This window comes from Tamandua tetradactyla, chromosome 4 (genome assembly GCF_023851605.1).
Source record: "Tamandua tetradactyla isolate mTamTet1 chromosome 4, mTamTet1.pri, whole genome shotgun sequence".
Classification (NCBI taxonomy): domain Eukaryota; kingdom Metazoa; phylum Chordata; class Mammalia; order Pilosa; family Myrmecophagidae; genus Tamandua; species Tamandua tetradactyla.
In genome coordinates this window covers 120503240-120564187 of record NC_135330.1, presented here as the reverse complement: position 1 = coordinate 120564187, position 60948 = coordinate 120503240, and the positions used below count along the sequence as shown (strand labels likewise).

General features: G+C 35.7%; 1 long non-coding RNA gene across 1 annotated transcript; it reads right to left on the bottom strand.

Moving 5' to 3' along the window:
* Positions 1-309: 309 nt before the first annotated feature.
* LOC143679314 (uncharacterized) lies at positions 310-59815 on the bottom strand. The gene is made up of 3 exons (XR_013173645.1): positions 59772-59815; positions 58320-58434; positions 310-416 (listed from the first exon to the last, which is right to left on the bottom strand). It is a non-coding gene; the product is annotated as an uncharacterized LOC143679314 (long non-coding RNA).
* Between the last annotated feature and the right edge of the window lie 1133 nt (positions 59816-60948).

The window sequence follows — 60948 nt, the reverse complement described above, 5'->3', positions numbered from 1 at the left end:
AATGTATTTATATTGGCATTTGAGATTGTAGTAGTATTTTTTTGCCATCCCAGTAGTAAATAAGCTAGCAATGATTGCAATTTATGGTAGAAAAATAGTTAAAATGGGTAATATTGTGGAAACTCAAATCTTTTGCATATTTCTGCAGCCAGGACATGCTGGTCTACGTTTGCTATTTACTGGGCAGCTCAGAAGTTATAAGCAGATTTCTGTTTTGAAATTTCCCACTTTTTTGTTCAAATACCAGTGTGAGGAAACAAGTTATAACGATTTGCTTATACTAGAAAACAGATTTATGTTTGTTTAAAGAATAAAAGAAAAAGACTGCCAAAAACAATTACAGAATTTCCTCAGGAATTTTCATGGCTTTGTCTTCTTTTTCTTCTCCCAATAAGAAGAGTATTAATATGTGGCACCTGGAAAGCAAGATGAAATTGGAGTGTCAGAAGTAATAAAATGCCTTAAAGTGAAAGCAAACTAAAGATTCTCCGTACAATTCCCCAGTTTCTAGTCAGACTTGTAGTTCCCCCATATACGATGCTGATACCCATACATGCTCTCTCATGATATTCTCTCTACTTAGTATCCCTTCCCACATTTTTCCACTTGAAAATACCTATTAAACTTTCAATATTTAGCAGTGCCTGGTCTTTCTCAAACTCTTGGATTGAACTCATTCTATCTTCTTTGTTCCTCCTTCCTATCCTGAGTATATTTTTACCATGCCACCTAGTACATGATTGTGATCCTTACATATTTTATACCTGAAAGTCTATAAATTTGTTGAAAACAGAACAATTTCCTTATTCTTATTTTTATTCCTAGAAAAGGTACGGTGTCTAGAATATTCTCAGGTGGAATAAATGTCTGTTAAATTAGTAAATGAGGAAGGAATTCAACTTTTAAAAGGCCCTCAAAAAATGACTGAGCATTTGCAGAAGCAAACTGGACAGTTTCTGATAACTTTGGGCAAGATCAAATTTTGCAAAGATTTTCCCTAGAACAAAGTCAATTGGCTACAGGCACTGGATATGGATGTTCAATTTCGTTTTTCTTAGAGTAAAGGGCACATTTCTATCTTTCAAACAAATTGGTGCAATTACTGGAACCAGATAGAATTACGCAGCTTGCCATTGTAAGTGCTCAGTTTCCCAGAATACAGAATGTACCTTCAGGGATTTATTAGCAACTTTCTGTAGTCAGACTATTTTAATGTTATGAATGCCCTGGACCCTGAATCCTCAAGGTATAAAAAGAGTTTTATTTCCAGAAGTTTTTGCACAGTCCTCTGTTAATTGTGATAGGAACAATGCAAAATTTAACTCGTAAATGTTCAGAAAAATTTAACTCGTAAATGTTCAGAAAATGCTAGTCCTTATCCTGGCAGATTGAGATAGGAAATAAGGAGCAGGGGGCGGGGGGATGGTTGAATTGGAGAAGGTGGTATGTTGAAGGGTTTCATACTTTTATGGGAAGAATGAAACAGGCAGGAGAGAGGAAAATGGAAGAGAAAGTAAAAGGGTGGGAAGAGAAAGGTGAAACTGCAGCTATAACACTGATGAAGTTGCAGAGTTAGGGAGAGGAAATATTGAGGCATTTTAGGTCATCCGTACAATGTGGAATGACCTAGAGAGAGTATACTGATGGGAAAGATGATTTAAAAAATATATTACTGAACACAATGAATGTGTTCCTCTTTCAGCAGCATTCTAAGGTATACTTTTCAGCAACGCCAGCTATGTGATCATTACAAATATTAAAGAATGCAGAGTCATACCCCAAACTTAAGAGTCATCTGAGAGAATCTTAGGAAATGCCTTTATTGATCCTTCCTTCCTTCCTTCCTTCCTTCCTTCCTTCCTTCCTACCTACCTTCCTTCCTTTTCTCTTTCCTTCCTTCTATCCATCTTCCATTCTTAAATGAATGAATGCACACAAGAGTTTTAGAAGAGGGCCCATAATATAGTAAGTATTCAATAAATATTATGCTTTATTATATACCAAAAAGCGATGTAGGGATTCTTTCAAGATCACAATTAAATCAGAATAAAGGACACATTACAATGGATTTATCTTTTTAAAAAATCTTCAGTGATGATCTACAGCAAGGCAGATATCATGGGAAATCTAAAGTAAGCCCCAGCTACTCACCTCCTGTGCCAGTTTAAAAGGATGTATGTCCCCTAGAAAAGAGATGTTTTCATCCTAATCCCATTTTGTAATAGCAGCTGTTTCTTTTCATCCCTATTCAGTATTGTATGTTTGCAACTTTAATTAGATCACCCCCCTGAAAATGTGACTCAATCAAGAGTGGTTGTTAAACAGGATTGGGTGGAGATGTGGTAGGTCTTGATTACTTTACTGGAATCCTATAAAAGAGCAAACGTTTTGGAGAAAGGATGAGATTCTGAGCAGCACCACGAAGCAGAGAGTCCACCAGTCAGCGAACTTTGGAGATGAAGAAGGAAGATGCCTCCCAGGGAGCTGGAGAGGAAGCTAGCAGATGACGCTGTGTTCACCATGTGCTCTTCCAGCCGAGAGAAACCCTGACCATGTTGGCCATGTGCCTTTCCACTTGAGAGAGACCCTGAACTTCATTGACCTTTTTGAACCAAGGTATCTTTCCATAGATGAATGCCTTTGATTGGACATTTCTAGAGACTGGCTTTAATTTGGACATTTTTATAGGTCTAAAAAGTGTAACTTGCAACTTACTGAATTCCCCTTTTTAAAAGCCATTCCATTTCTCGTATATTGCATTCTGGCAGCTAGCAAACTAGAACCCTTCCTTAGAAGAATTTACTTCTTTTAACCTATGAAGTTGATAAAATATAAATATCTGAAAACTTAGTGCAGAAGTAGAGATACACATACACATAAATACACAACGCATTTTTTACAATGTTTTCTTTGTCTATTTCAAATTATATAGAATGAATTAGTTCATGGATCAAAATACGGATATTTTTAGTGCCAAATTAAATAGAAGTTTTCAGAGTGTAGCTTCCTGATGAGCTAAAATTAACTGCTAATCATTTCACTGAACTATGTTTTTTATATGTTCTCTCTTTATTAACATAATTTGGTTCACCCTTTGAGGTTCAGTTCAAGCTGAACATACGCTATGAAGTCTCCTCCTACAACAAGTCTTTCTCCTGAGAGTTCAGAGCATTTATAGACTTTTCTTTACTCTTGCAATTAAAAAAGATGCTGCTTGTATTTTGTCAAACACACATACACATACACCCATATATATATAGTCTTAGCTTCTAAATAAAATTATTACTTTCTTCAAGTGAGGCATTTTGCTTTAGTCACAGCAAGGATCATGTAGTATATATTGGCATAGAGTATGCATTTACCAAAAAGAATTAGGACTCATCTAAAACAAACTCTATTTCTGAACTTTTGGATTTAATTAGTTAAAAATGTCTGGTCACTTTTGCTTCTCCAATGTCTGTCAAAGCAGTCTCTTCATCTTCATTGCTATTGTGTTGTATTTTTAAACCATCATTTCTCACAAGGGCTATTTCTAGCCTCTAATTGTAATTTCTATCTCCTTCCAGTCTGCCATGCAGTCCACAGTCAGGGATTCCATCCTAAATTGTAAATCTGCTCCTATTTATCCTCTCCAGTATTCATAAAATGTGTGGCTGTTAATTATAACATAGGAAAATGCAGTGGCTCAAATAAGATATAAATTAGTTTTTCTCTCAAGGAATAGGAAGGGTACACTTTTCTGATCATGGGCTAATTTAGGGATTCAGGTTGTTTTGAGCTTGATGCTTCAGCCTTCCCCAGGGAGCCTTTTCATACACTGACAGTCATGTCACTTTCTTTGCCATTGAGAAAGGAGGAACAAAAAATGGAGAGCAAGCGTTCCTTGTAAGACATGACCTATAATTTACACTTACAACTTCATTTTACCTCCCATTGGCCAGAACTGTACTCACATGGCCACCGCTGAATGCAGGAAACGAAAGTAGTCTCTAGCTGATGGACATTCCATTTCTAAAAAGACAATTCTTCCATAGTTTTCCCCTTTGAACTGCTTAGTATCTTTCTGCCCATACAGAAAACCTCCTTCTTTCCACCCCTGGGAGAAATCCCAGTGTCCCCACCGGGTTCTGCATCCAGCTCAAGGTAAGTCCAGGATCCTTGGAAAAGGATTAGTTCTTTTCCTCAGGTCTGTATGAGACTCCTCATGTTATGGCAACCTACACAACAGGGCAAGGATTTATTTGTTCCCCCATATGCTCAGTGTACAATGGTAGAGTAGAAGTAAGTTAGTTGTATTAAATACTACACTCATAAAACCAGAAGAATGAAGAATATATATAGCAGCCGCTATTCAGTAGTACTGGATGAAAATTGTAAAGAATCATTCACTAGAAGATATTTAGTCCATCTGCTACCTCAGTTACTGTTCTCTGGGATTAACTTCCTCTGCTTTGGATTAATGCTCTTGGGCTTTTCTGTCTGGAAGTATCTCCTCATTTAATATTCTCTGTGGCCACCTATGCAGTTGACGGGGGAACGCATGTTAATTATGCCTTCGCAGCTTCATGCTGGTGCACGTTGGTTGGCTCTAATGTGCACGAATGTGTGGTTCTTTGGGGGGTAAAGAGGCACATTTTTTTGAAACAACTTTTGATTGTAATAATATATACACAATTCAAAATTTCTTATTTTAATAGGACAATTCATTCTTTCAAGTGGACAATTCAGTAGTATTAATTACATTAATACTATTTGAATAGTATTCAGCTGTGAAAAGGAATGACATTCTGATACATGTTACAACGTAGTGGACCTTGAAGACATGGTATTGAAAGAAATAAGCCAGATACAAAAAAATGCAGATATTATATGATCTTGCTTATATGAAGTACAGCTAAGAAGCAAATTTTACATAGGACATAGATTTTGAATTGCCAGTAGCTGGAAGGCAGCAGGGGTGGGCTGGGAAGAGGGCTTTTTTGCTTAGTTAGTACAAAATTTCTGTTTGAAAATGATGAAAAAATATAGATTTTTGCAGTCCAGGATTGTGGTGTCTTTAGCAACACATATCTGTACAAAACTTAGCAGACTTCATAGTATACACTTCCAGTTAGTTTCATGTGCATGTCATATATTCAAATGCCTCACACAGACGTGGCTCTTAAACCTTACATCTCTGTGATCAGAATATCCTTTCTTCAGGCTATTTGCCGTTACTTGGATGCCATCTGAAACCATGTGTTTCATGAGACTGGAACAACCTGAATCTGACCTTTGCTTCTGGGCTAATTCCCACTGGGTAACAAAGGAAGCTCTGAGAAAAGCATGAAGTGACAGGCATAAACCTGTTCCTTGAGGTTAGTATGTATTTGGTCTTGCCTACTGTGTAGACCATGGACAGAAAGAACTTCCCATGTTGTAACCATAGTCCTTGAATTATATTTTTGAATTCTTTTTCAAGTTCATTTTTCTCATAATACCTTGCTAAGAGTGACAAGGAAAAACCAACAAATAACACTATTCTTACATTTTCTAACCATCTCTGGTACTATGGATTCTGTAGAAATGTGATCTGCCTTCCAAATTATTGCAGGAAATGGTTTTAACAAAATTTTTCCAGAGCATAATAATGATCAAAAGCTTTCAACCTATTCAGCCTCTTAAGACCAGGTCTCTTACTACAAAGTCAATAGCAGATATTTTATGATTCTGTTACAAAAGGACCTTATTTCTAGGTACCATTTCTTTTTATAGCACTGGATATAAACTAGGCTGCTATAACTAATATAGTCCCAATACAATGGTAAAAATAAAATGGACGTTGATATCTTTATTGTGTAACTGTTCAGAGATTGGCAAATGCTTCAGAAAGAGGTAGGCTGCTCCATCTTAAAATTGCACAAGAATACAGATTCCTTCCTTCTTCTTACTAAGCTCAGCTGTCAAGTGTAGCTCTCATCTACATGATGACATTATGGTCCTCAGGAAGTGGAGGTAAGCAACTTCTTATTAAAGTTGGATTTCACATACATAACTTCTTGTGCATATCTCACTGCTCAGAACCTAACTTTGTAGGTATGTATATTTATGTGAAGAGAGGCAAAGAAATACATTTTTCTAACTTTTCCACCGTCATCACAGGCAGAAGTAGGGTGAATCTGATTACTTAAGAAAAAAAGACGAAGATGGGTACTGGGTGACAATGAACAATATAGATTAATTCAGTAAGTCCATTCCATTAACTCCTGGCATGGATCACATGGCAAATGTCAAGCTACTTCGCATATGCTATACAAAAGTCTTCATGACCAATCCTTTTAAATAATAAAGCAAGATGTGTGAAATATTTTGTCATATATGTCTTATATCAAATAATATTACCATTAATTTGTCTTTTTTTAAAAAAATTAAAATTAAAAAAAGGCATTTGAGGTTCTCTAAAGTCTACAAACAATCCCCAAGTAGTAGGTGTCTTGAGCACTAATGTTAATTAAATGGACATTTCTCCTGCTGAGTTTGCAGAAGAACTAATGGTAGAGAAAAATGACCATTGTCCTAGTTAGGGTGACTTCTATGAAATCTATTTCTGAGAGTCCTATATTAAAGCAATTTACCACCCTCTTTTCTGTCAGGCAGGTGAGGACATCAGCCACTATTTTTTCTGTACTGCTGAGATACGAGGAAGTATTCATTGTAATTGGGGTACTTTACTCTGTGGGCAAAAAGTCATGAGTCAGAAGATTGAAGCAGGAGAGAGCTGGTTCAGCTTACTTTTTGATAGTATAGGATGATGCAATGAGGAAAGTCTAAAGTTTCTCTGGTTTGAATAAATCTGCCTCAAGATATTGGGACTTTGCTATGCTCCAACTTTAGGTAACAAGCCCCAAATGCATGTGGTGCAGGTCTGTTGCAGAACAGCTCTTTGTTGTGGGAGAAAAAAAATCATCTTGCCTTGTTTCTAAGACAGCTATACATGGTTCTTAAGTAGCTGAAAAGTATAGACTCCAAATTCACCTTACTTCAGAATGTATTTTGGGTGTTCCTGCTTTACATTGTTCTTTGCATTTCCAAATTCTCTCTTGTTGTACTGAATCTGATGTAAATTACCAAATTGTATTAAGGAGAAAATGAGACTTTTGAGTATAAACCTGTCTCAAACCACCGGAATAAATGCGGAAGCATTAGATTATTATGCACAATTAAGAATGAAAACTCAGGATTTCATTTTGCTATGTTTGCAAACCATTCAATCTGTAGTTTCAAATTTTATTAAAATAAGTTCCACCCTAAGTTAGGTAGAATTCATATTAAGGTAAAACATCTTACTCAAAGGAAATTTTATTAATGAATTCAATAAAAGAAGATTTTTAGGTTTTATCAAGCAGCAAATACACTACAAAAAATAGCATTATGGTAAATATAAATGTTGTTAATAATCTAATGTTTTCTTGTGACCTTATTTTTCTTGTATGCTAATTTTTTTCTTAGAAATTCCAGAATTCACAATTTATTCCCCTGGTGATCTGAAATTTCAAAATTATGCTAAGAGATTCATCTAGTTTTTTAAATTCTACTTTGATGTGGTAGGCTATTTCCATCTGGACTTTTATGTCCTTTAGTTCCAGAAAATAATCTTGCAATATTTCATCAGCAATTTCCTCCTTACTGTGTTCTTTGGAACTCTTACTAGTCAGAGTTTGCTCTCGCTCCTTGATTGTTCTTTGGAGTTTCTTAAATTTTTCTCCTTATTTCCAGACTCCTATTCTTTTATTTTATTCTTTTAGAGATCATCTTTAACTTCACTCTGTCTACTGGATTTTTATAAAATTTCAGCACTCATAATTTTAATTGCCAATTGATATTTATTCTTTTCTTTTTTGTTCCTATTTTTAGGAGCCCATTCTTATTTCACACCACTATATCTTAAATTATCTCTTTGATAATTAATTAACTTTCTCTCTCTCTCTGTCTCTCTCTTTCTTCACCCACTCTGCCATCTTTTCATCCATGCCTCTCTCTCTCTCCCTCCCTCTCATTCTCTGCTTTCTCCCAAAAGCTTGATGGTTTCCTTTTATTTTATTGGTCAGTTTTTATTGAGTCCTCCAAACTGTAGTTACTGTAAGCCAATCTTCTAAAGAAGTTTTTGTTCTCTCCTGAGTGGGTTCTCTGCTCTGTTATGAAAAAGTGTGTGTGCATGTGAGTGTGTGGAAGAGGAGTGGGGAGGGGAGCAGAATGAATGAATGAAAGAGAGCGGGAATGAGGGAGGCAGGAAAGAATCTCAGCTCCTTTCTGAGTCCCAGGTCAGAGAAGGTGGCCAGGGCCACACAATTCATTGTGCTCATTCATTTATTCTCTCTGCTTCTTGCCCCATTTTTTACCTCTGCTCTTCGCTGAAGCCTCTACAGTTCACATACTCAAACACAGTTATGTTCAATGAAAACTTGCACTGGACGATGTTACAACATTAAACAGGCAAGTGTTATTAGTTAGGGTTCTCTGGAGAAACAGAATCAACAGGAAGTATTTCTAAATATAAAACTTATAAAAATGTCTCATGTAACCGTGGGAATGTAGAGTCCAAAATCTACAGGGCAGGCTGTGAAGCCGATGATTCCCATGGAGGGTCTGGACGAACTCCACAGGAGAGGCTCACCAGCCAAAGCAGGAATAGAGCCTGTCTCTTCTGAATTCTCCTTAAAAGGCTTCCAGTGATTAGATTGAGCATCCCCCATTGCAGAAAACTCTCCCCTTGGCTGATTACAAATGGAATCAGTTGTGAATGCAGTCGACATGATCATGATTTAATTCTATGAAATGTCCTTATCACAACAGACAGGACAGCACTTGCCCAACCAAACACACAGGTACCACCACCTGGCCAAGTTGACACCTGAACCTGACCATAAAGTCAAAGCAAGAGTGACTTTATTCATAACTACCAGGGGAAGGAGAGTGAAACTCAACTCTGAGGAAGGCAGGTGAGTGCTTGAGTTTATAAAAGTGTGAAAGAGGAGAGAGGAATGTTGGGGGTTGAGATGGATACTTCAGAATAGCTAGTATCTGAAGTTGTCTCTCTCTTCCCATGCCTTATTTTTTCCTGCAGTCTGAGAGCTGTTTTTCCCTGCAGTCTCACAGCCATAAGATTCATTTGATAGTTGTGGTATGGGAGGGCGTGGGGAACTTCATACAAGGAGCAAGACCTGCAGCCTAGTTAAGACAAAAATATAATCTGAATCAATTGCTTAAGTGACGGTAAAGAGGGGCATAGCCAGTCCAAGTTGGGTGTTGATTTAGACCTGGCCTTCAATCTGCGCAATTAAAAGAGGTTCAAACAATCCTTTTCTTTTCAGCACTTCTTTCCATTTCACCTTGTCTTCTGCTCGACATTCATTCCTGCAGTTTCTGAAGTTTTCTCTATTTCTGTATTATGAAACAACTTCCTTCTTATCTCTATTATCCTCTCCAGGCCTCATTCATCCAATTTTGCTCTTCAAATAGGTTATGTCAGTGTTACAAATATCCTCTCGGTTGGTTGAGTTTGAGTGCTATGCTTTAATTCCATTTCCTGTTTACTCTATTATTTGTGAAGAATGTTTGAGCCTAGACATGATATTCATTCTAAAGCATGACAGCTGAGTCATTTATAACAAAGTATAATCAATAAAGTGATATTTATCTGCTCTTAGCTGTTCTTTTAGAACTAAAAGGGTAGAACTCACATTCCTACTCAAGTATTTTCCTCTCCTTAACAAAATAAAGAAAATCCAAAAACAGCCCAGATAAGTGTACCCATTCAATCAATGACTGTTTTTTTATTAATGTACCAGGTATTGTGCTGTGGGCTTAGGATGAGAAGCTACACGTGATGATTTACTCTCTGGCAAAGGGTACAGGCAGATAAACAGGAGAACTGTGTTTTATATGGAGCTCCTGAAAACAACATCTGCTGCTGAGCAGGGATTCACTGTCCGAGCGCACAAAAGACCAATTCAATGACGCCTGATTTTCCAAGAAAGAGCTTATTATAAGGCACCAAGTAAGGAGACAGGGGCAGCTAGCTCAGATCTGTCTTCCCAAGTCAGAGGGCAAGGGAATCTCTAAGGCTCATTCAGGGTAGGGCATGCCATAGGCTGTGCTCAGCTGGGGTGGATCTGCTGCTGATAGTTTTTCTGAGGTATGGGCTGGGATGCTGAAGCCGAAGTTTGTCAGACCTCTTGCGCTTTCTAAGTACCCATTGCATTTTTCTTCCTGTTGTTTTGCTTGCTGTGGTTCCACTTACAAGGGTGTTGTTTGGTCTGAGTTACTTTTGGCCAGTATTACTTTCATCTACACATGTGTCAGCGATCAGGGTTAGTTCCAACCAGTTTTGACTAGTTCTATAAGGGGAAAGAAAACAGGAAACACATCTTTTTGTGAGATAAGTGCCTTATTAATAAACCTGAGGTGAGTGCTAAGAAGAGAAAAGGATGTGAGGCAGCATGAAAAGGTTTTTAAGGAAAGCAAGGGCACTTCTGTGGATTCATATCTGTCTGTGAATCACAGGGTCAAGCAATGGTTAGCACCTGGTGCAAAAATTGATGTCTACTAAAATGACATTGAATAATGGGGTGAGCAAGATTAATTTCGGAGGGAAAGATGTAATATCAGAGATTGTGGGAAGATTGGGAGAACAGAGATAGCAGAGTACAAATGAAGAAATGAAGTTAAGCTATCACTTGAGGGAATTGGGACTCAGAGATGATGTGGGGAGAGAAGCCTGAAGTAAGCCAAGGTCAGTGCCTTACAATTAACATGACTGGTGTTTGAATAGTTGCTGAGTGCAGTGGGGCATTACTCTGGGGTGAAATGGATGGAGCTAGGTGGAAGAAGGAAGGAAAGAGATAAGTTATAAGGCTATTGAAGTCATACAGGCTAGATATGGTGAAGACATTTAATAGAAATGCCACAAAACAGAAAGAATTAGATCAGCAGCATCACTTTAAATATGCATAATTAGAAAACTAAGTAAAATAATATCATTTTTATTTCCCATTTGTTTTCATCATGATGCTTAAAAATTCAATCTATCTTTTATCTATTTCATTTTGCCAATAGCAGTTGGGGAATATGTTTGTCTGGTTATGGAATTTTCAGGGATTCATAGCTTATTTGATTGATCTGGCTATTGGAAGAACAATCCTGAAAAGAAAGTAGGGATGGAACCTCTGGAACGAGTTTCTGGGAGACCCAATTTTTAAAATGTGCTTCTAGGAAATTGTGCTTCAATGATCATAGATCAGCAGTACCACCAGCAGCTAATGTCCTGTAGTGTCAATAAGCTGTGCCGCTTCAAATTGAAAATCATTCATGATTTTAGCTAATCAAAATTACCCAATCCCCAAAAATATCACATAGTAGCTTCAAAATTTCATTAAAAATGATTTCTAAATGTTGTGTTAATTTCTTTTTTTTTCTTTCTTTCCGTTAATAAAAAAAAAATGTATTTTCTTGAAACAACATTTGATAAGGAATGTTGAAGGTAAAAATGTTTGATAAACTATATACAATTCAAAACTATTGCACCACTTGAAATATCAAACATAATCTTGACAAGGAAAGCGTGAATGTAATAGAATATAATAACTTGATTCAGTTAATATTCCATTACAATGGAATGGGACAAATTAATCCAAAGACCCTCAATTCTATGTAGTCCCAAATCTCTCTTTAAGATAGACTCATCCCATGATGAGAAGTTATAGTGTAATAGATAAATGTGCAGGAAAAGGACTTGCCTTTTTAGCATCTATTATATACTCGTACAACCCCCACAGCTTTGGAGAGAAGAATTGAATGCATATTCATGTTATGAAATTCCCATTGGGAATTTATGCTAATCATCCTTGAGCCAGGATTAGGATTCCTAGGGAAATAGTGACCTAATATAATGCAAACAGAAGGTGGCTGAGAGGTTTGGAGTCAGGTCTGACTGCCTTCATTTCTCACTCTTTCCTCTGTACCCCAGGTGTTCACATCTTTAAAATAATAGTTCTATAAGGCAAAAGTTAGGGAACAACATAAACGTGGTTGCCCTCCACCTTGGCTTTTCAATTAACTTCCTTAATTTTCTGTGCCTTACTTTAGTATTATTTGCAAACTCACTATTAATTTGTTCATTCTCTCAACATGTATTTGTTGAATATGTAATAGGTGTTTGACAAACTACTATAAAACTTGATTGCCAAACTAATATAAGGCATCACCCTTGCCTTAAAAAAAACCTTAAGTCTAACTTGGAAAGGTAAATAACAATGTGAAACAAGGTTAAAGTGCTATTGCAAGAGAGTGAATGAAATGAAAACATGTGTACAGGAATGCTTTTGTAGTATTTTTTAGAAAAGGGCAAGAGAACTATGCCTAGTCAGGCATTAGAAAATAATGCTTACAAAGCAGAAACTTTACAAAAATAAATATTCACTAAGCTCTTTCAGAAATATTCTTGTAGTATTAGATTGCTTAATGATTCTAAATATTCTTACCTTTCATCATTTCTTTCTCTTTGAAGTTTGGCTCTTACTGAGTGCATTATGCAGTAATTCTTGACATCACAATCTGCCATAAGTGAAAGGTCTCCATGAACTGAAGTTTCAAAGTATTGATTTCTCAACTACTCTCAAGTTTATCAACAAATTTACCACAACTTTTAGTAGAAATATGCAGAATCATGTGCTCCTACAAAACCTAACTCTTCCCACACAGTTGGAAGTTTTGAACAGAGGAAAATGTTCCAGAACAGGCACGTGATAAAACAAATTGACAGCAATTGCATCTATTTCATTCCAATTTCATAATATCATTTATATTCCTACCTTCTCACTTCCTTTTGCTAAACTGTCACTTTCAAAGTTAATTCTACATAAAGAATTGAATGTAGCAAATCAAAATTTTCACAAAAATTGCAATGAAATATTACTACAATTCAGGCAGAATATTGCATTGTTGCCTTCACAATCTAATTTAATTCGATCATGAAACATCTCTTAATTAACCATAATTATCAACATGTTGTATACAGAGAACAATGTCTCAGAGGAATGAAGTAACTTTCCAAAATTCACCTCGCAAAAAAAGATAGAACCAGCAGTAAGTAGAATGCAGCTTCTCTTACTCCAAGTGACTTAGATTTGCTATTATGCTATGATGCTTAAATGTCAATGAAATGTTGGCCCAGATATTCTTTCCTAATCAGTAAGTCATCATATAATATTAAGACATATGAACGTATTTGATCAAAATATAACACTGATTTTCTCTTTGATCCAATTAGTGATTTTTAACAGATTTATTTTTGGACTTTCCTGCTTGGAAATATATGGAAGTATTTAACTTTATAATATTAAGCATAACATGGTGGAGATAGGAAAACTCTGAGAAATTTCCATTAGACTCTTCAGCTTATGTTTTTAATCATTTTATATTTCAAGACAAATGTTTTTCAGGAGACACTGATTTCACTGAGTCAGGATCTCTTGTTTCAATAACTAAATGTGGGTCAGGGGCTTATAGTTCTCTACTGAAAAGAACACAAACAATCTCTCTCATTTCTCCAAAAACTAGTGAATTTCTATTGTCAACGTTTTGTCAACTATTTACGTACATTTTTAAATTGATTTTGCTAAGCATATGCTGACACTTTTGTATGAGCTTGACTATCTCAGGAATGGATGGTATTCGTTTTCCTGGATTTGAATTCATTCCAGGACCTTGGTTGAAGCTGCCCAGATACTATGTCAACACCTCCTCTTCTTGGCTACTCAGAATGCCTTCATTCAGCACAAAGATTCTTTATAATTCAGTATAGATTGGCAATTACCCTCATTTAATTTACCCTGCCATATAGCCAGACCATATACTCTTGACAAATGCCAACTATGAGAGGGCTTCTTGATGTTAATGTGAGGGTTACTAAGTGGAATGACTGAGCAAGTTTGGTGAAACTTATTCCCCAAAGTTCCATGGTAAATAAGGTAAATTTTTTATTTCACTGGGTCCAAGAAGTTAGTCTTTTTTTTACTTCCCTTCACTGGCCTACTTTCTAGTACTTCATATAAATAGCTGTGAGTTTATATTCTCCTCTCTTTCAGGAATTACTTTTTAAAGATTTAATTAATTTATGATTCCTTCCAGCTACTTGCCCTTGTCTCACTTGGCATCTTCGTTCACTTTGTTTTTCTTTTCCCTTCACTTTGTTGTCACCGCGGTAGAAAATCTCTTTCCGCACATTTGCTAAGAAAAATCCATATTTTCCCTGTTGCAATATTCCTCCAAACTCATAAGGTTTCCTGGTAAAATGAATTGCCTTCTTGTTTTTATGAAGAAGTATGGATGGTTTCAGTGCATCTGCTCATGCCATTACTTTTCTGGTAAGGACAGATTCTGTTACTTCAGCTCCTGCTGACAGATTTCCCTGCCTAATCCTCACAATCATCCTCTCCCCCTTCTCTTTCTTTTAAACTTTTTCCATTTATATTTGGAGGATGCCAACAAAGTAGTTGGAACTGAAGGTTAAATAGTTTCTGCTTCCCCCCAAAAGTCATCAGGAGTGCTCAACTCCTTATTGATCCATTTAACTTAATTCTTTCAAATCTCTCAGAAATCTTGTGATTTCAAGTCACAGAGGCTTTTAACAGCCCAAATCTAATTTAATCGCAGGAATTTATTGAAGCCTTTTCTATATATACTCTAAAAAGGTATTTTCTAAAGCTTTTCTACTTAATAAAGGCTTTTTAATTTTGAGATAAATATGCTTGATTTCACCACTCAATACGATTTAGGGCTTTTCCACAGATCAATTTAGACAATTATACTGTAAAACTCACAGCGGTTAACAGGGAACATGATATTGCATGCTTTCTTTATAGGCTTTTCACAATGGTGATCTATTAAGAGGAGAACTTATAATTTGACAGTGTCCCCTACTGTGTCAGCATCCTGAGAGCTGTGACCAACTTTTCTCATCTTTACAGCAAATCTAGATTTCACAATTGCATTTCTAAAAAGACTGTTATAGCAGATATTAGGAAGATAATTTCTTATTATCTTTAAATAACATATAGGATTATAAATTTGGATAGGGAAAGGGCATGAAATATTGCCTTGTCCAAATCCTTCATTTCATTAATGATGAAACTAAGACACAGAGAATAAGTGACAAAAGAAAGTAAATAGTTATTCATTGGATGAACTATGCAAACCTAGCTCACTGCATTCACCCAAAACTCATTGTAGTGATGTTTCTAATTATCTTCACTTTGTTTAGTCTATTTAAAGCTGAAATCAATTATTTTTATAATGAAGTATCATGTGATTTGCTAGATATCACTATCAGAACATTGCATCAATTTCTAAAAAAAAGAATAGTAAATAATATATATGTTTTAGATTAGTGATTCTTGGCTATAGCTTCCCTAATTGATTATGCCAGCTATTTTAAATGATCAAAACAAAATTAAAATCCCTAGAAGATCATTCCTGATTTCTAAACAGTCCCTTTGATGAAATTACCATGCTTTAAATATTCCCTTTCTCTCTTTCCTCTTTTCTATTATTTAATGGATAATATTTGATTATTGGCATCTAAGTACATCTAATGAATACCTGTCATTACCCTCTGAGAGTCTTTGGAGATGCAATGCTATCACAATTGAATTAATAAGTATGTTTTAAGAGCTAGCATTTGTGATGGATCATAAAGAAGGCATGCACAGGAAAAATAATATAAAATCTACTATAGATTGAGAAATATTTATAATTACATTAATGTTTGTCCCTATATTTACATTTGTATATATATTACACTGGCTTTAGTGGGATAAAATGTGGAAAGTTCAAAATGCCTCTTTCTTGGTTCTGGAAGACACAGGCATGGGCTCTTTAAATCCTCTCTTAATTTTAATGCATTAAGGAAAAATGAGAAATTCTGATATTTACTGATTTTTCTTTTACCTAAATTTGCAAATGTTTCTGTAGATATTTGATATCTACTATCTTTATCAAAAAACCTAAATATTACTATGCATTACACTAGAATTTTTTTCTATTTCTCATGAATAAAATATGAAGATGGTAACATGCTAATCAAACTATCACAAAATCCAGTTAGTTTTTGAAAAAAATTGCTTTTAATAGTGATGATGATAATTTTTAAATTTATTTTGGTATGCTAGGAAGTATGCTATTCACAATAAATGTATAAGCATACTTCAATTTCAAAACAGCCTTATTTATGCACTGTTAATAACTCCATTTACAGTTGAGGAAACTGAGGTTGGAATGACAATTTCATAAAATTTAGATATTTTGTAAGGACTGGCAGTCTGCTCAAGGCCCATGATCTGGTCTCTGTGAAATGCAAATAAAACCTCATTTTATTCCTTATATTTTTATTAAATTCATAATTTTCTCAATGAGCATGTATTATTTTGAAATTGCAGGGAAAAGATCAAGAGTGAAACAAGCAAAAATTTTTTCCAGGGATTAAAAATGAATTTTACTCCATTGTTCATAGAAATCCAGATATTTAGATTCAATATGAACATGTGTATGGAACAGATGGCACTGTGAAACTGTGCTTATTTCCTTTTACTGAATTGCCCTGAGTTTGATGAAATAATAGATTTTAAAGGATTAGACAACTCTTGCCAGAAAATGAATTGTCAATTTCAAAAGTGGCTAGTGAATATGAATTGTGCTTTATATTTTTGTAACTATGATTTGGAGTGCAAACTTCAAGAAGAGTCTCAATTATAAAGTATCTGCATCTTCAGTGTGGTTTATTTTCCCAAGGAGCTGAAAATGAACTATGTCTATGAAAAATTCACTGTAAAATAGGAATTCTGAAATGAGTTGATGTGATCATAAAACCAGAAGCAACGTATGAAAACTACTACTGATATTTAGGGCACCTAGTAAATTCTCCTTCATGATATTTCTTTTCCTTCACATAATAGGTTAAAGTAAAACTGAGAACTACTAGCAGTAAGGTAAAATGACTTATAACCGAGATTTCGCACTAATTGAATTCACATCTTAGCTCTTAAGACTGTTTTAGAATACGAGGACTTCATGAGTTTATCAGAAATGATAATTAGTCTTCCGTCAATATTCTACACTCAAAGAATAAGATTTACTAAATGTTCATAAGAAATCAGTGACATAAAAATAGCATATAGGATACACAAATTTCGATGTTCCGAAATCTGTGCTTAAAACATAATTAAAATTGATAAAGACACCGTGTTTAAGTCTGAAGGAACTACAACATTATTTTAAACATGTTAATAAGAGAAAACTCGAGTAGGACTGTTTAGACTGAGGTGTGCAACATTGATACTCTTAAAGTCTTCAGTAGAAAAAATCTGAAAAATGGAAGGTGGAAAGGATACAGAGAGAGCAAATAAATAAGCAAAGAAAGAAACTGAAAGAACTGGATTCAGGCTTTGAGGTGTGTGTGTGTGTGTGTGTGTGTGTGTGTGTGTGTGTGAGAGAGAGAGAGAGAGAGGAAGATAGAATTGATTTCCTGTGGGTCTCTCCATACAAGCCCATTGCCCATTCCCAAAGCTTTCACCTCTCCAATTTATATTCTGTATTAAAAAAATAAATATTAATTGCATGATATGAATGCTAAAAGCGCTCCTGGCATCTTACAAAATATACCACCAAATTAAAATCCCAGGAAGGAAACCCAAATTCCTATCCACACCTATCTTTACTGACTCTCATCTATATTCCTAACTGGTAGCTCACATTTTAGTTTTAATATGTATAAAACTTTGCTTTTCTCCAACAGCGCTGAAGAGCTGTTAAAGAGAAGCCAGGTTTAAATTACATGCATTTTATAGGATCTAAGGCCCAATGTATTTGGAGACAGAATGGTAAGGAAAAAAAGAGAGGATGGTGGAAAGGCAAAAACGAGAAAAAGACCATTAGGCAAGTTTTCTAAAATGATCTAATGATATGTCCTTACTAAATTAGTATTCTTGTTTTCAAGTAAAGAAATAGGAAATACAAGTGGAAACTTATGGCTCATTCACCTTTGTTTAATAGAGATTTGTATAGAGTAGCTTACATTTCTCAGTCTCAACAGATGTGATGCTTTTCTTGCTTTTTCCTGGGAAAATGGGAAGGCAACCTAAGTGTGCCAGGTTATGGGATAATAAACAGGTTATATTATTAAAATATAGCAAAGAGAGTAGCCATAAGACAGCAAAATGATATTTATATAAAATAGTGGCCATAGAGCAGCAAAATGATATTTTGTGAGTCTATGCTTTTGCAAAGGAATCATATCCAATAGTATGGAAAAACATTCTGATTCTTATATTTTTAAACAATAGATCAAATAGTTAGCATGGAGAGAAAACTTCTTAAACAAAAACTATGTGTTCTGAATCAGTTACATTGTCTACCTCTGAACAAATATAACCCAGCCTCATGGCCAAGGGAGGGGGAAGTTACTGAAAAGGCAGAATGCAGTTCTGATTATGTTTTTTGAGGTACAGTTATTGTTACATTTAATTTGCAGTTTTAAAGAACATTATGCAAAATTTTTGAAAGCATCAGTACTTAACTTAGAACTTGATTGAAAATAACATAGAAAGAGGAATCATACCATGTGAGGAAAGTTACATGCATTTAACCCTAAATATAAGGGTCCAATATCCTGTTAGTTTTAAGAGGATCAAGTACCAGAGCAATCAAACATCTTCCAAGACTCTGTGGGACATAAGGGCAATAAAAAACAACTAAAAACAGTCACTAAACCATGACATTCATACTGGAGATGATGCAAAACTCAAGTTCAGCCCTTCCTTATTGTCCTTACACCTATCACGGGATTATATTTCATATTCATTATTTTGTTGCCTAAATGAGAGCAGTGACTTCCCTTTTACAGCTCAAACTCTTTAAATCCCGGACTCTTAGCTCCAAGAGATATCCTAGAAATAATTTATCCAAATACATCTGATTTCTCAGTTGGAGTAACTCAAGTTCAAAGCAATTAATGTAGTATATCTTATAAATTTTCTCTTGCTGCATAACAAATGACCACCAACTTAGTAGTTTAGAACAATGCATCTTTGTTTGTTTGTTTGTTTGTTTAGTTCAGTTTTTGTGGTTCCAGAGTCCAGATAGGATTTAGGTGAGTACTCAGGGTCTCACAAGACTGCCATCAGGATATCAGCCAACCTTCATTCTCCTCTGAAGGCTTGGGCTGGGAAGACTGCTTCCAACCTCATTCGAGTTGTTGGCAGAATTCATTGTCATGTAACTGCATGGCTAAGAGCCCTGGCTTTTTGTATTTCTACAGTTCCTAGAGGCTGCCTACCATTCTTTGGCATGTGGACTTACTTTCTTAAGCCCACAAGGAGAGTCTTTCACTCCAATCTGCCAAAATGGCATCTTTATATCAAAAGAGTGATAGGAGTGACGTTCCACAACCTTTGTTTAATATTGTGTGTTAGAAGCAAGTCACAGGTGCCACGTACACTCAAGGTGAGATGATTACACAAAGGATGTAACACCACATTATGGGGGTCACTGCGTATCAATGTGGTATCAAGGTGATACTTAGGATTGGTACCCCACAGCTCTAAAGTCACAGAGCAGTTAAAAGAGAAAGTTGAATTGAAACAGTTCTCTTACAAGTCATACTATTATCTCCTCCAGATTATTACACCTACATGTCATCACAATCCCAGTTGTTCTTATGGCCCATTAGCCATTACAATGGTTTTAACTGAGAATTCTCTCAGGTTGTTACTTGAGATTAAAAATCAACATCCTATTCACCACATATCTGAAATTATCCTCTATTTTATGACTCTAAGATACATTTTTACAAATTGGTTTTCCTTTCCTCTACCCTACAGTGAGAGTTGGAGATGAGGTTGAGTTAAGAAAAAAAAAGTCTTAAATTTTAGTTTAATTCTTCTCTTTCTCTTTAAATATATACAAATACCCTGTATACGCATGAATTTTTTCCACCCAATTTCAATGTATTTGAACAGTATTTGCAGACCTTGTAAATAGCCTCACTTTCAACAACTTTGAGTGATTTTCTTCCCTCTCACTGATCTTTAATAGTCAAATCAAACCTTTTTTTTTTTTTCTAAATTTGTCAGAGATATTTGGAAGGGTTTCTGAAATAAAGTCTCAAGAGGCTATGGTTTAAAGTAATGACAGTTTTCTTTGCCTATGATACTTCATCCCTATAAAATCCCCTAAAAACCATTTGCTGTTTTCTGTCAACTGTGTTTTGCCTGAAAGAAAGACAGTAATTACTTTGAACAGCATTAGATTAGTTTGCGAAATATTTTCATGGCACCCTGTAAGCATTTTAGTCAACTCTGAAACTAAAGCTAAAATAAATTAGCTTTATTTCCCTTCCAGATTGTGTAGCTTTCTTGCTCCCAGAGAGTTATGCTGCAGTGATGGGGGTTGCTTACAAGAATACTGGATTTCATTGGGTGCCAGATCATGCCATTCTTTTATAACCATGTTACTTTCATAGATGATTTGCCCTACTACAAAATCATTTGAGGATATTCATTAAGTGTGCCACTCTTTTGCAGTGGATAAATATTTCTAAAATAAAAGGCACAGTTATTTGAATTTAACGTCACTCATGTTTTCTTTTAGGCTTTCAGTATTTTGTTTTAATTATTCTAGAGTTGCTGCTCATATAATGAGATGGCACCTTGTGTAATGAGCTTCCGTTTGTTGCTTTTCCTGGCAACAGACCATACAAGAGCAAGGCCTGTTAAATACAAATGCATACGCGAGATGCCCCTTCAACTTGCAGTGGGGGCTTATTTGAGAAGACGATGGATGCTATTTTGCCCTCTGTTTAGTTTGTCGGCAGATTATAGTGGCTCCAGCCTCTCTGTCTTGGAACCTGGGTTGGCTATGCTTTGTGACTCATGATATTTTCCAGTCCTCGCACATGTAAAAGCACAAGGTAGAAAACATTTCCTTCTTACCAAGTTAAGTCAAATAAAAGAGTAGAACCAGATTTAAGGCAGCTTAACCCAATCTACCATGAACTCAACTTCCACCTTGCTAAAGCAGCACAGGTTTTTCTGCTGATCAGCTTCTGCATAGTAAACTCACAAATTCTTTGCTTTCACTTCAGTTCTTTTTCCTCAAGCACTATAAATAAGAAGTCTTTAGTTTGGACTATCCAGAATGTGAATTTTTTTCATGTTTATTTTTAACGAATACAGTTTTAATTGAGTATACTCAAAACTATTGAACGTACTAAGATTATCTTAAGTTACCTATTAATAATTGATCATCCACCAATTTTCTAAGCTGAATTGAGTGCAAGTCTTTGTAAATTATACTGCGGAGGTCAGACGGAACAAGAGGAACTATGAAGATACAAAATGAATTTAGGCAGAAAAAAGTTGCATATACATAATAGAAATTATTTTAATTACATAGGAAGATAATCCACTGGGGAGGAAAAAACACTATGGTATTTAACAGTTTAAAGATGCCACTGGGTATCTTGAAGATTTGATGAAATGTTAAAAAAAATCTATTACATTTGTCTTGATATGGTAAAAAAAGAAACAAGGGAAAAAATGGATATATATATATATATATAATCAGCAAATTTGTCATACTTCAAATACATATATGGCTTATTAAAAATATATTCTGTTGGAAGTCCACTGGGGACCATGGCAATTGGGTATTCAACTTGGATCTTGAGTAAGTTTTAGTATCTCTCTCTCTCTCTCTCTCTTACACACACACCCACACACACATGCACACACACACACATTCTATGTCTCACTCTGTTCAGGGCTTGGAAGATCCATTACAGATAAAATATCCAATGATAATATTATCATTATCTATAAACAGGAATGCAAAAATAAAACAAAACAAAAAAGTCAGAGTCTCAATTTTATGCCATCAGAGATGCTTTCCACATAGAATAATTGCATTGCTTAAAAATCCCAATGAAGGGTGGTGCACTGGTGGCACAGTGGCAGAATTCTCGCCTGCTGTGCCCGAGCCCGGATTCGGTTCCTGGAGCCTGCCTATGTCAAAAAACAAAACAAAACAAATCCCAAAGAAATAATTTGAAAGAAATTCGAAGTTGTGTTCATTTAATTTAGCTCTTTAACAGGCAAAACAATCATCTGCAACAGATGCAAATTTTATAACTTTTCCCCTTAGAATTTCCCAAATTAAAGAATTCATCTTATCAGATGATTTTAACCTATATATCCTAGGTTTATGCTGCTGGCTTTCAGTCTACACTTATTTAGTTTGTAACCTACCAGAACGCAATATGCCAGAAATGGAATGGCTTTTAAAGAAGGGAATTTATTAAGTTGCAAGTTTACAGTTTTAAGGTGTTAAAAATGTCCAAATTAAGGCAAAGCTATAAAAATGTCCACGTTAAGGTACCCAGGTAAAGATACCTTGGTTCAAGAAGGCCAATGATGTTCAGGGCTTCTTTCTCAGCTGGAAAGGCACATGGTGATACTTGCTAGCTTTCTACCCAGGCTTCTTCAGTGGCTTCCCCAGGGTCATTTTCTTTCTTCACCTCTAATGGTCTGTGGCTGTGTGGACTCTGTGGGCTCTAAAGCTTTTTCCAAAATGGTTCCCTCTTAAAGGACTCCAGTAAGCAACCTCACCTTCCATGGGCAGAGACACATCTTCATGGAAACCATCTAATCAAAAGTTACCACCCACAATTGGCTGGTTCACATCTCCATAGAAACAAAGAGAAAGATCTCACCCAGCAATACTGAATGAGCATTAGAGGACATGGCTTTTCTGAGGTATTGGTAGCTTCAGGGTGGCATGACACTCAGGAATGCTGTTGTTTTCAAATGAGTCGATACAAAATTTAGACCTCTTTAATCAAGTTTATCATAAAGTCCTATTAGCTTCATTCAGCATCTTTTTTTGGAGGAAAAACAAGTGTTAGGAATATTGTACGATATAATATCTATCCCAGAAATGAAACAACGTTCTTTAGTCAATTACAATATATATTTAAATTATGCCATGCACAAAGGTAAAACTAGATTTAGTAGCATCTTCCATTAGATATTTGGGCAGTATTACTGATAAGCATTGTATAGATAGTGATAAATGTAAAAATATGGAAGATTTGCTAAAAAGGTAGGGAGTTCCACTGTCAGGAACTGAAAAGGAACAAAGGAGGTATTTTTTGTTTTTTTTATTTTATTATAACATCAAGTTTCAGAATATGAAAACATTCCTTTTCATGGTATTCTTGAAAAATGCATAAAGTTTATCATTATATTGCAAAACTCTTATTTCTTTTGGATTTTGAAAGATGTTAATAACATTCTTTTATATGTTGAAGAAATAATAAGAATCTAGCATGTCTATAAAATGGTATTTCTTTGATAAGATCAAGGGGTCTAGAGATTGAATTAGTAAAATGAAAGGTAGATAAAAGGAAAATTAACAACTTTTACAGTGCATAAGCACTGTACTAGTCATCTTAAATGTTTTATTTCATTGTTAATAGGGTAACTGTACTCAATAGAGAGAAAAGGCAAATGAGCATTAGAATTTTTTTTGAAGTTCAACAGCATTCTATTGCTTTGCCTAATACTTGTCAGCAGCAAAAATAAGTCTTTATTTTGATAAATTATGACAACAGTCTCATGCAAAACATCTTTCAAATTAGCTAACATTACTTTTATTTTCAATGTTCCCTTGATAAACTTATTATCCATATAATGCATAGTTTTGCAAGGTATTTGGGGATATGCTGACATAAAAAGAACTCTAGAAATTGTCCAAAATCACACCATTTAGAGATAAATGTCTTGTTCTTTATCTAGAAGTTTTTTGGTATGTGCAGGTGTGAATAAACAAAATGGAAATTTAACGCTACATGCTGTTTTTGTTCTACTTTTATGTACTTATTTTCTAATTATAGAAGTTATATATAAATACATTTTCGTTGCTATTAATTTAGATAATTCAGAAATTATGAGGCAAATATGAACAATATATTTCACCCATTTTACCCAACTTTTTCCAGAAGCAAATGGCAAACACAGTAATAGCATGTGCATTTTAAAATTTCATTTTGGGTGGATTTAAATGTATGTGTATTTATATATGTATTTATACACATGCACAGCATATTTTAATGTAAATTTCATCATATAATTACATTTTCATTATTTTAATTTTTCTTTCAATATTATAACGGTTTTGTTAATGTTTATTTTACCGATAAGCTATGAAATCCAAAAGGCACAAACCAGGTCTCTTAACATCTTTTGAATACCCAGGTTTGAGCACCACTTAGCATATAATAGATAATCTATAATTAATGTGAATTTAAATAAATAAATGAATCAGTGGAAGAATTACATTCATTAATATGCAGAATAATACATTTTATGCATCTTATAGATCTTTCAAAATGCTCTATATATGTCTACAGATTTTTTTTTCATAAGTTTATTCTGTCTTAAAGCTGCATAATATTCCATCATATGTATACACCACAGTTTGTTTAGCCACTCGTCTGTTGATGGACATTTTGGCTGTTTCCATCTCCTTGCAATTGTAAATAATGCTGCTATAAACATTGGTGTGCAAATGTCCGTTTGTGTCTTTGCCCTTAAGTCCTCTGAGTAGACACCTAGCAATGGTATTGATGGGTCACATGGCAATTCTATATTCAGCTTTTTGAGGAACCGCCAAACTGCCTTCCACAGTGGTTGCACCATTTGACATTCCCACCAACAGTGGATAAATGTGCCTCTTTCTCCACATCCTCTCCAGCACTTGTCATTTTCTGTTTTGTTGATAATGGCCATTCTGGTGGGTGTGAGATGATATCTCATTGTGGTTTTGATTTGCATTTCTCTAATGGCCAGGGACGTTGAGCATCTCTTCATGTGCCTTTTGGCCATTTGTATTTCCTCTTCTGAGAAGTGTATGTTCAAGTCTTTTTGCCATTATTAATTGGATTGGCTGTCTTTTTGTTGTTGAGCTGAACAATCTCTTTATAAATTCTGGATACTAGACCTTTATCTGATATCTTGTTTCCAAATATTGTCTCCCATTGTGTAGGCTGTCTTTCTACTTTCTTGATGAAGTTCTTTGATGCACAAAAGTGTTTAATTTTGAGGAGCTCCCATTTATTTATTTCTTTCTTCAGTGCTCTTGCTTTAGGTTTAAGGTCCATACAACTGCCTCCAATTGTAAGTTTCATAAGATATCTCCCTACATTTTCCTTTAACTGTTTTATGGTCTTAGACCTAATGTTTAGATCTTTGATCCATTTTGAGTTAACTTTTGTATAAGGTGTGAGATACGGGTCCTCTTTCATTCTTTTGCATATAGATATCCAGTTCTCTAGGCACCATTTATTGAAGAGACTCTTCTGTCCCAGGTGAGTTGGCTTGACTGCCTTATCAAAGATCAAATGTCCATAGATGAGAGGGTCTATATCTGAGCACTCTATTCGATTCCATCGATTGATATATCTATCTTTATGCCAATACCATGCTGTTTTGACCTCTGTGGCTTCATAATATGCCTTAAAGTCAGGCAGCATGAGACCTCCAGCTTTGCTTTTTTTCCTCAAGATACTTTTAGCAATTCGGGGCACCCTGCCCTTCCAGATAAATTTGCTTATTGGTTTTTCTATTTCTGAAAAATAAGTTGTTGGGATTTTGATTGGTATTGCATTGAATCTGTAAATCAATTTAGGTAGAATTGACATCTTAACTCTATTTAGTCTTCCAATCCATGAACATGGTATGCCCTTCCATCTATTTAGGTCTTCTGTGATTTCTTTTAACAGTTTCTTGTAGTTTTCTTTGTATAGGTCTTTTGTCTCTTTGGTTAAATTTATTCCTAAGTATTTTATTCTTTTAGTTGCAATTGTAAATGGAATTTGTTTCTTGATTTCCCCCTCAGATTGTTCATTACTAGTGTATAGAAACACTATACACTATACACTATACAGATTTTTGAATGTTGATCTGGTAACCTGCCACTTTGCTGTACTCATTTATTAGCTCTAGTAACTTTGCTGTGAATTTTCAGGGTTTTCAATGTATAGAATCATATCATTTGCAAACAGTGATAATTTTACTTCTTCCTTTCCAATTTTGATGCCTTGTATTTCTTTTTCTTGTCTAATTGCTCTGGCTAGAACTTTCAACACGATGTTGAATAACAGTGGTGATAGTGGACATCCTTGTCTTGTTCCTGATCTTAGGGGGAAAGTTTTCAGTTTTTCCCCATTGAGGATGATATTAACTGTGGGTTTTTCATATATTCCCTTTATCATTTTAAGGATGTTCCCTTGTGTTCCTATTCTTTGAAGTGTTTTCAACAGGAAAGGATGTTGAATCTTGTCAAATGCCTTCTCTGCATTAATTGAGATGATCATGTGATTTTTCTGCTTTGATTTGTTGATATGGTGTATTACATTAATTGATTTTCTTATGTTGAACCATCCTTGCATACCTGGGATGAATCCTACTTGGGCATGATGTATAATTCTTTTAATGTGTTGCTGGATTCGATTTGCTAGAATTTTCTTGAGGATGTTTGCATCTATATTCATTAGAGAGATTGGTCTGTAGTTTTCTTTTTTTGTAATATTTTTGCCTGGTTTTGGTATGAGGGTGATGTTGGCTTCATAGAATGAATTAGGTAGCTTTCCCTCCACTTCAATTTTTTTGAAGAGTTTGAGCAGAGTTGGTACTAATTCTTTCTGGAATGTTTGGTAGAATTCACATGTGAAGCCATCCGGTCCTGGACTTTTCTTTTTGGAAAGCTTTTTAATGACTGATTCAATTTCTTTACTTGTGATTGGTTTGTTGAGGTCATCTATTTCTTCTTGAGTCAAAGTTGGTTGTTCATGCCTTTCTAGGGAGTTGTCCATTTCATCTACATTGTTGTATTTATTAGCATAAAGTTGTTCATAGTATCCTGTTATTACCTCCTGTATTTCTGTGAGGTCAGTGGTTGTGTCTCTTCTTCCATTTCTGATCTTATTTATTTGTGTCCTCTCTCTTCTTTTTGTCAATCTTGCTAAGGGCCCATCAATCTTATTGATTTTCTCATAGAACCAACTTCTGGTTTTATTGATTTTCTCCATTGTTTTCATGTTTTCAATTTCATTTATTTCTGCTCTAATCTTTGTTATTTCTTTCCTTTTGCTTGCTTTGGGGTTAGTTTGCTGTTCTTTGTCCAGTTCTTCCAAGTGGACAGTTAATTCCCAAATTTTTGCCCTTTCTTCTTTTTTGATATAGGCATTTAGGGCAATAAATATCCCTCTTAGCAGGGAAAAATCTACAGATTTTTTTTTTTTTGAGCAACTGCAAAGATTTATATAAAGTAGAGCCACCATTATTTATTTAACTTTTCACCTGCTGGTGGCTATTTAGGTTTTTTTATTTTTCTGTATAGCAAACACACTGCAGGAAACACCCCAGAATATGGGATTTTGTGCATGTGTGAATATTTATGTAGAAATATGGTGGACTTAGAACTGCTTAGTCAGTTATATGTATCTAAATTTTAGATACTGCAAAATTCTCTTCACAAAAGGATATCGGTATGCACTTCCATTCATTCTAATATAGCATGAAAATATCCTTTCACCTTACATTTTCCCAAATAATTGATACTACCCATCACTTAATATTATTAAAATAATGCATGAAAACCTATGCCTTATTATTTAACTGGCAATCTACTGATACAGTGAGTTAGAGCACTTTCCCTATAATTACTACTATAATTTATTTGTATAAAACATATATATTTCTGTATATTTCTTCATTGTAAATTGCCTGTTCATGTCTTTACACATTGCTGTTTGAGATCAATGATCTTCCTCTAATTGGTTTTAGAAAGTTTGCATAATCTGCATGGCTTTTCTGGGGTACATAATATCTTCCAACCGGCACAACACTCTTGAATGTTGTTGAAGCTTTTGGACAGAGCATGGTCCTGCTAACATCTTGACTTTGGACCTCAGGCTTTCAGACCCATGGGAGAATTAATTTCTTTTGTTTAAGACGCCCAGTTTATGGCCATCTGTTCCAGCAGTCCAAGGATAGTCAATGAAATGTCTTTGCGATGAGGTGACCTGTGGTGAGATAAAGGACCATGAGAGACTGGGGTAAGGCCTTAGGAAGAGAGATTGTTCAATCTTCTTGGCAACCTGCCCTTTCCTGGCTCCTACCCATTTCCCAAACTGAATTCTTAATATTTTCTATGGATTCCTTAAAGATGAGACACCCATTCAATTAATTCATCTTTCTCTTCAACCATAAATCCAATCTTGTTGCATCACTTATTTAATGATGCCCACTGATTATAACTCTAATATTTATTCCCCCAATTTAAAGCATTTGTTTGAATTCTGGCATGAAGAGGAAGGCTAGTTAGTTTTAAAGAGCAGATTGTAGTGGAAGGAGAAATTGTTTTCGACATGATTTTCAGTTGTGTAGGCTTGTTCTTGTTTTATCAATCCCAGTATCACTGCAGCACCAAATCTTCTGCATGGGTCTGGAAAATAGTTTCAGTTCTTCCCACATGTGTCACTGGATTGCCTATCACTGTTTTTTGTTGGTTTGCTATTGTATTTGCTTGATACAAAAAATATTTGCTTTTTCTTGTCTTTTATATATTTTAGTGTTAGAATTTAGAATTTAGAAGAGGCTTATGCTGTTTAAGGTCATATATAGTGTTTCTTAACTTGAAATGAAATTTTCTCTTGATACTTTTCTATGTTGATCGTTGCTGTCTGGGTTGTTCTAGTACAAGTAGAATTACTAGTTGTGAGAACTAAAGTAAATTTTTTATTTTAAATTTAATATCCTAAATGAGTTATCAAGAAATAAGACTCTTAAAATGAAAATTAGTTAAAAGTATAGTTATTAAAATGTGCTATCATCAATCATAACAAATTTTCCACAAAAATGTCAGGTGTTAATAAAAGGGTGATATATAAGAATCCTGCACTTTATGCATGATTGTTCTGTAAACTCATGATTTCTCTAACAAAGAATAAAAATGAACCATAGGTAGCCCTATTTAAAAACTCTCTTCATTGTATTCCTGCTGTCAAGTTTCTAGGAGGAATGCACTTGAGGTTGATCAGATACTCTGATTAAATGTTGTGATTCTTCATTCATAATACTCATCACACTTGTAGGTACTTGTTTATTATCTGTGCTCCCCACTATACAGTAATTACAAGAGAGCAGAGACAATATTCTGATTTGCTAAACTCTATGCATTGCACCTTAAAAACTGCTTGACTCACATGAGGCTTGGCCCCACAGAGAATAGGTCAAGTCTACTTAAAGTTTAGGCCTAGGAATCACCCCCAGGAGGGCCTCTTTTGTTGCTCGGATGTGGCCTGTCTCTCCAGCCAATATGATGAGCAGTCTCACCACCGTCCCCCTCTCTGCGTGGGACATGACTCCCAGGGGTGTGGACCTTCCTGGCAACGTGGGACAGGGATCCTGGAATGAGCTGAGACTCAGCATCAAAGGACTGAGAAGGACCCTAGAATGAGCTGAGAATTAACATCAAGAGACTGAGAGAACCTTCTCGACCAAAAGGGGGAAGAGTAAAGTGAGGCAAGGTGTCAATGGCTGAGAGATTCCAAACAGAGTCGAGGGGTTGTCCTGGAGGTTATTCTTACGCATTAAGTAGATATCACCTTGTTGTTCAAGATGTAATGGAGAGGCTGGAGGGAACTGCCTGAAGATGTGGAGCTGTGTTCCAGTAGCCATGTTTCTTGATGATGATTGAACAAAGATATAGCTTTCACAATGAGACTCTGCGAATGTGAAAACCTTATGTCTGATGCTCCTTTTAGCTACTATATCAGCAGAAGAGTAGAACGTATGGAATAAAAATAAATAATAAGGGGAACAAATGTTAAAATAAATTCAGTTTGAAATAGTGGTAAATGAAAGCGAGGGATAAGGGGTATGGTACGTATAGTTTTTTTCTCTATTATCATTTTATTTCTTTTTCTGTTGTCTTTTTATTTCTTTTTCTAAATTGATGCAAATGTACTAAGAAATGATGAATATGCAACTATGTGATGATATTAAGAATTATTGATTATATATGTAGAATGGAATGATTTCTAAATGTTTTGTTTGTTAATTTTTTTAATTAATAAAAAAAGTTAAAAAAAAACTGCTTGACTAATAGCTATTGGCACATAATTCTCGTGCTTAATAAGTATTTATTGAATGAATGAATGCACGAATAAGCAAACATATAAAATGCTTGAATGAGTTTGTGAATGAGATGGGAGACCAATCATGAGACATTGTCCCTGTGGCTAATCTTAGTTCTGCTGCTTACTAGTTAAAACCTAGCTCAAATTACGTAAACGAACTTTCTTTACATGGAATATAAAATACCGATGTCAGTGGGTTGTTAGGGAGCTTTAATAAGATTATGCTTGTGAAATTACCTATTGTTATGTCTCGTACCTACTAAGTACTCAGTACACAGGCTGTAAAAGCTGTTCAACATAAGAAATTTTACTCCTTGTGAAAAAAAGGAATTTTCCTGTTCAGAAAATTCAGGAAACTACACCTGTTCATTTGCTTTTTTCTTTTGTCTTTTAAAGAAAGCAACTTGGGCTTTTTTTTTTATGCAGTAATGCTTACTCAAATAATCACCAGAACTGTAATAAAATAATATTATTCCTCTATTATTAGAGCATTTAAGGTATGCCTTAAGCTGTGTCTCACAAGATGATTTTTATCTTGTAAAACTTTTCTTAAAATTCACCTTGCAAAGTTTCCTGATTACGTAACTTCAAAATAGAAACATTATTTATAAGAAAAGCTATGTCTTTGGTGCTGATTTTTCTAGTAACAAAATTTTCTACTATCTCTTTTTGAATCATACATAATTTCTGAAGCCTACTCATTGATAAATTTTAAAAAGTTTGACTAATTGAAATATTCAAGATCAAGATAGGAGACATATACAAAAGTTAGTATTAGGCTTAAAAACCATTTTTAAAGGGAATTTAATATGTTACACCATTTACAGTTTTAAGAAGTGAATGTGTTCAAATTAAGGCACCGACAAGTGGTCACCTTCACCGGAGAAAGACTAATGTCTCCAGAACACCCCTCAGCTGGGTAGGTAGCAAATCTGCTGCTCCCTTCTTCCTGGGCTATGTTACTTTTAGCCTCTCTTTCCTGTGGAAAACAGGAATTTCCATTTAATACTTTAAATTAAAACATATTTGTTGGTTCATGTCATTTAAGATTCTTTTACGGTGTAGGTTAAATACAAATATAGAATATTGAAACTTTACTATTCAACAGGGTATTGAGAAAAGGAAAGCCTATAAATTAACTTCACAACAAGCTTCATATAAGAGCTTGGTGTTCAGTTTCTCCCTTCTTCATTTTCCATATGTAACCTAAAATATCCAATACAACTTTCAACTCTTCACTCGAATAAAAGTGCTTTGAAAAAGACTATCAGTGCCTCTCTGATATTTAATACTGTTTTAAAGTTCTCATTGAAAAATTTTTTTTTCCAGATTTTCCTGTGTAATTGCAATATTCTGAACCTCTCCTTAAATTTCCAAATCCTCCTGCTTTCTTCATTTTGAGTTCAAATTCTGTCGGCGCTGTCACTGAGGATTGATAAACATCCCAGATCCAGGAGTTTATGATTCTTTTATTTTTTAAAGGATCTTATTTTTGGTTTCACTTTTAAATGGAGATATTTTCCAAGGTTGGTTTCTTGACTTTTGTCTTCTCTGCTCTACACATATAGGCAATCTCATTGGCTCTTGCTTCAAAATTCACCTTTATGCAAATTCCCAAATTTCTAGGTTTACTGTTAATCCATATTCTGTCTTAACTTTCTAGTCTTTCGTATCAGTGATATGCTTCAGGAAATTCAGAGTTAGGCTATATGAGACTTCTCTTAGTGTTCTGAATATGTCCACTGTGTTTTCCCTTCTCATGTTCATCATCCATCCCCTTTGAATTAGAATAAACCCACGTGAGTAAATCCAGTATGGCTTCAGCACCAAGCTGAATCCATAAAGCTTTTGTTCTTTCACTTTCCGACCTAGATACTTCCTAGCCCTAGGCAAGGTACTTGGAAAAGAATGCAAATAAAACACAAAGGAGTTTTTGTTCTTAAAAAATGCACAGTCTGCTTTTCACTCTCAAATTCAGTTGGAAGAAAACTACCACCCCTTTGTGTTCTCCAATATAGTACGTGTCTTTCTTCTGATACTCATGCATTCTTATATCCCTTGCAGACCATTTTACTTAATATTCACCTGAGTTCTGGTAAACAAATGAAACCTCTAATTTTAGACAGTGTTGTTCCATCTGTCTGTTCATAGAACTGCATAAAGCAAATAGAAAAAAAGAGCTAAAATGTGTGTGGGCCAAGATGAACACGATGGGTTGGATGCTAGAGAGTCAGATAGGACACAGACAAGTGACATGGCGTGCGGAGTCCTTGCATGGGTGGTTGAAGGCTGATAAAGAAGAGAGCCAATTATGGGAGTCTCAGGTCAAAAAGAGGAAAACATATTGTCAGATTTTAAGACCTAACATCAGTAACACAAGTAATCAAAATAGCCCCAGTGTGCAAAAGGGCAAATCTCTTTAGCTTCCAACTAACAGGTAACAATGGAGAGATGTGTCAAGAGTAAGTCCTCAGGTCTATGGCTGATATTCAATAAAAGGATTTCAATTTTTAAGAAGGAGATTTTTTGAGATCCACCTAGAGCATCAAGCTCATTGCTCTATTGAATATGCAAACAAATCATGGAATTAGACATTGTAAACTAAGGCAATCCTCACCTACTAAACTCTGGTTCAAGTGGACAGGTTTCCATAATGAGGCATATGTCCTATTAACAGGACACTACGTGATAGCTTTGTTCCGGGAACAGCAGGAATAATTTGTTGTTGAGTCTAGTGTCAGGACTTGTCTACCAACCTGATGCTGCTGATTGAGGCCAATGTGCTTTTGAGGGATGATGTGATATATATGCAATCAAACTTGGCAAATGCTTAGAGAGAGTGAAGCACTATTTAAATGCAAAGTAAAAGTTATTGTTATCTAGTATAACATAAATCTAGTTATAGTTATTGATGAAAGTTAAAGAATTGAACCAGGGAACTGGTTTTGAACAAAATGCAAAACCTCAACTTGGTGGAAATTACATCTATATAATTTAGAATAAAGGTTTTTGAGCTCTCCAGAAAATGGAGAAAAATAATGTTATGTCTCAGCTAGTTGTAATATTTTCAGTGATGTGTGTTAGGTTAAAATATGAATAATTTAGCCTTATGTTAATATCTAGAACTGCCCGAGAAAAAGTTTTAAATAATTCTGTTTATCATTTTAGCACATTCTGTATCTTCAGCACATTTTATGAGTCTATGCTAAGACTTCAACTATGTTGTTTCACTTAATCCTTCCTACATTTATGTATGTTAGATATTGTTTTCCCTTTGTAACAGATGAGAACTTTGGAGTCCATTTTGTGCTGAGGCTCACAATTAATACACAATAGAATTGGGAATTTAACTAGGCATCAGTAGCCTTTCAAAGTCCTAGGATTTAAAGAACAAACTACTAAAAACAAATGGATGTGAACACTGAGAACATCTTAAAATGTGGATATCATAAGATTCAACAGAGGGAATGAGAGTTTTGCAAATATGTCAGTGAGAACTGTCTTTAAACCCATAGAAACGTATTCATCAGTGCCATGGTAAGGTAAAATTGTTCACCTTTAGAGTTCAACTATTTGGGAGAATTCACATAGAAACCGGAGGTGTTTTCTCTCTTTGCAGGGGTCAACAAGTACTGCTGAGCAATCTGTGGCTAGGGAGTAAAGCAGTTTTCTTAGCCTGCAGCAGGGCCCCTGGCCATATGACTTCTACCTCCACAACTAGTCCTCAGTAGCACTGCTTACATATAATTGTAAAAAGAATTTTTCTGGTTTGCTTCTGTTTGGTTATAGCACTAGTCCAGAGTAAGTTAAAGTATTAAATTATGAATGTGTATCTGTAGGAAAGAAAGGATTATGAAGATTTATGAGCAAAAAAGTCTTTGTAGTAAAAAAATAAGAGATTTGGAGGTCAAGATCTGCATTTACTAATGGTGTTGCCTCAGATAAGTTACCAAACTTCTCTGAGAGCCAGTTTCCGCATATGAAAAAGGGTGATAGTCATATATAAGCAACTTGTGTAAATCATCCCCCACAATGCTTGGTTTAAGTAGGCATTCAGAGTCATTAGACCTCTTTCCCTATGATGAAATAAGGTGGTCGAGATTATATGCTGATACAATTGAGTCTCATTTTAGTTGGGAAAATCAACGACTCACAACTAGCAGTATCTAAAGGGAAAACCATCTACCCAATTCTCAAAACCGAAACAGACCATGGAATCTCCCTGCCAATCATGCCTCTGCACAGCCTTGCACTTACCTTCACTCCTATAGAGAAGGTAACTCAGACTCATTATGCAACTTCGAGCCCTCCTCCACAGAGTGCCAGGCCCCAAGTCCTCTCAACTATTCAAGGTCACCCTCCAAGGCTCCATCCTCTTTCTTAGACCATCAAATTTTCTCTCACACATCAAATAATTTCCATTGGCACAAAGTTTAAACAATTAAGAAACCTTCTCTGGCCCAAGGTGGCATACCTAGGGTTGGCAGTGGGGGGAGTTTGCTTAGGCTGCAGGCAATGAAGAAAGGATTGTGCATAAAGAATTTTTGTAAAATATAGTTTAAAAAGTCATTTTTGATTGTTATAGTTACTTTGTTCCGGTCAATGTAAACAATGTCAGTAATAAAACACTACCCCCAATGCAAAAATTTTGTGGTCTAAACTTCAAGCAATTGCTCTGTTCATTGTTGGTTTTTAGCAACATATAATAATATACAATATAGCATAACAGAATATATAAATTTTAAAACATGAAGTACAAACCCTTAAAAATGTGTATTTTAAGTTAGCAAGTTATTATTTTTCCTTTAACAAATATTATAATATGTACATATGGAATTTAATTTTTTAAATTCTAGTTATACAGCCTTCTGCTGACACAAGTGAACTTAGCAAGATATTGACTTTGAAGATTGATTAATATTAATTAATCAGAGTTCGGAATAGTTTGAGCTTGCTCCACATGAAATTCTTGTTTCCATCCATGTCTCTACATATTCTTGAGCTTAAACAGGAGATACAAAAATAAATGATCAAAGCACAACTGGCAATATGAAAAACAGAATTTGCTACTTCAGTTCTAGTTCTGTTATTCTATGTACAGGTCATTTTGTAAACCTTACAAATGCTCTTTTACATTCATTTATAAAATTCTTTTTAGAAAATGCAGTAAAGTAATTTAAGTTTTCAAATTCATCCTATACTTTTTCTCTCTCTGGAACAATGCTTATTTATTTAGCTATGTAATTATGTATTCAGTTTTTACTGGCATAGTTATATATACAAATTTCCTTTAGAGGTTATTATTTTCTGTATTTCTTTTCTTGAAATTACTATATGCTTCATCTCAATTATTATTACTGAAATAAACCTGGAATATGGAATTTGAGGACGTATAAATACAAAATCCACCAAGTTCATATTCACTCAAAACTCACTGCCTGATGACCAGTTCCTCTCCAGCTAAAACCCCATTTCTGTGTTCCTCTCTGAAGCTATTCACTGATCTTAAGTCTTTCTTCCTTCTTTATACAAGCATTTAAAGCTATTTAGCCACATCCCATGAATTTTAAGTTATTTTCATTTTCATTCATTTTGGAATATTTCTCAATTTCCTTTTTTATTTCATTTTGACTCATGGATTATTTTATTTTTGACTCATAGATTATTTAATAGTGTGCTATTTAATCTTCAAACACATACACACACACACACATACACACACACACACACACACATATATATATATATATATATTGCACTAAGAGTTCTAATGGTGCCATTCAGATATTCCCTAAAGTTTTGCTGATTTTTATATCATTGCTTTATCAATTGCTGAAAGAGGGATGATGAAATTTTGTACTGTGACTTGGAATTGTCTAATTCATCCTGTCCATTTTGTTTCATCTATTTAGAGGCCTTCTTATTAAACACCTGCACGTTAATAAATATATTATTTTCCCAATAAATTCACCATTTTTATTTTATTACCCAGAATTGCTGTCCTCTGACACCCTATACCAGTAAGACTGAGTGCTCACAGATCAGGGAATTCCTTCAGGCAAATGTTCATACATTTTCAAATCTTAAAAATTTGAGGTATGGTTTGTGGCTTTCAAGGATTAACCAGGCCTCAGTTTCTGCCTAACTGGTGCTGGCAAGTAGTTTTGTTGTTGCTGTTTTCATATTTTGTTCAGGTGTTATAATTTTTCAGCCTGGAAACACCTCTCCACCATTGTTGGAAGCCACAATTTCCCAAAGAACCTCTTAGCTTTTCTCCTTCTCTTCTTCACTCACTCTATTCCAATTACAAAGTCCTATACTCAGCTTCTTACAAACAGCCTTAATATCTCATCCTGGAAATCTCTTCCTTTAGATATCGATATAGCTAAACATCCTTACTTCATCTCTGCTCATAAGCCACCCTCTTCTTCTTTAAGGCCTGCCAGACTCCATGCTTCAAAATGCAAACTAGCATGCACCCCTCACATTTCTCATTTTCTTATAGAATATTTTTTGAATATTTTATTGAATTGTTTAGAATCTGAGTTTTCATACTAGAATGTAGGCTTCATGGGGCCATTTGTTTGTTGTTTGCTTATGTTTAGCCCAAACAAGGAACTCAGGAAATACCTGTTGCATGAATCAATAAATGTAACATTGCACTTTAATTATAAATATAACTAAATGTTTTAATGCTTACAATATGCCAGATTTTGTACCCATGTATTGCCTTTGGATTTTCACAATAATACCATGAGATAAATATTCAGGGAATAGATAGTCACAATTATTTTCTTATTAATATTATGATTATATAGATAATAAGTCTTCTTTTCTTAAAGTAAAGAAAGTAGCCTCATACCCTGTGGAATTGGGTAGAAGAAAATTTGCATAAAACTTTACTGGAAATAGAGCGGTGATGAAAATGCAGACATTTACTCTGCTCATTCAGAGTTAGTCATAAAAAATACCAGGGGCTCCAGATGACCACTGTTTCAAAAGTACTTAAAAAAAATTTCTTAACAACAGTGAAATGACAACCAAATATTCCCTACCTAGACTGTCTCTTTTCATAGGAAAAGCAATCTTTCAGATGAAGAAAATTCAGAGACCAAGAAAGGAGATATTTTTTCTTCCATGAATGGAATGACAACTTTAGCTAAAGCAAAACTTTAGCTTCTTTCCTGGTAAAATAAATAAATATATAAATTAGTTAATTAAGTCCTTGTTTTTATGATTTTTTTTTACATAAAATGTTTCCCTTTAATGCACTGTATCTGTGGTTACTAATTTTATACTCACTGATCTTCGTTGCTATGCTCTCAACAGTTTTGCTCAATGAGTTTAGTTAATTTATTATTTCATTAGTTCATGTTTACTAAATTGGGGAACGCAGGAGACTTAAACACACTTTTCTCTACTCTGTCTCAATTCTCCACTCCTAGCCCTTCTTTTTCCCTCTCCAAGTTTCCAGGCCCATCAAATGAGAGGATCTTTTGTTCGGGGCTCCCTCAGCAGTGAGACAATCCCTCTTCTTGCTGATGCATCAGACCATTTTCTAGAGCTGGTCCATGGGGAACCATGGAACATTTTTGGAGCTAGCCTTTTTTCCTGTTTAACCTCTTACGTACACTATCCCAGCAAATGAATAAATGCTTAATAGTTGCTTTCAGTTTGGTTTATCATAATTGACCTTCTCCATATCTCCTAGCTCAGCCTTCTCCAGATCACCTCTTGCCACCTTGAAGGTCACCAGCAGTTTAATGGTCTTGTAGAGAGAGTAGGCTCTAAAAGAGGCTGAAAGGAATGGTCAGAGAAAAAGTCATGAAAAAAGAACTCATGGTGTTATGCAAGCCAAGGAACGAGAATACAAAGAGAAGTAGGTGTCATCAAGACTGTTTTTGATAAGAAATGAAAAATGACCCAAAGGCCATTGATGGTATCAACAGGAACTATTTTGACAGATAAGGAGACTCCAAAAAGTAGAGACAGTGTTCACTGGCCACTATTTCTAGAAATTTCTATATTGTCTCTAGAAATTTGGCGGTGAAGGGAGAAGTCACAGAGAGCAGTAAAGGAAAGGTGGTGTCAAGATGAGAATTTCAATTGGGAATCAAGCAAATATTAAGATAATGCAATAAATGAGTTGAGAGAAAGTCTTTGAAGAGAGATAAAGAATAAGTAACTGTATGTTATTCCTGGGAAAGCTCAAGGGTAGACAATTCAAATCTAATGGAAGATACTGATCATAGCAGAAAGAAGGCATGTTCTTATGAATTAATCAGGAAGAGAGAGAGGCTGGATGCCAGGATAAAATAAATTATGAGTTTGTAAAAGCACTTTGGGCATGTATGGCCAAAAGAACACCTCTCCCAGATTTCCAACTCTATGGAGTATAATTGAACAAGGCTGCCAAATGTTATGCTGTGTTTCCATACCCGTGTCTATGCCATAGTCACAATACTCATAGGCTGCTCTCATGAGAACATTGAACATAACAGGAACCCAAAGAGGCCTATTACTGAAGGACATGGAACTGCTCTCAGTGCTGGCATTGACCCAAAGATACCTGCATGGCCTGGAAGTCTAGCTGGCCCCCATAGACTTCTCTCCCTCTCTACTTCATTTATGGCCAGTCAGGATTGCATTGTGCTTTGATGATTCCCCCAGTCTTCTCAGTTTCCTCCCCATTTTCTCTTATATAAATTTTCCCTTCAATACAATTCTTGCATGCTTAATCCCATCTTGGTGTCTCTTCTCAGAGGAATAGGAATAAAACAAATGGTACCAGTAGTGGGTCTGAGAAGCAGGTAGTAAGAATATGGGGCTTGGCATCAGCTCTCCTACCACTTAAGAGGTTAAAAAGGCATCATTCTTGGGGACAGATCAGACAAGAATAGTCTGAGGCATAAAGTGGCAACCCAAATAGTAAAAATCTCACTAATGGTGACCTGTCTCCATGGTGGAGAAACTGCATCAAATGTGATGAAAAATATGGGGGAGCAATACCTATAATACCTACAAAGACAGCCGATTTAGCTGGGTTTTGCCCCCATTGCATTCACTCCCTGCAGAAGGATAGGATAAAGAAAGAGAGGAGATAGTAGCAATCAGTTAATGACTATGTGTGAGAGCCAAAAAACAAAAAAAAAAAAAACCCTGAAGGGAAGCAAATAAGTAGGCTCTTACCACCTGTAGAGGAGTGGCAAGCTGTAGGTCTAAAAATAACATCTAGAGATGATAAAATACTTAGCCAAGGAAGGTCTGTAATGCAAAGATTAGAATCCTGGTAGGAAAAACCTACAATCCTGAAAAAAGGTGGGTGTCCCAGAATGTGTTGTGTCTACAAGGCTCCCTGAAGTCTCCAGGCTTGCAAATATGCCAGTTTTGCTCAGGTAAGAGATGGCAGCTTTCTGTTGCTTTGGAAAATGTCTGCAGGAGATGCTTCCACACAAAACAATAGGCATCCCCTCAAGAGCTACCTCTGCCTCCCCTCCTGGTTGCCCTGCCTATAGCTAGGGTTAAATCCCAGCATAAGGCAACTGTTAAGGGAAGAAAGTTTCTATACACATAATAGCAAAACCTTGCTGGCATGTTCTGGCAGAAGCCAGGTGAATACTCCTGGGATAAGATTTGGAAGGTGTGTATTCAAGAGATTAGAATGTAAGGCTGGATAAGCAAGAATTTATTTACTTGGAAGCAATTTCTCAGAACAAGGTATTTGACCTCCCAGCAAGGACCCCAGTGGCTGGGGCAAACTCACTGCCGGTTGATCTCCTAACACTGGGAGAAAAATGTCCATCTCTCAGCAAACCAGTTATGCCTTACATACCCTGGCAAACAACAAAGGAAGAAGTAATAGGGCAAAGGAAATAGGCATGCTGGCATCGGTATATTGTGGAAGTCCAGAGGACTCAGAAGAGGATTATGTTTCACAAGGGGTCCCAGCAGATACCCCATTCAGCAACACCTTCAGAAATATGCCAGCAATAGAGCATCGTTAGAAGTTCATTTTTAGCTCTCCCCTACACATCTTGAGCCATAGGGTGGTGTGGAAATGGTTATTAGAGCACAGTGTTTCCAGGGGTAAAAGAGATTGGCAGCCATTAAGTGTGCTGGATAATGTCAATAATTAAAAAGAAAAAATAAAATCATGATCTCAGTTCAATTCCCAGACCTGAGCCAATATTCAGATCCAGCACCCATTGATTAAGAAATGGCCAGCTCCCTAGAAGTAAGGACATGGTAACACTGTGGCAATTATATACCATAATGACTGTGTGAATCATTCTCCAAAGGGAAGTATGGCCTTTACTTAGATGGCTATACACTGGGGAAAGAGGAATTAGGGTAATTACCAGACATGTTCGGGACCATTAGACACAAGATGAGAGTTGACTTCCGTGCCTGGAAACTCAGAGCCTCATCACAGCTCACCTGTTAGAATGATTGCCTACCAAGGCCAGGTAATGAATGGAATCCTGGTTAAATTCTGGCTCATGATTGATCTAATGCTCATTTCTCCAGTCACCATGTCCATGATTGGAAATGATGTACCAGGCATTTTTGAGTAACCAGCATATGGTCTCTAGAGTAAAAGGTGTCACTAAGGAAGGCACCAAATAGAAACCTCTGAAAATGGTCTTCACTCCCAAAAGATAATAAATCACATACATTATCATATCATAGGAGTATTAATACTATCATTAAAGATCTAAAGAATATGGTAGTGGTGGTCCCTATCATATCTCCATTTATGTTGCTGCGTTTAAATTAAAGAACCCGGATGGATCCTAAAGAATGAGTGCAGGCTACCAGAGACCACCATGCCTTATCCAGGATTTTAGCTTCTGTGCAGATTATGGCATTGTTACCAGAGCAAATCAATAAGTATATAGGCACGGATTCAGTGAGCACATTCTTTACCATTCCATTTATAAAAGAAGATCAGATCAGGGTGGGCCATGGTGGCTCAGCAGGCAGAGTTCTCACCTGCCATTCCAGAGACCCAGGTTCAATTCCTGGTGCCTGCCCATGCAAAAAAAAAAAAAAAAAAAAAAAAAAGCTCAGAAAGTTCACACTCACATGGATCGACAGTAATATTGAATTACATTTTTGAATCAACACTGCACTGATCTTCCATCATAGCTCAGAAATAGTCCAAAGAGAGTTGGATCACCTGGGTAGTCAACAGAACATTACACTTCTCCATTGCCTCCATGGCTCCATGCCATTTCTTTCTCAGGAAGAGAAAGAGATGGCTAGAACACTGCCCTTGGTAAGATACAGGTATGGATGGTGAGAGATAAATTCTACCCTCATAAAATCCATGCAGATGTAATCCCATTTCAGTATTTGCTTCTCAGAAGACCCAAACTAATTCATGTAAAAGTTATTATACACTATTATGAGAAAATATTATCAAGAATATATGAAAAGTTTTCTTTGAACCTTGCTAAAATGTGATTGAAAGGTTAGACATTAAGAATAAAAGGATGTATCAAGCAATGTGAACATACATGATATCGCTCACTTAACCATTCTATCTAGCATCCTTCTAAAACACTGTGACTTCATACAGCCACAGCAAGTCAGAATGATTTACAGTTTTTTATTGAGAGAGGTCACCAAAATATACAGTTCTTTATTTATGTAATAAAACAAGTAAACTGAAAAATCATCTTATATATGAGATCAAAAAGTATGGGCAAGAGAGAGGAAGCTATTTAATATTTCTTTACAGATCACTGAAGATCTCTTTGTTCTCTTTTTGGTTAAGCAAAGTTCTTCCAACTTCACTTCTTTAAGAAAGAGAACAGCTTATCTTGTTAGGCCATTTTTGAGAATTATACTTGTCAGTGATGTCAGTGAATGAATATGAATCTTCTAAAATTGTTTTATGAGCTCTGCATACAGAAACCATCTCTTTGGAGCTTACTGATGATATGAAACTGCACACTTATGCTGCTTCTGCTTTAGAAGTGCTCATTTACTCGTAGACTTGTTAATTGATACACTTCTGCAGGATTGTCAGGCTGCCCCAACTATTAAAAGAGAAAATCTCTTTTTTACTCATAAGAGTCTTCAGAATAAGTTAGATATCTGCAAAGTGACTACTTTATTCTTATCCATATTTATCAGCTGGCCTTTTGTACATTTTGCCACTCTAAAACATTTTGCTAGCATGTTCTCATTTATCATTTATGTCGTCTCTTATCTTTTCTGTACTGGTGGGGCCTGGTTGAATTGTGTACCTTTTCAAAGCAACACATGCTCCATGAGGCAAAGTGCCAACCATCACTCCCCAGGTTAGCATCTCCTTCTCAAAATACTGATTTCCTTCTCTGAGGCTGATCCAAGAGTCCCATGATATCAGTGATGTTTACTGATCTCCCCAGTGAAGGCAAGGCTCCCCAGAGTTCCAGGCATGGCAAGGTATAATGGTCTTAAAACTGGCACAAGCTCTGTCAGGAAAGGGAGATTTAAGTGTTTCGTTGCTGGCTTATATTTCACAGCTAGGACTATCACCAACTCAAAGTGCTTTTTCCTTGGAGTATGAATACTACTGTTTCTGCTATACCATACATAATCTGTGTGTTCTTAAAACATCCTGTGGTGTGGAAAAATGCATGCAAAATAATAGAACTTATGAGATGGATATGATTGTGGAAAACCTATTCAACTTTGTATTCAGACATTCACAGTTGTTTTTAGTAATATTTAAACAAACAAAAGCAGCACCAGATTGAAAGAATCAACAACATGTATGCTATGACAAGAGATTTTCCCTTTAAAACAATAATAAGAACCACTTAATGAAAGATTGGTAGAGGGTGTTGAAAGAGAGAGTGCAGTGGTTAAGTTACCGACACAAAGAAAAAATGCACAAATATGGCTGAGGATCTTCAATAGGCACTTGGAAGACATGGTATGGGGCAAAAGAAAGAATGGGCAATAAAAGGTCACATGAATGGCATCTTATGCAGCAGCTATTTATCCATTATTTGATGCAATGAGTAGTAGTAGAGTAATTCCATTTCAGCTGCTCTCTCAGTGTGTTAAGGAAAATTTTTAAAAATGCAATTTCATTATTGAGGTATTGAAACTGACCATCGCTCTCTGCTGAGCCAGAGAAAGGTAAGTGGCCCTAGATTCCTTATTTCTATTCATGAGTTTACCTGGAAGAATTGGATTCGTGTGAGAAAACCATTACTGGAGATATATGCAAATATCCATTCTCAAAAATGAATAAAAGGAAACAAATGTAAAAATTGAACATTTATTTTTTGCTTATTTGTATGAATTCGTTTAATCATTTAAGATTTATTTTATATTATTTAATACTCATCTTATTAACGTTTCAATACATGATATTTTCCATTTAAAGATGGCTGAATTGGGGACATTTTCAGATTTTAGAAAAAGTGTAAATGGTCAGTGTTCTAGTTAGCAAGCTGCCAGAATGCAATATAGCAGAAATGGAATGATTTTTAACAGGGAGAATTTATTAAGTTGCAAGATTACAGTTCTAAGACAGTGAAATTGCCCAAATTAAAGCAAGCCTATATAAATGTCTAAATTAAGGTACCGACATGAAGTTACTTTCACTCAAGAAAGGCCAATGACTTACAGGGTTTCTCCCTCAACTGGAAAGGCACATGGTGAACATGGAGATGTCTGCTAGCTGTCTCTTCAGACTTCTTATTTCATGAAGCTCTCCCAGGGGTAGTTTCCATCTTCATTTCCAAAAGTCTCTCGCTGCCTAAGCTCTGTCTCTGGATCTATGGCTCTCAAAAAAGGGCTCTCTCCAAAATGTTTCCTCTTTTAAAGGATTCCAGCAAACTAATCAGGACCCACCTGGAATGGGTGAAGTCCCCAGCAATATTGAATAAGAATTAAAGGACAGCTTTTCTGGAGCCCACCAGAGGTTCAAACCAGCACAGTCAGTACTATTAAAAATCATTTTATCACAAAATTAAATATGCATGAATTTTGGAATTGTGCACAATTGTAGTGTTATTTTAGTTTATTTTATTATATTTTTCCTCTTTCAAAATATTTTCAATGTTTTTAAACTTTGGATTTGAAAAGTCATATTTCGGTAATAAATAAACCTAATCAAGAGGATTCTGTGGGCCAATCACAGTGTAATGTGTTAATTTTATTTCATTTTAAATGTCAAAACAAAGCCATGTAGTGTGTGCACGATCACCAGCTACACTTTACAAATGAGAAATTGAAGCCTAGAAATATGATGGAACATTTCTATGTTACCAGATGGTTTATTAAATAATAGAACTGCGGTTGGAATACCAAGCAGTTTTATTCCACCATACATACTTTCAGGCAGTATACAATATTAAAACATGAAACTAAGGACTGAGTGTACATAAAATACAAGAGGTCAGGGCTATGCCAATGTGCTGGAAGAGGCTGAGAAAATTGACTGAATGCTAACCTGTGGGCTTTCTAGAGAAGAAAACTTTCCTGAAGAAGAACACTCCTCCCCAGGAGAGGAATACTTAAAAAGAAAGGAGAAAAAGAATGAGTACACAAGAGAAAGTGTCTTCACTTTCCTCTGGCACAATCAACAAGAGATTTGGCATCAAATAATCTTGGGATTCTGAGGAATTAACCTGGCTGGTTGACCATCAGTATTCATGGAAGGTGAAATAGACCAGGATCCAAAGAGCTTAAGAAATTGCAACAACCTCATCCATCATACCAGAAGAGCTATAGACTGCCACAACCTTAGGAAATGCAAGTTGAAAACTAGCTGCATATTGGGCAAGTACTAGTTATGCATTATAAATAATCTGAAAAGAAAGGTAATGCTGGCATTATGAGCCCTAGAACAAACTGGTCAGTTGTTTATGCCATAAACTAAATTAAAGCTGTTTTACACTATTTAATGATGCTTTAACAAAAGTGTTACACTTTCACGTTCTCCTAGAAATGTGTAGAAAAAGGCAAATATGCCTATAAGGAAAAATTTTATGGATATAATTGGCTAGAGAAAGTCATATAAAGATGCCCTTGCTAAATGTACTGAATATGAATAGTCAGTAGTTCGTGCTTCCCCACAAATGAACTACTAGTTCAATGCCCAGATTCAATCTCACTAAAGAAAATCCTTCACGAAAGGGCATTAACAGATTATAATGTAATTGCATTGATGATATAATGAATTTCCTAAAATATATAGGGAACACTGTAAGTTGTATCAACAATTTAATAGCAGTTTTTCCATTAAAAATACTCTTTTGGGGGGAAACGCCTTGATTTTAAAATAGATTCCAATACTTTCAAAAGGGGTAAAGTTTTAGAGAAAGGTAATATGTTAACTGCTAAACTCATTACTGCAAACAAGTACATATAGGTAATTTTATTAATATGAAAACAATTATAAAATTGTCATATTACAATTTTCAGATATGCATATTTCCACATTCCTTCCATAAATCAGTTGATAAGATCATAAGTCATTAAGAACATAGCTTTTTTTCAAATTGCTTTTTCTAGTTAAAAAATATGGCAAGTCCGCATTCAATCGGGCAGATTGCGAATTGGAAACTCTGAAGGTGGTGATATTGCATTCTCCGGAAGAAACTGGCTGACTGAAATTGAGATGGAAATTCTTCCTTCTGACTGTTGAAATCTTCAGTTCTTGCTTTAAAATCACCAAGTGATTGGGTGAGCAGTTAAAGAAGCTTTAACTGCTGAAAGCAATCTCCTTTGTTGATTATAGATGTAATTAACTTAGATGCAATCAACAGAGTAATGCTTTAACTCCATCTATGAAATACCCTCACAGTAACCATCAGGTCAGCGCTTGCTTGACCAAACAATGGGGCACCAAAACCCAGTCAAGTTGACAAGTGAAATTAACCATCATTTTGGTCTTCCCCTCAGTCCTTTTTCTCATATCAATGAATGTTTCTGCACATTAGATACAACATTGTGATAATTATGAATTTTTTTCCTTAATTTAAACTTTGTTACTTTATTGTTCAGCCAGATAATACAGATTTATATAGAAAGACAACAAATTATATACATTCACAGAATTATGAAATAATGTTAATCAGTATTTATTTAAATCGACATTTATTCCATCACAAAGAGTTGGCACTTTGTTGAGTAGTAGTCTCAAAATACATGATATTGAAAAATAGTAGCTGACAGATATATAAGAATAAATAAATAGATAGAGAAAGATGAAGTACTGGTATGGTTTAGCTGTCTATCAACTTCACTACCTCCCTTCTGTATTCTCCTTTGTATCACAGAGGGGTGAAAGCCTTAAAACAACATTTCTTTGATCCCCTTGCTATCTGGAGTTTGCTTAGGATTGGCCAGCGGAAGACCCTGGCAGTCGATCAGTAGATGGGGTCAGAGGAGAAGCCACTGTCTTTCTGGTCCTAGCAGTGATGGTGCCCCCAGCACAGACCAGTGGTGGAGCCTGCCTTAGGTCTCCAGCAAGCGTGGTTTCCACAGTAGGGATAGTGGGTACGACATCCATTCACTGCAGCAGGTGGACCTCTGGCAACTTGGATAAACATATGGACTCCTGGGCAACCCATAGACAGCAGCAACTTTTTGCCAAGTAAAACCCTTTCTTTTTGTTGCTCCTTTCGCCTTTCTAAAATTTTTGTAATTATTTTCTTGTATAAGTCTCTCTCTGCTTGAAATATCCAGGGTGGATTCTGTTGTTATGACTAGATACTGATTAATAAGATTATAAGGGGTTGAAAGACTGAGAAAGAAAGAAAGAAAGAAAGGGAGAGAGGGCAAGAGAGAGAGCAAGAGAGAAACAAAGAAGGAAGGAAGGAGGGAGGGAAGGGAAAGGAAAGGAATGAGGAAGATAGGAAAGAGTGAGAGAGAGAGAAAGAGAGGGAAAGAGAGAAAGAGAGAGAGAGAGAGAAAGAAAGAAAGAAAGAGAAAAATAATTTATATTTTTCTGTATAGACTCAGGGGCTTTATATTATAATCCACAATTTGGGTGGCAACGTAAATGGAAAACCAACAAGGTAAGTTAAATGCATCTTTATATTAAACAGCCAAATGTAGAAGGAACAAGATAAGAAAATTAAAGGAACAATTCAGATGTGAACTGGGTGATCAAGAGGAAAAGAAAGAAAGATGAGAAAGTAATGAGAAATAAGGACAAGATAAACCAGATGAAAGAAAATATGGAAGAAATATTGGAAGCAGCTCTGTCAGGCATAATGATTTTAGGCATCAGTTCTCCTTTGTCAGATATCAGGTTCACAACTCTGTTTTCTTATTGGTTAAATTTCAATAGTAAATATTTTGACCCCTCCCCACCTTTTTTTTAGTTTGTCACATTGTTTAGGTTTTCCCTTATATACAGCATACAGTTGGCTCTTGATTTTGAGTCAAGTAGGTAAGTTATAGTCTCTCCATTTGCTGATGACACTGATGTATTTGGTCTTAATTTTGTCATATTCTTTGTTATAAGTACATGCGTTATGTTATATTTGCTGAGTGTCTCTAAGCTTTCTTTGCAGCTTAAAATATGTATTTTGGTATTTAGGGGAGCTAGTATTTTTGACCAAATGACTAGCCCTGTGGCTCTGTTACCTTTTTACCTCCTTCTCTAATGCCTTCATAATCTGTTTCTATTCAAAACTGGTTGTAAATTTTTAAGCAAATCCTTTAATAACCTTTAATACCCATTTATTGTTTATACAACAATCAATAAGCTAATGCTACTTTCCTCCCTTCTTTGAACATTTTTATCATATCTTTTGGTTTTTAAGCTACAGTTCTTTATATCATACTTTACATGATTTTTTCCCTCTAGGGAATACAATATGCATTTTAATCATCACATTTCACATAATTTTGAGCTTTCTTAAGCAATGTAAGAATCTTTCAATGACATAATATTTTTTTTTACCCTCACAACAATTCGTTGTTTCCAACAATGCATTTTTATAACTTTAAACAGATAGTTATCTTTTAAACAATTAAAGCTATAAAGAGGTGTATTATATTTACGCAGGTATTTATCCTCTTTGATGTTCTTCATGCATTTTTCAAACTTGGGGAATTTTTCCTAGTTTATAACATATTGACTTTTTGGGTCGTTGGGGATTTTTCTTTGCTCTCCAGTCCCACTTCCAGCTTTCTGCCCTGGAATTCTTCCTTGATCTCTCTCCCCCAGCCTTGCTAGTGCTGTTTCAGCATGTTCTCTGGCCTGGAGGGCCTTCAAGAGGTTTTTCTCAGCACTCCTGCCTCCTGTTTGCTCCTGATGAAGATGTTCTGGGCTCTGTAAGAATGTCCTAAGCTCTGCTTTTCAGTCTCCAACTCCAAAATGGTGACACAGCTAAAGGATTTGGCTGGTCAACATGCTCAGAGACAGGCTGAAAGAGCTGTTAGTAGAGAAGCTAGTTATATATCAACTGGGAAAATGAAGTAATCAGACTGGCCGAAGTGGAAAAATAAAACAGTCCACGCGCACTCAAAACAATGCATTTGTCTGAGACTGGATCTCAAGCCCATGTACTTTGTGGAGCAAAACTTAATTCAGAGTGGAGTGAGACAAATGCATTTTCAGAGAAGCAGGCAGAAATGAAGAATGAGGCCTTGTGGTAGGCATGCTTAGCCTGATTGATGAGACTTGGTTGGTTGATATTGGGGTTCAGTGAACTATGGAAGAAACCTTTTCTGAACCCTCGCGTCAATTTTGTGGCTAGTGATTTTTTTTTCTGGTATGATTTCATTTATTTGTTTGTAACTGCAAGCCATTCAACTTCAACACAGCAGTTCTCAAAGTGTCCTATACAGACCAGCAGCATCAGTAACACTTGAGAACTTACTAAGAAATACAAAGTTTTGACCCCACCCATCAGGAGCTCTGGAGAAGGGACCCAGAAAGTTGTGTTTGAAAATAAACTTTTGGGGTGATTCTGACGTGCAATCAAATCAGAGGATGTGCTAAGCTAGCATGACTTTTTAAACATTTTTATATATTTATTTTGAATGTCACTGAAAATATAATATAGAAAATAGTTACAGCCAAGTGTTTAGAGTTTAACTAAGAGCATTTCAGGACATATGAAGAGCTGTCTGTTCTCTGATATTTTACAGCTAGTTCCTAGGAAGTATCAAAAGACATTCCCGTTAAATTTGCATAACCCTGTCCATAGACCATATACAATGCTTGAGCATAATTTTTACAATTTGGGAAATACTTTCCTTTTCCTTAAAACTGTCAGAAAGGTATTATGAAAACCCAGTGTCATGTTTTTTTCAATGTTCAATGGCAATGCCACAGGCAAGGCATTAAGTGATAGTTTATTTAAAGACATGCTCATTTCATGCATTTAGCAACAAGTCAAAAATCATAATCCCTCTCCCATTTGTACTTTGTACCTTGGGCTTCAGCAATTTCATCTGATGTAATAATGCTTTTTGAAATAAGAGTGACTGTTGATTTTGTGGTTGTTGTTGTTTATGGATGGATGACTTTATGATTTGGCCAAAATCTTGGGAGTTAAAACCACTAGTCCTATTCTTAGCAGTCAATAAAATGAAAAAAAGAAAAATGCTTTATAAACATTCTCTGTTTACTCAATTAAAGAAAAAAAAAAGAAGATATCCTGAGATAAGAAAATAAAGCGTAGTCTTCTTGGAACTTATCCCTAAATGTATTTAAACTGTGGCTATTAATTCATATCAAAGAGAGTAATCGAGGGCAAAACTGTGACGTATAATACACAATGAATATAATCAGAGTGGTAGAGATGAAGAAATAGTTTCAAAGGGAGACTTTGAATTTTGAATTGCTTTGATAGAAATTTCAGCATATTGCAAAAGCCATTAAGAGATCAGCATCTAAAGAAAGGTTTGCTTCGTGCAAGAGTGGGGATTGGAAATAGCTCTTAGAACAGACTGCAAAATCTCATGCTTTCTCTACCCAAGTTCGAATTTACTGCCCACTCTAGAACACTTGCTGTCAGTCCCATCTCAGTTCATTTGACTCAGTTCAGTTTTCCTCTCTACCTCAGGTTATCACCTGATCGTGGTTTATCTGGATTCTTGCAGCAGTCACCTGAATGATTAACGTTGCTTGCTCCAACTCACTCAGTTCCTCTGCTCCAAGCACAACCCTATTGGATCAACATGTTCCTGAGACAGGTCAAGCACACTCTCACCTTGCTGCATTTGTTCTATAAGTTTCTTTTTTGTGTGGAATGCCTTTTCTCCAGAGATTTGCATTATTTGCATACCTCACTCCCTTTTTCCTTCTGATCTTTAATCAAATAGCAGTTTCTCCAAAAAGCCATCTCTGACCACTATCCAAAACTAAAAGCTCTTTTCTATTTTTTTTTTAATCCTTGCTACTTATCACTATCTAACTTACTTTATATTTAATTATTTCTCTTGCTTTCTGCCATTCTCCACCCTCATGTCCTCAACTCCTTACACCAACCCTGTGGTGATGCATGCAAACTCTAGAGACATACGTCTTTTCTGTTCTTTGCTGCAACCACAATGCCAAAAAAATATTTAGGAGAGTACATATTAAAATAAGCATCTATTGAATAAATGCATGGAAATATATGTCACAATAATGCAAAGAATGCTGACACAATGTCAACGTGCATTTATAGAATATAAAAATTCCAAAGAATACATGCGTATAAAAAATACTCAAGCTCATATATTATCAGAGCAATGCAAATTTACAAAATCAGTAACAAGAATACTTTGTACTTGTGAATGAACTGAGGAGATGCTACGGTTTGCTAAAATAACAAGAAACCGTTATTTGCAAAAAACAAAATAAAATTCCAAATTCTATGCCTTTGTCTGCTTTGTGGTAAGTGCATTATAAAGCTAGAAAATAAACCTTTCAACCTGACGTGGTCACCAAAAAGAAGAAAAGCCATACAAACAGACAAACAAACAAAAAACAGTGGACTGTTAAATTATATTCTACACTGATTTTGCAAAATTCTCAGCATTATGGAAGAATGAAAAGCATTCACAGGGAAATTAAAAGAATTCGAAGGGACTTCAAAGTTGAACAAAGCAGCCAATGATGTGAACCAGCCAGCAGAGTATTTTGCTTGCTGGTGAAAACTGAGCTCATTAGCCAAGCTGACTCTAGGGGAGGACAAAACTGAACTTCATAAAGTCCTTCCTGCAGAGCTGATTGTGAAACATTGTTGCTGTTACTTTGCTGGAAGCTGCACAGCATGCTTTCTGGCCTAAGGTAAGATATGAGTCATTACAAAGGCCCATGGAAGGGAACCAGCGTTTTGAAACAAACAGAATAAAAACCACGGTGAATGTTGGCATGGTATAAAGTAGGATCCCAAATCCCAGTGTGAATGCTTTGAAGACAGAGTGTACTGAAGTCATTGTTGAAACACACCAAATGTCTCAAACACAGAATCCTAGCAACAAATTTAAAATATATATACAATATTAATATACTGATACAGCTATTTGAGGCAATAGATCCTGGGAAAATGTCCTAAAATAAGTTTAATTTATAAATTTTATAATTGATTAAGAACATGGAAGTATCTTAGGTTAATTAGAAACAGGACAATCTGTTGTCTCACCTTTCAAAGACAGTATTTTAATGATTAGAGGAAAGAAAATGATAATTATGACTGCAATTAATTATTGTTTCATAGTCATAAGGGAAAAACTGTCAATGTGGCCAAAAAGAATCAAGGAGAACACAAATTAGAAATCAGGTGCCAAGGTTAAAAAGTAGCATTAGCACAGATTACTGTGCTATCCCAGAGCTTTCCATTCATTTTGTAATTATTTAACTGTTAATGGAGCAAGCAGGCTTTACAGCAGGCAGACCTCTATAGATCTTCTTCTGATTCGGCCACCTCCTCTGTGGAAAAACCCCAAACCCCCTCCCCTAGCATCCAGAAAGGAGTGAAACTGCAGGCAGGCGAAATAGGAGCATCACTGGGATAGGGGCCCCTCCCCTAACAACTCATCTGCTTCTGTAACCAAGCTTTGCATCTTAAACTGACCAATTATTTTTTCCATTAACCTTGCCGGTTGTCATATTAAACTTCTCTTATCTCTAGCATGTCATACAGTCTATAAAAGCTAAGGTTGCCTTTTGTTGGGGGCTCAGACTTTCGAGGTGTTGCGGCTGAGACCCATGTGCATGTGCTAATAAGCCACTTGCTTCCCCAAACTGCAGATCCTTGATCTGGGCTCATCCTAATTTCGTGTAACATTCCTGGAGGCCTCTGGCCTCATCCCTGCTTTCGCGCTGCATTACAAAGTTCCCATGCTTGCCAACGCTTAGATTTTAGAAAAAACTATTGTTGCAATTATGTAATATTTATGAGCTAATATAGTTACATCTTAGAGCTTGTAAAACCAGGCATACATTGCATCTATGATGAGGACCCTAACTCCCTCTCAGGAGAGCAATAACCAGCCAGATTTCCAGTGGAACATGGAACGAGTTAGAAATGGCCATCAGAGTAGGGTAGTTGTAAGACGTTGTGATGTAGGGTGCCACTGGGAAAGAGCCATATGTGTGTATTCAAATCATTTTCTAATCATCTGGCTAAAGGGACACAAAAAGAATGGGGTCAGTTGCACATCAGGCTCCAATGAATAAGTGAAGCTTTTCCCCTAAGTGATCAGTTGAAAGTTTGAGGTAGGAGGCAAACCTGACAGCAGCCTGGGCAGTGAATGACAGGAGCAGGAAGCCGGAAGGCAGGCGCTGCCTTCTGGAGCTCTGTAGAATGAGAACGTCATCATGCACAGAGGTGAGCATGTGTCTATCTTTGGACAGGAGATGCGGGTCAGGCCCTGGACCTCAGAAAGGACACCAGGCGCAGGACGTCTACTCAAGCAGAGAATAAACAGATTGTCCGTAAGCAAGTGAGATGGCAGGAATCAGGATCTGAAAGGCAAGTTTAGCTGGATCGGTTTGTAATAAGGTAGAAAGAATCCTCCTTTTCAGAACTGTGCAGACTTTGAATTCATGCAGAAAATAAAAAAGAACATCTCTTTTGCAATCTCCAGTCTTTCCCCCTCCCAGAAAATCTCCCCAAAGTTTTACTTGTGGGGATACAAAGAATTAAATACCTTGATTACGAGGGACTGTTGCTTTTGGTTTGAACCACTCTCTCACAGTTAATTCACAGAGGAACAATGTTGGGTACTAGTAAGTGCTTAAAGCATATATATTAAATTTCATTCATAGCCCATGAGGGCTGGTCCTTGGTCTGACCATTATTAGTTCCACCAGTGATTTTGATATTAAAATTTAGCACCTTCTCATTAAATTCTCTAAGAACATCAATATTGTGACAAGGCAGCTACCTTAGAGAATAGTTTTAAAATGCAATTTGACCATGACAAATTGTGGGAGCAAGCACAAACAAATCTGATAAGGCTTGGAAAGTGGATGCATTCAGCATAGCATTCTTACTGAAATCCACACACTTAAAAATGGTTTATCGTTATGCACATCCTTGCTTTGAAGTATTCATTAACACAGTGTTGACACTAAATAGCATGTTCTATCACTGGTTTCCAGTAAAATGGTGTTACAGATAAGACTTTTTTTTTCCCCTTTCAGAATGGCTTTTCTGGAATTGCTGGCTAATTTGAAGGGAAAACATTTCTTTAAGCACAATTTCCAGTTTAGCCAATATGAGAAGCCCCCTAACCCATGTGTTCTTTTAGCTTGCTCAGAGAGGAGACTGCGTTTATTTTTAATTCAGAAAAATCACATGAAGTATTGAAATGTGGGATTATAAAATGTGCGGTGCATCACTGCTGCAAATGCAAACTAGAAAAGATGAGGTTTTTTTTCTGTCCTTTGTGTTTATTTTTTAAAATGTTAACATTTACTAGGATGATGGGAAAAGCACGGGTGATTCCTCCATAGAGAGAGAATAGTCACAGAAAGGGCATTGCCGTAGGGATGATGGAAAGATGAAAACGGTTGGTAAAAATTGGTAGGGAATCTCAGCTAGCAGTCATTCCAGTCTGTCCGGCAGAAGTTAATGATAATAAATAGTCACGAAGTTGTCAAAATGTCACTGTCCAAAGCTATCTGAAAGTGGCTCATGCTCATTGCATTATATGTTCAAGATAACATTTTTTAAATATCACTATTCTTGCTGTCTAACTACTAGTATTTTAGGTATGAAATACATTCTTAACACAAGCAAACCCTTATTATCATAAGCTGCTGCACATGACCTAAGATTTTTATGTCTTTTTTGAAACAGAAAAATAAGCGTCCTATGCATTTTGTTCCATTTCATTGAAAACTACATGCAAACAAGTAAAGATATTATTTATTAAAATATGTATATATCTCCTAAACTGCTAAGGTGAAAATTTTATTCTCTTGCATTTCTCAAATTTAGTGCGCATGAGATGGAGAGGTACTCATGATTTACCACTCAATATTCTCCCTATCCTTATCAGAAAATCTGTAAGAAATGCAATTTAAGGTGAATGCATAAACTGGTTTGCTAGGAGTTTCATTTTTACCCAGATGCAGCCTTATACCACTTGTTACAAATATGCAATTTCGTACCGAATAATCCCCAAACTGCATTGCTGAATAAATTTTCAAAGTTATTAAAATGTAATTTGAAAACCTTTTTTACGGGTAGAATAATTGACAGATTCTTTGAAGTAGCAACTTATCATTTTGAACTACTGATAATTTATTCTTTGACACTTATTTAGTTCAGTCAGAAAGTTCACTAGTGACCATGGATATCTTTTGGCACAAGCAACAAAAGCCGAGGGCTGGATTTGGAGAGCCAGTTTGACTGCTGCAAATATGTTCTTGGGTAGCTTTTGCTCTCTTCTGGAAGAGTTCACTAACAGATGGCAACTTGTCATTGTTAATGGAGTGTTATCCCGAAAAACTTCAAGGATCCATGCAGAGTGTGACACTCTTCCCCTCCTCTTTTCAAGTCACCCCACAGAAATAGCCAATAATGACCTCTTTCTTTTCACAGATGATTCTACCTTATGTCGGCTGATTCCTTCCAAGCCATATCATGGTTGCTCTAATCCAAATATGACAAAAGACTTTTCATTGTTTGACAGCTAATCTATGCACTGAATGGTAGAGATGTCACAATGCAGTAGGAAAAGAATTGTGACCCAAAGTTAGGGTTCTTGCTTCCTAGCCTTGGTCCTTTGAGTCAAGAGACAGATGCCTTCTCCACTATGGATTTCATTGTCATTGAAATAAAAGCAGATTGTCTCATACAAACACGAGGTTCATTTCAAGTAAAATTTATTAGATTCCAAATTCCTTTACTCTAAAGAAGACATCAGTTTGGTAGACAATGGAGCATATATGAGCATTTTAGAGTTCCATTCACCTTTTGTTCCTGCTAAAGTTACATGTTCATGGAAAAATTAGCCATTTGGTTTCTAAAATATAATAACCATAAAGAAACAGCAGCGTTTTATCTTCCTGTATTTGTTTAGCACTACATGAATTTCATAGCTCATTCACAGTATAATTTATGTTTTTTTAAAAATCATTGGCACTTCAGATGGCAATTTAAAAAATGGTAAAATCTTGCCAAAGATTGTACAACTCAAAGAGACTGGTGCAGAGTATAACCCAGATTATATGAACCCTGGCACTAGACTTTGTTCGCTTATTACACCAGAACTATCTATTTTATTTTATTAATGATAATTAATGTTTACATTACATTTGCCAGCTGCCCTGCATTTTGTAGTTTCAAATGACTTTCTGATCTATATCTATATCTATATCTATATAATTTTTTTACTTAGACTTGACAATGATAGCTAGAAGAAAGTACAGGTAGAAAGAATGTCCAGTCTTAGACTCATCGTGATAGATTTATAAGGATAATCTATGAAAAGTAGGTAGAGGGAGATATCCTGATTTTTCTTCCTTGATATTCCAAATCCCTCTCCCCTATTTAAATCAGCCTCTCCTCTGGAAGGAAATTCCACTGAACATCAAAATCTAGTGAATCAAGAGATGCCAGGCATTTTCTTTTGTACTTAAATTTACTCTTCTGTTTGTAAGCCAAATTTCCCTCCTTCTCTTCTTCCTTCCTTTCTTAACCTTGCTTTCTATTCCTCTCCTTTCATTCTGCTTTTATTTTCCATGCTGTCATTTCATGCAGTGAAATACTTGGTCTTTTAAGAATTGCTATTCTATGAGTCCAACAATTGCACATAGCCTTCAGCTTCCTTCGGAAATAAGTACTAGTAATTTTGCAGTTTTTTCCTTTTTGTGATTAGAAAAATACCAACACCATTTTCCTATAAATAGGTATTAGCAACACTAGGAGAAAATTAAAATTCTTATGGCATAGCATTTGTTGCTTGCCCTAAATGAATAGGTGAATAGCTAATGCTAATGCAGTTTGCAAACTGAAATGAAATGTAAATAGCATTGTTCCTGAAAGTGTTTCTGTTGAATAAAAGGAATTCTTAAAGACAATGTTTTCAGACTTTGATAAAACGCCTTAGTCAAATATTTGCAGTCACTCAAAAATAACTTTCATCTTAATAAATAGTGGTATTGCAATTATATTTTACATTGGCAGGTGTGTTATGGTTCTTAAGACATGAGAGGGGAATTGGAATCATGAGATGAGTTTTCCTCTAGTGGGTCAGGGCATGGACCTAAGGACTCTAGAGTGGCTTCTGGTCTAAGGAATCAAAATGTTCACGCTTTAGGTCAGTGATTTCTAAAAATGATTTTCATCTCCTCTGGACTGTAGCCACATGCATTTTGCAGAGTGACTGTCTATTGATTCTGACAAGTCATAGTCATAGAATTATAGGCCTGGGAGGAACCCCGGAAGTTCATTTTAACCATTCCAGACAGGCAAGTTTCAGTGATGTTATTGCTAATAGACATTTAAAAGCGATATAATGATAAAAAGCATTATGTATTATCAATACATATTTCTTTTTAGATTGGAATACTATACAAGGAAAAAAGTAAAAAGACAATATTAAATGTTTATTTTTAATATTATATAAGTTAAAATCATGATACTCCAAGAAGGTCTTGAACATATTTCATCACAATATGACAAATTTTGAAAAAGTGACTCCCTTGCCCGATCTCACCTAACACATTTTATAATATCACACACACACACACACGCACATATATAGGTAAAATTATTTTTTTCAAATGGTTAAAAAGGCTAACATCTCAGAAAAGAAATTGTGTTCATGTAAAGCTCCATCCGTGTTGAATGATGCTTAATGTTTCTGATTTTTGTCAACTGCAAAGCTTGGTGGAGCCCCTGACCATGCTAAGTAATTAGCTGGTGCTCCCTCCAATGATGAATCCTGAGTTCCAAGGACAGAGCTGTGTCCAAGTCCTTGCCAGGTCATGTATCATGGCCCCCATTCATACTAGGACAGTCCAGTGTACTGCTAAATCATGGACTTTTTGATTTGCCGTAACTCAAGGATCAGAATGTTCTGTCCAAAATTTGACATCTGATAAGTGCTATTCATGAAAATGTTTAACAGAAGGTTTTGATGGGTTCAGTGATTTGCAACCTGTGCCACTATCATGGTGTAAATAGTCCCAACTTGGAATGATTTCTAGATATCTATCAATGTCATGTCACTGCACATGGGCTTGGGAAGCAATTCTCAATAGCACACAAATATATAGAATTTCCATCATACAGTTGCACATAAACAACCTCAAGAGCAGAGATAATAATAAAAGGTAGTAAGATAATTAAGAAGTGATGAGTTTTGTGTACTTACTACTTTTGCTTTTAAAGAAATTTATTTAATAGTTTGTATGAATTAAGTTTTAAAAATGGCTGTGGTTAGCCATCAGCACACAAAATTCCTGCAAGGTTATCAGTCTGATCTTGTGAAAACACCATTGTGTCTGGTGCAAGTAGACATCTGAGGACCACCTTAGGATACAGTGACCATTGGAGACTGGGAACAAACTATGTTTGTTTCTCCAGGAGTTTTCCCCAGAGTTGTTACTCACTGTGGTTTCCAGGTAAATGCTGCTTCTTTTTGAGACACAGTGATCAACTTGAGAGAATTCTGAGCAGGGCTGCATTGTTGTCTCCCTTTCGTCTTAAGTCACCCAGAAAACTTTTCTTTGAACCAAAGAAAACTTCTATAAAGTTTTGAACCAAAACTTCTATAAATATTACAACTCAGAGACATTTTAAAAACATACATGACATTTTGCTTTATGAATAGTCTATGTAATTGAAATTCACTGTCAGTGAAAATAAATATTGGATCAAATTCTCCCACAAAGAAAGTTGGGAAAAACTTAATTAAGTTTTTAAAAATGTGATTCATACCATTTGTGTTCTAGTTTGCTAGTCTGTTATAAGACTTCAGAAACTAATCAAGACCCACCCAAATGGGTGGAGACAGGCCTCTACCTAATCCAGTTTAACAATCACTCTTGATTAAATCACATCTCCAGGGAGATGATCTAATTACTGTTTCAAACATACAGTACTGAATAAGGATTAGAAGAAATGACTGCCTTTACAAAATGGGATTAGGATTAAAACATGACATTTCTAGGGCACATACATCATTTCAAACCAGCACTATTTGTTATCTCTAAAGAGACATCTTGTGATCAGAGCCATGTCATTTTTTTTTTCTCTGCTAAAGGCCGTATTTGATGAGATATTAGAAATTACATCATGCCATGATTATGTGAATTATGTGGGTGATTTTTGAAAGATTAAAAAAGTATTAATTGGTTCTGTTAATTGGTTCTGGAAGAGAAATATCATTCTCTTCTAACTCCCAGAGCATAATTTGGCACCATAACTTACAAAACATTCTCCTATCCTTCCTTCCCTCCCAAATTTCTCAATGTGACACTGAAAACATGGCCTGTCACCTTGGTTCTCATTCCTATGGCAAAAATTGTTAGGATAGACATTTCAGTTCTCTGAATCTAAATTCTCGAAATGTGGTCCAGGGACCAGAAGCATCAATTTGCCAGAAATGCAGGAGAATCTCATGCCTCCCCTCAGACCTACTGATTCAGCATCATGATCTCCAGGTGATTCTAAAACCAAAGCTCCAGAGGCCTCATCAAGACAGGCACAGTTAGTGAAGGACTAGTTCAAATAATTACTATGACCTCAGCATCTCTCAGGATGCCTAGCACTGGCCCCTGCACAAAAATAATTTTGAATAAGTATGTATATTTATATTAAACTGAAATAGATTGTTTTCAATCATTATGCATTATGAGAATTGCCATAGTTACCTTAAAGATGAAATCCAGGAGAAGAAAACAAAACAAAACAATGGAAAATCTCTGTTTTGGTTTACTAAAGCTGCCAGAACGCAATATACCAGAAGTGGGTTGGCTTTTTCAATGGGGGTTTCTTAGGTTACAAATTTACAGTTCTAAGGCCATGAAAATATCCACAGTAAGCCATCAATAGGAAGATACCTTCTCTGAGGAAAGGTTGCTGGCATCCAGGGTTCCTCTGTCACATGGGGAAGCACAAAATGTCACTGCCTTTTATTCTCGCATGAAGGACTCTAGCAAGGAAATTATGACCTATGTTAGATGGGCTGACCCATATCTCCATGGAAACAACCTAAGCAAAAGCTCCCATCCACAATAGGTTGGTACCTACAGGGATGGATTAAAAGAACAAAGGCTTTTATGGAGTACTTAACAGATTCAAGCTAGCACAGTCACTAACACAGAAATAACCAAATTTCAAACAAATCCAAGATACAAAGACAGAACTGTGAATTGTAACCAAATATTTTCCATATAGTGTTATGTCATTTGAAGTCATTTGAATTTTTGTGCTGTTACTTTAGATTATTTTATTTCCCCTAATGCCAATTATAAGCATAATTTTATTATCAAATTCCAGTATTTTCAAAGTGTTTAACATGAGAATCACTTGGAGTCCTTTTCAAAATCCAGATCCATGAACCTCACTCTGCTGCTACTGAACCTCACAGATTAGCATTTGAAAATGTTTGCTTTGGGTAATTTCCCCTACCATTTGGGAATCATTTAATCTGATGTAAAAGTCTGACTTCTTAGCAGATTTTGATGATGATGAAATAAGTGTGCAACTAATTTTCCTTCTTTTCTCTAGATGGCTAATGCATGCCAGTAAACAAATCTTAATCTAATGGGCCATGATTTGAGCATAATCTGCCCATGACAGGTGACAATTAGAGGGTTCCTAAAAGCTTTCGTCTTAAAGCCTAATGAAGCGAAAATGAGCCTTAGTTTAAAATAAATGCACAGAGTGACATATTGAGTAGAGCTTAAAAGTATGGTTTTCCTTAAATTTACATCATGTTGAGTATTGTACCAGGCACGTCAGACTTCTGAAATGTTTTTGCTGACATTTTAAGAGGTAACAAACCAAAAAATGCTCTCACCACTCATAGACCTTGATTGATTATATTTTTCATATACATTTATTCTTCTTTCTTTCCCCCAAACTACTTCTAATAATTCTGTAAAATCAAAGTGGCCGTGTTGACTTAATATAAATGCATATTGTTAGACTAAAGTATTTTAATAAATGATTGCAATTGGGCAATATGATTTTTCTTGTGATCTCAGGATGGTGAAAAAGAGGGGACATGTCTAG